The sequence below is a fragment of the Macaca nemestrina genome, chromosome 10 (genome assembly GCF_043159975.1).
Source record: "Macaca nemestrina isolate mMacNem1 chromosome 10, mMacNem.hap1, whole genome shotgun sequence".
Classification (NCBI taxonomy): Eukaryota; Metazoa; Chordata; class Mammalia; order Primates; family Cercopithecidae; genus Macaca; species Macaca nemestrina.
In genome coordinates this window covers 31,231,659-31,302,774 of record NC_092134.1, presented here as the reverse complement: position 1 = coordinate 31,302,774, position 71,116 = coordinate 31,231,659, and the positions used below count along the sequence as shown (strand labels likewise).

General features: G+C 44.3%; 2 protein-coding genes across 4 annotated transcripts; one reads left to right on the top strand and one right to left on the bottom strand.

Annotated features, from left to right (window-relative positions):
• Positions 1-15,879: 15,879 nt before the first annotated feature.
• LOC105483144 (10 kDa heat shock protein, mitochondrial) lies at positions 15,880-21,002 on the bottom strand. 3 transcript variants are annotated; one of them, XM_071071236.1, is made up of 2 exons: positions 20,517-21,002; positions 15,880-20,393 (listed from the first exon to the last, which is right to left on the bottom strand). In XM_071071236.1, exon 2 carries the CDS (start codon positions 16,814-16,816, stop codon positions 16,508-16,510), a length of 309 nt encoding a protein of 102 aa, XP_070927337.1. In that variant the 5' UTR covers positions 16,817-20,393; positions 20,517-21,002; the 3' UTR covers positions 15,880-16,507. The 3 variants fall into 3 exon arrangements, with proteins under 3 accessions (XP_070927337.1, XP_070927336.1, XP_070927338.1); XM_071071235.1 differs by having other exon boundaries at positions 15,880-20,390; XM_071071237.1 differs by having other exon boundaries at positions 15,880-20,390; positions 20,560-21,002.
• A 17-nt stretch (positions 21,003-21,019) lies between these two features.
• On the top strand, positions 21,020-67,242 carry LOC105493826 (DNA damage regulated autophagy modulator 1). Its single transcript, XM_011761758.3, has 7 exons — positions 21,020-21,358; positions 43,036-43,103; positions 46,458-46,600; positions 53,429-53,606; positions 57,932-57,990; positions 63,846-63,938; positions 64,843-67,242. Exons 1-7 carry the CDS (start codon positions 21,228-21,230, stop codon positions 64,885-64,887), a joined length of 717 nt encoding a protein of 238 aa, XP_011760060.1. The 5' UTR covers positions 21,020-21,227; the 3' UTR covers positions 64,888-67,242.
• Positions 67,243-71,116: the final 3,874 nt, after the last annotated feature.

Sequence of the window (71,116 nt, the reverse complement as noted above, 5' to 3'; positions counted from 1 at the left end):
GAATTCAGGCACTGAGTATTTTCTTTCCATATCGTTGATCACAAAGCACAATGACAAATTGTACATCCTCAATCAACGTTTGAATGAATTAATCATGGATCCTAGATGGTGGTTTCTGAATAAGACATTAATAATAATAATTATTATTATCACTTTTTTTTGAGACAAAGTCTCTCTGTGTCTCCCAGGCTGGAGTGCAGTGGCTTGATCTGGGCTCACCACAACCTCTGCTCCCGGGTTCAAGTGATTCTCCTCCCTCAGCCTCCTGAGTAGCTGGGACTACAGGTGCATGCCACCACGCCCGACTTATTTTTGTATTTTTGGTAGAGATGGGGTTTCACCATTTTGGCCAGTCTGGTCTTGAACTCCTGACCTCAAGTGATCCACCTGCCTTGGCCTCCCGAAGTGCTGGAATTACAGGCATGAGCCACGGTACCCAGCAAGATATTAATTATTAAGTAGAAGAATTATGAAAGAAACCCTTCCCTTAAAAGAATCCCCCTCCCTTTTTCCTTGAGCAGGGAAGCAAACAATTACCTTCTGAGCTTTTTGTCATTATTGTAGCCACTTTCAAATCTTGTCCAATTCATGTCAGACTATAAAAAGAAAAACAATTGTGGCCGGGGGTGGCTCATGCCTGTAATCTCAGCACTTTAGGAGGCCGAGGCGGGTAGATCATTTGAGATCAGGAGTTTGAGACCAGACTGGGCAACATGGTGAAACCCCTATTCTACTGAAAACACAAAAATTATCCAGGCGTGGTGGTGGGCACCTGTAGTCCCAGCTACATGGGAAGCTGAGTTGGGGAGAATCGCTTGAACCTGGGAGGCAGAGGTTGCAGTGAGCCAAGATCACGCCACTGCACTCCAGCCTGGACAACAGTGAGACTCTGTCTCAACAAACAAACAAGCAAAAACCTGACAAAGTCTTTTCCTCCTTCTGTAATATATTCACTATGTGGAGAGAGAAATCAATGAGATCTTTGTGAACGGGAGTATCATACTCAGTTTGTCTGCAGATAATGACAACTAAAACATGAACTGCGCCTTGTAGGAAAACCCTACGTAGAATTGTTGAAGTAAATAGAGATTTATGATTAGCTAAACTGAGAAAGTTAGACCATATGAGTTCCTATATTCTTGAGGTAATTTAGAAACCATTCATAAGGGGAAGGGAGAAAAACAAAAAAAACCCTGACCTCTTAAAACTTACAAGAATTTCTCACGTTGTCATAATGGAAATTCCCAAATTTCTCAAATGCCTTTTTTTTCCTTCATCTCTGGTAGCATGAAAACATCTGCCAAAAAATATGAAACTTAAGATGTATTTAATTCCATTGCCCAAACTTGTAATAACTTGTAATAATCAGGTTCTCCTTACAACAGTCAGGTGTCATTCCCACAAAGGGCACTGGTGCTCTCTCCCTTTGAGCAATGAAAATTTTTTTTTTTTTTTGAGATGGAGTCTCGCTCTGTTGCCCAGGCTGGAGTGTAGAGGCGCGATCTCGGCTCACTGCAAGCTCCACCTCCTGGGTTCATGCCATTCTCCTGCCTCAGCCTCCCAAGTAGCTGGGACTACAGGTACCTGCCACCACACCCGGCTAATTTTTTGTATTTTTAATAGAGACGGGGTTTCACCGTGTTAGCCAGGATGGTCTCGATCTCCTGACCTCGTGATCCACCCACCTCGGCCTCCCAGAGTGCTGGGATTACAGGCGTGAACCACTGCTCCTAGTCGAGTAATGAAAAATTTTAAACCTTTGCTTCTTCCTTCTGATGTCTGTACTCTTAGGGTTAACAGTACCTCTGGCCGGGCGCGGTGGCTCAAGCCTGTAATCCCAGCACTTTGGGAGGCCGAGACGGGCGGATCACGAGGCCAGGAGATCGAGAGACGATCCCGGCTAACACGGTGAAACCCCGTCTCTACTAAAAAATACAAAAAAACTAGCCGGGCGAGGTGGCGGGCGCCTGTAGTCCCAGCTACTCGGGAGGCTGAGGCAGGAGAACGGCGTAAACCCGGGAGGCGGAGCTTGCAGTGAGCCGAGATCATGCCACTGCACTCCAGCCTGGGTGACAGAGCAAGACTTCGTCTCAAAAAAAAACAAAACAAACAAACAAACAAAAAAAACAGTACCTCTTATGAGGTGCTACTATGCTGCTGGTACCTACAAATGTATAGCATCAGATTCTCTAGGTAATAGTGTCTACTATCGAGCATGCATCTATCTGTACATATGTTTTCAATAAACATGTATTAACCACTTATTTTGTGCTGGTGCTTGGCACCGGAAATAGAAATATATGAAATTCGATTCCTGTTCACAATGTTTAGAGTCTAGAGTCTATCCACTAGGTTGACAAGTTGACATTGTGAAATATGTAATAGAAAGAGCCTGAGGATACAGAGAAGTGATACAGAGGTCACACTTTGGGGCTGTTAGGAAAGGCTTCCTGAAGAAGGCTATTGCTGAGGAGAATATAATCCGCAAGCATTTATTAAGTGCCTATGTCAAGCTCAGCTCCAAGCCCGGGAACACAGCAGTGAATAAAGGAGAAAGATATTCCTGCCTGCATGGAGCTTACATTCTAGGAGAATAACCTGAAGAAAGAACAGAAGCTTGGCGTATGAATGATCTACAAAGAAATGAACAGCATATCTCTGGAGGTTGGTTATATACAAGTAAGTATAGCTCAGAAAAGTTTCCAGCTCGCTGTGTAATCTCTGTGTTATCCAAAACTCATTGAGAACATGTTGAAGTGTCCCCAGTTTCTATAGAGGAGTGCTTCCCTCCACACCTGCGGACAGGGCCTAGAATCCATTCACAGGTGAGGGGCCTCTGTCATGAAAAAGACACGTGCAGGTGCATATGTGCACTCAATCACAGAGACACACACACACATGCACACACACACACAGGGTGAGCCATTCATTCACATGGTGACCACCGACACTGCACTGGCTGGTCCCAGTCTTGACATTCCCATTGTGACAATGCTTAATGCCAGAAGCAGGAATAGAAGGAAGAGATTCTACCTGGTCCCTACCCTCAAGAGCTTGTTTTAAGTTTCTTCCCATCACAAAAGGGAGAGGAGAAGTTGTAATATTTATGGTGTTTTTTTAAAGAGACAGTACGCCCTAGTATGTGTGCCCCTTTTTTTCAGAGCAATGGTTATGTACACTCACTCAAATAAACTTACTTAAGTGTTTCAAAGGACTCTTGGATGGAGGATGGTAACATCTACTTGAGTGTAATGATCCCTATGATCTTGCAATTTAAAAATATAGTATCACGATTTTTTTCAAAAGATATAAAGATGTGGGCAGGGTGTGGTGGCTCACACCCATAATCCCACCAGTTTGAGAGGACAAGGTGGGAGGATTGCTTGAGCCCATAAGGTCAAGACCAGCCTGGGAAACAGTGAGATGCTGTCTCTATTAAAATAAGTAAATAAATAAATAAAGGTGTGAGTCTGAATGCATTCCCTCCCTCCTTTCATTTCCCCTTCCCCTTTCCCTTTCCTTCCCTTCTCTTCTTTTCCTTTCCTTTCTTCCCTTCCCTTCCTTTCCCTTCCCTTCCCCTCCCCTCCCCTTCCCTTCCCTTCCATTCCCTTCCCTTCCCTTCCTTCCTTCCTCCCTCCATTCCTTCCTTCCTTATTTCTTTATTGAACACATACTATATATCCAGTATAAAAAAATTAGGCATACAGATTTTTTTTTTATTTTTATTTTAAATTTTTATTTATTTATTATTATTATTATACTTTAAGTTCTAGGGTACACGTGCATAATGTGCAGGTTTCTTACATATGTATACTTGTGCCATGTTGGTGTGCTGCACCCATCAACTCGTCAGCACCCATCAACTCGTCATTTGCATCAGGTATAACTCCCAGTGCAATCCCTCCCCCCACCCTCCCCATGATAGGCCCCAGTGTGTGATGTTCCCCTTCCCAAGTCCAAGTGATCTCATTGTTCAGTTCCCACCTATGAGTGAGAACATGCGGTGTTTGGTTTTCTGTTCTTGTGATAGTTTGCTAAGAATGATGGTTTCCAGCTGCATCCATGTCCCTACAAAGGACACAAACTCATCCTTTTTTTTTTTTTTTGAGACGGAGTCTCACGCTGTTGCCCAGGCTGGAGTGCAGTGGCGCCATCTCGGCTCACTGCAAGCTCCGCCTCCCGGGTTCCCGCCATTCTCCTGCCTCAGCCTCCTGAGTAGCTGGGACTACAGGCGCCTGCCACCGCGCCCGGCTAATTTTTTGTATTTTTAGTAGAGACGGGGTTTCACTGTGGTCTCGATCTCCTGACCTTGTGATCCACCTGCCTCGGCCTCCCAAAGTGCTGGGATTACAGGCTTGAGCCACCGCGCCCGGCTCATCCTTTTTTATGGCTGCATAGTATTCCATGGTGTATATGTGCCACATTTTCTTAATCCAGTCTGTCACTGATGGACATTTGGGTTGATTCCAAGTCTTTGCTATTGTGAATAGTGCCGCAATAAACATACGTGTGCATGTGTCTTTAGAGCAGCATGATTTATAATCCTTTGGGTATATACCCAGTAATGGGATGGCTGGGTCATATGGTACATCTAGTTCTAGATCCTTGAGGAATCGCCATACTGTTTTCCATAATGGTTGAACTAGTTTACAATCCCACCAACAGTGTAAAAGTGTTCCTATTTCTCCACATCCTCTCCAGCACCTGTTGTTTCCTGACTTTTTAATGATCACCATTCTAACTGGTGTGAGATGGTATCTCATTGTGGTTTTGATTTGCATTTCTCTGATGGCCAGTGATGATGAGCATTTTTTCATGTGTCTGTTGGCTGTATGAATGTCTTCTTTTGAGACATGTCTGTTCATATCCTTTGCCCACTTTTTGATGGGGTTGTTTGTTTTTTTCTTGTAAAATTGGAAAAAACTGCTTTAAAGTTCATATGGAACCAAAAAAGAGCCTGCATCTCCAAGACAATCCTAAGTCAAAAGAACAAAGCTGGAGACATCACGCTACCTGACTTCAAACTATACTACAAGGCTACAGTAACCAAAACAGCATGGTACTGGTACCAAAACAGAGATACAGACCAATGGAACAGAACAGAGTCCTCAGAAATAATACCACACATCTACAGCCATCTGATCTTTGACAAACTTGAGAGAAACAAGAAATGGGGAAAGGATTCCCTATTTAATAAATGGTGCTGGGAAAATTGGCTAGCCATAAGTAGAAAGCTGAAACTGGATCCTTTCCTTACTCCTTATACGAAAATTAATTCAAGATGGATTAGAGACTTCAATGTTAGACCTAATACTATAAAAACCCTAGAGGAAAACCTAGGTAGTACCATTCAGGACATAGGCATGGGCAAAGACTTCATGTCTAAAACACCAAAAGCAACGGCAGCAAAAGCCAAAATTGACAAATGGGATCTAATTAAACTAAAGAGCTTCTGCACAGCAAAAGAAACTACCATCAGAGTGAACAGGCAACCTACAGAATGGGAGAAAATTTTTGCAATCTACTCATCTGACAAAGGGCTAATATGCAGAACCTACAAAGAACTCAAACAATTTTTTTTTTTTTTTTTTTTTAACGGAATCTTGCTCTGTCTCCCAGGCTGGAGTGCAATGGCAAGATCTCGGCTCACTGCAAGATCTGCCTCCCGCGTTCACACCATTCTCCCGCCTCAGCCCCCTGAGTAGCTGGGACTACAGGCGCCTGCCACCATACCCGGCTAATTTTTTTGTATTTTCAGTAGAGATGGGGTTTCACTGTGTTAGCCAGGATGGTCTCTATCTCCTGACCTTGTGATTCGCCCACCTCAGCCTCCCAGGCATACAGATATTTTTATGAATGAAAATAAAAGGGGCCGGGCGTGGTGGCTCAAGCCTGTAATCCCAGCACTTTGGGAGGCCGAGGTGGGTGGATCACGAGGTCAGGAGGTCGAGACCATCCTGGCTAACACGGTGAAACCCCATCTCTATTAAAAATACAAAAAAATTAGCCGGGCGTGGTGGCAGGCGCCTGTAGTCCCAGCTACTCGGGAGGCTGAGGCAGGACAATGTCATGAACCTGGGAGGTGGAGCTTGCAGTAAGCCGAGATCGTGCCACTGTACTCCAGCCTGGGCGACAGAGCGAGACTCCGTCTCAAAAAAAAAAAAAAAAAAAAAAGAAAAGAAAAGGGGGAATCATATGGTTCCAGATGACATTGCTAATAATTTGGTGTATCGTTTTACAGATTCATTCTTCATGCTTATTTTTCATAAATTAAACACATGCATTCTATTTTACAAAGTAAGAATAATACTATACATCGGGGTCCCCAACCCCTGAACCATGGACCAGTACCATCTGTGGCCTGTTAGGAACCAGGCTGCGCAGCAGGAGGTGAGCAAGCAAAGCTTCATCTGTATTTACAGCCACTCCCCATCGCTCATATGACCACCTGAGCCACGCCTCCTGTCAGATCAGTGGCAGCATTAGATCCTCATAGCAGCATGAACCCTATTGTGAACTCTGCATACCAGGGATCTAGGTTGTGTGCTCCTTATGAGAATCTAATGTTTGATGATCTGTCACTATCTCCCATCACCCCCAGATGGGACTGTGTAGTTGCAGGAAAACAAGCTCAGGGCTCCCACTGATTCTACATTATGGTGAGTTGTATAATCATTTTATTATATATTACAATGTAATAATAAGAGAAATAAAGTGCACAAAAACTGTAATGTGCTTGTGTCATCCGGAAACCACTCCCCAGCCCCCAACCAAGTAGGTTTTTAAAGAAAAAGAAAACGTAATTCCTAACTTGTTTCCCAAGTATTTATATTCAAATAACATAAGCTATTGATTGGCTGTACATTGTTCTTTGTATCGCAAATTCCAGGAATTCAAAGACAATGGGTAAGGCAGCTAGTCAGGAACAAAATATCTTTAAACAATTGTCCCCTGGCCTGGGCACGGCAGGGCATGGCTGAAGTCCTCTACTCATGCCGCTCTGGCCTGCTGAATTTTGCATACTTCCCATACCACAGGCTGCTCTGAGCTGTTTTTCTTTTCTCAGAGGCCTAGGAAATGAAGTCCCTGCCTGAGAAGCCCCTTCCCAGCAAGAACTACACAGTAGAAAAGTAGCATAAATCTCTTATCCCAGGTGAACATCTCATCATTTCTGCCTGGACATATGTTTTCTGCTTCTACAATACAACTTAGAAAAGCAGTATGGTTGTCAGACTGGGTGTAGTGGTTCACGCCTGTAATCCCAGCACTTTGAGAGGCTGAGATGGGCGGGTCACCAGGTCAGGAGTTTCAGACCAGCCTGACCAACATGGGGAAAGCTGGTCTCTACTAAAAATACAAAAATTAGCCAGGTGTGGTGGCCTATGACTGTAATCCCAGCTACTCAGGAGGCTAAGGTAGGAGAATCGCTTGAACCCGGGAGGCAGAGGTTGCAGTGAGCTGAGATCATGCCATTGCACTCCAGCCTGGGCGACAGAGCCAGACTCCATCTCAAAAAAAAAAAAAAAAAAAGAGAAAGAAAAGTAGTATGGTTGTCATAGTGAAACGGGATTGTTTCCTTGACCTTGACACCCTTTATGGGTGGGAACTGGAATGGCTCTTTTCACTCAGCCCACCACTGGTCACTACTCATGACAGGTAGCATGTGAGCAAGTGAGTGTGGGAGCCAGAGGGAATGAATGCTGGAACCAGCCAGTCACTCCTCTCTGGTGGGAGCAGGCTCTGTGCAGTGTTGAAGCCCCTGCCCTCTTGGCACCTGGGTTCTTGTCCAGCGTCTAGGAAGAATCAGGTCACATGAACAGATTGAAGGGTAGTGTATGCAGAGGATTTTATTGGTTGATGGATGTGGCTTTCAGTGGGATGGGAGATGGAAAGGGGATGGTGCGGGAAGAAGGGATCTTTCCTTGAAGCCACACCATCTGAAGTTAGCCGTGTCTATCCATAGTCTACAATGCTCAGTTGCTGCTTCTCTGCTTGCCGTTCAGCGGCTTGTATCTCCCATGCTTAGCTGTTGTTTTTTTTTTTGGCTTTGCCAGCTGATGTCCCTTGTGGGCACAGCATAGGGGCAGGGCAAGCCAAAAAGGCAGTGTTTAGATGGAAAAATGGGGTCAGCTGTTTTCACTTAGGGCCAGGCTTAGGGTGGGTTTAGCTGGGACCCCAGGCATTCTGTATCAATAAGGCAACTGAGTGTTATGAGCTACATATTTGTGTCCCCTTCAAAGTCATTTGTTGAAACCATAAACCCCAATGGGGTCAGTTGCAGTGGCTCATGCCTGTAATCCCAGCACTTTGGGAGGCCAAGGCAGGTGGATCACTTGACGTCAGGAGTTTGAGACTCGCCTGGCCAACATAGTGAAATCCCATCTCTACTAAAAATACAAAAATTAGCTGGGCGTGGTGCCATGCACCTGTAGTCTCAGCTACTTGGGAGGCTGGGACAGGAGAATTGCTTGAACCCAGGAGGCGGAGGTTGCATTGAGCTGAGATCCCTCCATTGCACTCCAGCCTGGGCGACAGAGCAAGACTCCATCTCAAAAAAAGAAAAAAAAAAGGCAGGCGCAGTGGCTCACGCCTGTAATCCCAGCACTTTGGGAGGGTGAGGTGGGTGGATCACAAGGTCAGGAGATTGAGACCATCCTGGCGAACACAGTGAAACCCCGTTTCTACTAAAAATAAAAAAAAATTAGCCAGGCATGGTGGTGGATGCCTGTAGTCCCAGCTACTCGGGAGGCTGAGGCAGGAGAATGGTGTGAACCCAGGAGGTGGAGGTTGCAGTGAGCCGAGATCGCGCCACTGCACTCCAGCCTGGGTAACAGAGCCAGACTTTGACTCAAAAAAAAAAAAAAAGAAAGAAAAAGAAAAAGAAAACCACAATGGGATGCTAATAGAAGGTGGAGGCTTTGGGAGGTAATTAATTCATGAGGGTGGAGCCCTCATGATGGGATTGGTGCCCTTATTAGAAGTCATGGAGTGTGCCGGCTTCCTCTCTCTTTATACTCTCTACCCTGGGAGGACACAGCAAGAGGATGCAAATCAGGAAGCTGGGGTTTACCAGACATGGGATCTGCAAGCACCTTGATCTTGGACTTCCCAGCATCCACAACTGTGAGAAATATATGATTGTAATTGGAGTCACCCTCTCTATGGTAATTTGTTAGAGCTGTCCAAACTAAGACACTAATGAAGTGTGAAATTATGAGAGATTGTATTTTTGGTTTTTGAGATAAGGTCTTGCTTTCTTGCCCAGGCTGCAGTGCAGTGGTGAGATCATGGCTAACTGCAGCTTCAACCCCCTGGGTTCAAGAAATCCCCCTACCTCAGACTCCTAAGTAGCTGGGACCACAGGTCCAGCTATTACACTTGGCTAAATTTTTAAATTTTTTGTAGATACAACTGTCTCCCTATGTTGCCCAGGATGGGCTCTAACTTCTGAGCTCCAGTGATGCTCCCACCTTGGCCTTCCAAATTGTGAGAATTAGCCAGGTGCAGTGACTCATGCCTGAAATCCTAGCACTTTGGGAAGCTGAGGCGGGCAGATCACTTGAGGTTGGAAGTTCGAGACCAGCCTGGCTAACATGGCAAAACCCTGAGGTCGGGAGTTGAAGACCAGCCTGACCAGCATGGTGAAACCCCATCTCTACTAAAAATACAAAAATTAGCCGGGTGTGGCAGCACATGCCTGTAGCTTCAGCTACTTGAGAGGCTGAGGATTGCTTAAACCTGGGTGGCAGAGGTTGTTGTTAGCTGAGATCATGCCACTGCACTCCAGCTTGGGTGACTGAGTGAGACCCTGTCTCTCTCTCTCTCTCTCTCACACACACACACACACACACACACACACACACACACACACACACAAATTATGAGAATTACACCCAGAGATGGGCCTGTTGAACTTTCTTCAGGGCTCACCAAATGTGACCAGACGAATAAGAAGGGTTCTCTGAGTTAGGCCTGCTGGACTTCCATCAGCAATTCCTTCTGAGATCCCTTCCACATATACAAACACACACAAAGATATGACGGACAGAAAGCCTTCCAAATCAGATCCCTAACCAAGAATTCCAACAGTATCCCTTCCAAACTAACCTCCTATTCTCTGTCTGAGAAATCTCCCTGAAATCTTCCTCATCAAGGAGAAGTCTCCAGAATCAGGACTCTTCCTATTAGTTAGGGAGAGCCAACTGAGACCTCCCAGGAGCCAAACAAGACAGACACCCTATGATGGAGCTACAAACAGATACCCTCCAATGGGGCTACAGACAGACACCCCACCGTGGGGCTACAGACAGACACCGCATAATAGGGCTACCATTAAGGAATGACTCTCCAGGACTATTTCTCTATTGCAATTAAATCCATGCTCTTGGAGTCAACAGTGTTGTGCCAGTAGAGAGTACCAGAGTCAGCCCCCCAGTCCAAGAGAACTAGGTGACTGCTTGGGCTGGCCTCTGGATCCATTGCTGGAGGGGGGCTACTGAACCATAGGCATGTAGTTACAGGGCAATCCCAGACGAGCCCCCAAATTTGTAATTGCCCAACAGGTTCACCTTGTCCACTGCCTAGGCAGAGCCAATTTATCAAGACAGGAGAATTGCAATAGAGAAAGAGTAATTCATGCAGAATCAGCTGTGTGGGAGATGGAGGAGTTGTATTATTACTCAGATCAGTCTCCCTGAGCATTTGGGGATCAGAGTTGTTTTTTTCTTTTTTTGAGACAGTTTCGCTCTTGTTGCCCAGGTTAGAGTGCAATGGCGCAATCTCAGCTCACTGCAACCTCTGCCTCCCAGGTCCAAGCAATTCTCCTGCCTCAGCCTCCCAAGTAGCTGGGATTACAGGTGCCTGCCACCACACCCAACTAATTTTTGTAGTTTTAGTAGAGATGGGGTTTCACCATGTTGGTCAGGCTGGTCTAGAATTCCTGACCTTGTGATCTGCCCGCCTTGGCCTCTCAAAGTGCTGGGATTACAGGCATGAGTCACTGCGCCTGGCAAGGGATCAGAATTTTTAAGAATAATTTGGTGAGTGGGGAAGGTCAGTGAGTTAAGAGTGCTGATTGGTTGGGTCAGAGATAAAATCATGGGAAGTTGAAGCTGTCCTCTTGTGCTGAGTCAGTTCCTGGGTGGGGGCCGTAAGATCAGATGAGCCAGTTTATCGATCTAGGGTGGTTCCAGCTGATCCATCAAGTGCAGGGTCTGCAAAATATCTCAAGCACTGATCTTAGTGATACAATGATAGAGGCAGGAGGCAGAGAAATTCTAGGCAGACAGGGGCGGGTCTCTGGCGAATCCCCACCCTCAAGCTGAAAAGCCTGAGCCACGGCTCAAAGTGAGAACTTATATCCCCGTTTTCCTGCTTGAATGTTGCCTTTTCCTAAATCACCTATGGCCCCGCCCTACCCTAGCCTGTGCCTATAAATACCCCAGACTCACCTTCAGAAAGGAGAAGCAGCTGGACACTGGGGACCATGGCTGGACGTTAGAGAGAAGTGACTTGACTTCAAAGGGACAGTTTGATGGCAAGACTTCAGAGAACAATCCGGTCAGAGACAGCTGACTTCAGGGGAAGATTACCTACCCACTCCATCTTTTTTTTTAGCTCCCCTTCCCGCTGAAAGCCACTTTAATTAGTCATAAAATCCCCTGCATGACCATCCTTCAGGTAGTTTGTGTGACCTCGTTTCTCCTGGACTGTGGACAAGAGCTCAGGAGCCACAAGTGTGGATTCAAAAGGCTGTCTATTAGCCCTTTGCCTCTGCTAGCAGAGGGCACTCGCCTACACGAAGGGGCAGCGGGTCCACTGAGCTGTTAACAAAGTTGCCCGGGGATGGCAGAGCTGAAAGAGCACTGTAACACACCCCCTGGGGCTTTGGAAGTTGCTGTACCCCTGCCTGGACGCTGCTGAGGGGCCTGCACAAAGTTCAATACTGCTGGTGCCCAAAAGCACTCACTCTGGCTCCTGTACCCATTCACCTGCGTGCTCCCTCCCGCAAGGGGTGGAACACAATGAGCCTGCTTGAGTGGAGTTTGGTCCCACTGGTGCTGAAGCAGCCAGCCAATTCCAGTGTTTGTGCACTCCAATTCCTACCTTGCTCGCTTTCCTGCTTCCTCCTGCAAGGAGTTGAGAGTGGCGGGCTAAGTAAACGAGGCACACCTGTTGCAAGTCCCATGAAAGGGTCAGGGAAATAGCCTGCTTCATTAGGAACAGTATAGGGAGGGTCAGAATCTTGTAGCCTCCAGCTGCATGATTCCTAAACCATAATTTCTAATGTTGTGGCTAATTTGTTCGTCCTACAAAGGCAGTCTAGTCCCCAGGGGAGAAGGGGTTTGTTTTGGGAAAGGGCTATTATCATTGTTATCATCTTTGTTTGTGTGGTTGTTTTTTGTTTGTTTGTTTTTTTGAGACAGAGTCTGCCTCTGTCGCCCAGGCTGGAGTGCAATGGTGCAGTCTCAGCTCACTGCAACCTCCACCTCCTGGGTTCAAGCAATTCTTCTGCCTCAGCCTCCCGAGTAGTTGGGACTACAGGCATCCATCACCACGCCTGGCTAATATTTGTATTTTTAGTAGAGACCCCATTTCCCCATGTTGGTCAGGCTGGTCTCAAACTCCTACCTCAGGTGATCCGCCTGCCTCAGCCTCCTGAAGTGCTAGGATTACAGGCGTGAGCCACCGCGCCCGGCTTATCTTTGCTTTAAACCATAAACTGTAAAGTAAGTTCCTCCCAAAATTAGTTCAGCCTACGCCCGAGAATGAACAAGGACAGTTTGGAGGCTGGAAGCAAAATGGAGTTGGTTAGGTCTACTCAGTTATAATTTTGCAATGGTGGTTTCAATGTTCACTTTAATCAGCTTGTTCAATTGGTGTCTACCAGATTTCTCCTGCAAAGATCTTTTTTACCCTTTCCATACTCAAGTCTTCAGAAGCAAGTCACTTAGTCCACACTCCTTTTTATTACATTTTTACATTTTATTTATTTATTTATTTCAGACAGGGTTTCACTCTGTCACTTAGGCTGGAGTGCAGTGGTTTGAGCACACCTCATTGCAACCTCTGCTTCTGGGCTCAGGTAATCCTCCCACCTAAGACTCCTGAGTAGCTGGAACTACAGAACTACAGGTGTGTATCACCATGCCTGGCCAATTTTTTTTTTTTTTTTTTTTTTTGAGACGGAGTCTTGCTCTGTTGCCCAGGCTGGACTGCAGTGGCCGGATCTCAGCTCACTGCAAGCTCCGCCTCCCGGGTTCACGCCATTCTCCTGCCTCAGCCTCCCGAGCAGCTGGGACTACAGGCGCCCGCCACCTCGCCCGGCTAGATTTTTGTATTTTTTAGTAGAGACGGGGTTTCACCGTGTTAGCCAGGATGGTCTCGATCTCCTGACCTCGTGATCCGCCTGTCTCGGCCTCCCAAAGTGCTGGGATTACAGGCTTGAGCCACCGCGCCCGGCGTTGGCCAATTTTTTAAATATTTTTTGTAGAGGTGGGTTTTCACTATATTGTACAGGTTGCTCTTGAACTCCTGGCATGAGCCAACATGCCCAGCTTTAGTCCATACTCCAAGAGAGGGGATTGGCTAGGTGTGGTGGCTCATGCCTGTAATCCCAGCACTTTGGGAGGCTGAGGCAGGCAGGCCACCTGAGGTCAGGAGTTTGAGACTAGCCCGGCCAACAGTGGTAAAAACGCCATCTCTACTAAAAATACAAGTATTAGCTGGGTGTGGTGGCAGGCGACTGTAACTCCAGCTATTTGGGAGGCTGAGGCAGGAGAATCTCTTGAACCTGGGAGGCAGAGGTTGCAGTGAGGTGAGATCATGCCACTGCACTCCAGACTCTGTCTCAAAAAAAAAAAAAAGAGAGAAAGAGAGAGGAGATATTCCAACTTTTTTAATGGAGAGATAATTGAGGTTTTCACTGCCTGTGAATAAAAACATATAGAAGTAAAGACATGAGGCTGGACATGGTGGCTCATGCCTGTAATCACAGTACTTTGGGAAGTTGAGGTCAGCAGATCACCTGAGGTCAGGAGTTCAAGACCAGCCTGGCCAACATGGCGAAACCCAGTCTCTACTAAAAATAAAAATTAGCCAGGCGTGGTGGTGTGTGCCTATAATCCCAGCTACTCAGGAGACTGAGGCCAGAGAATCACTCGAACCTGGGAGGCAGAGGTTGCAGTGAGCCGAGATCATGCCAGTGCACTCTAGCTTGGGCAATAGAGCGAGACTCTGTCTCAAATTAAAAAAAGAAAAAAAAGGCCGGGCGCGGTGGCTCACGCCTGTAATCCCAGCACTTTGGGAGGCCGAGTTGGGTGGATCACAAGATCAGGAGTTCGAGACCAGCTTGGCCAACATGGTGAAACCCCGTCTCTACTAAAAATACAAAATTATCCACGCTGCAGAATAGTTGTGTTGGCAGGCATAAAAACAACATTAATTTCCTTGTGCATCTCCACCAGAGCTCTTGCATGACTAGGTGCATTGTCAATGAGCAGTAATATTTTGAAATAAATCTTCTGAGCAGTAGGTCTAAAAAAGAGGCTTAAAATATTAAGTAAATCATGCTATAAACAGATGTGCTGTCTTCCAGGTGTTATTGCAGATTTAGCATAATTCTTTTTTTTTTTTTTTTTTTTTTGAGACAGAGTCTTGCTCTGTCACCCAGGCTGGAGTGCAGTGCTGGGATCTTAGCTCACTGCAACCTCTGCCTCCCAGGTTCAAGCGATTCTCCTGCCTCAGCCTCCCAAGTAGCTGGGATTACAGGCGCATGCCACCATGCCAGGCTAATTTTTTATTTTTAGTAGAGACAGGATTTCACCATGTTAGCCAGGATGGTCTCGATCTCCTGACTGTGTTCCGCCTGCCTCGGCCTCCCAAAGTGCTGGGATTACAGGCGTGAGCCACCATGCCTGGCCAGCATAATTCTTAAGGGCTCTAGGATTTTTAGAAGGGTAAATGAGCATTGGCTACAACTTAGTCACCGACTGGCTGCATTAGCCCCTAAGAGAGCTTGTCTTTGGAAGCTTTGAAGCCAGGCATTGACTTATCTCTGGCTGTGAAAGTCCTAGGTGGCATCTTCTTCCAATAGAAGGCTGTTTCATCTACATTGAATTTCTGTTGTTTAGTGTAGTCACCTTTATCAGTGATCTTAGCTAGATCTTCTGGGTAATTTGCTGCTTCTGTATTAGTACTTGATGCTTCACCTTGTACTTTTATGTTACAGAGATGGCTTCTTTCCTTAAATCTCATGAACCAACCTCTGCTAGATTCGAACTTTTCTTCCATAGCTTCTTCACCTCTTTCGGCCTTCACAGAACTAAGAGGTAGAGCCTTGCTCTGGATTAGGCTTTAGCTTAAGGGAATGTAGTGGCAGATTTGATCTTCCATCTACAAGACTAAAGGTTTCTACATATCAGCAATAAGGCTGTTTTACTTTGTTATCTTGTGTTCACTGGAGTAACATTTTATTTATTTATTTATATTTTATTTTATTTATTCATTTATTTATTTAAAATAGAGTCTTACTGTGTCACCCAGGCTGGAGTACAGTGGTGTGATCTTGGCTCACTGCAACCTCCTCCTCCCAGGTTCAAGAGATTCTCCTGCCTTAGCCTCTGAGTAGCTGAGATTACATGCATGTGCCAACATACCCAGCTAATTTTTCTATTTTTAGTAAAGATGAGGTTTCACCATGTTGTCCAGGCTGGTCTTGAACTCCTGACCTCAGGTGATCCACTCACCTTGGCCTCCCAAAGTGCTGGGAAGGGCCAGGCACAGTGGCTCACGCCTGTAATCCCAGCACTTTGGGAGGCCAAGGCAGGTGGATCACTTGAAGCCAGCAATTCAAGACCAGCCTGGCCAACATGGCGAAACCCCATCTCTACTAAAAATACAAAAATTAGCTGGGTGTGGTGGTGCATGCCTGTAATCCCAGCTGCTCGGGAGACTGAGGAAGGAGAATCGCTTGAACCTGGGAGGTGGAGGTTGCAGTGAGCAGAGACCGTGCCACTGCACTCCAGCCTGCACGATGGGAGTAAGACTCCATCACAAAACAACAACAACAACAACAACGACAAAATTAGCTGGGCATGGTGGGGCATGCCTGTAGTCCAAGCTACTTGGGAGGCTGAGACACAAGGATTGAGTGAACCCGGGAGGCAGAGGTTGCAGAGAGCCAAGATCACACTACTGCACTCCAGCCTGGGTGACAGAGTGAGACTCTGTCTAGGAAAAAAAAAAAAAAAAAAACCAGAACTTTTACATTTATAGTGTATTTATTTTAAATATATATGTATACATGCCCCTTTTCCCACTCATTTACATATTTTTATTTGGAAATGTTTATATCAGTACAAGGAAACAATTTGAGACACTGGATGTCGTTAGTTATCATTAGTTTATTATGAAAGAGAAATACTGAAATTATTTACATGAAGAAAGATTTCAGAACTTCAGTGGAACGGGCAGCTTCACGTTGATGCCATTTCAATAGCGACTTATTTCAGTCTATGTACTTTCCAAGAATGTCACCATCTCCAAATAGGAAATAATCCTCGTCATATAGAACTAGTTTGGTGTTTCCATATTCTGGGAGAAGAACTTTATCTCCAACTTTCACGCTAACTGGTTGAATCTCTCCACCCTTTCCTTTAGAACCCGATCCAACAGCGACTACTCTTGCTTGCAATACTTTTCCTTGAGATTTTTCTGGAAGCATAATGCCTCCTTTGGTTACCCTTTCAGCAGCACTCCTTTCAACCAGTACTCGGTCAAAGAGTGGAAGGAACTTTCTAAACGCATGGCCTGCCATGACTCCCTCCGCCTCAGATTGGTACTGTTCTCTCGTGTATACATATTCATCTTAAGCGACAAATTCTTGTTAGTTCTATAGACAGACAACTCTCTTTTTTTGAGACTGAGTTTTGCTCTTTGTTGCCCAGGCTGGAGTGCAGTGGCCCGATCTCGGCTCACTGCAAGCTCTACTTCCCGGGTTCAGGCCATTCTCCTGCCTCAGCCTCCCGAGTAGCTGGGACTACAGGCGCCCGCCACCACCCCCGGCTAATTTTTTGCATTTTTAGTAGAGACGGGTTTTCACCGCATTAGCCAGGATGGTCTTGATTCCCTGACCTCGTGATCCACCTACCTCGGCCTCCCAAAGTGCTGGGATTAAGGCGTGAGCCACCGCGCCGGCCAGACAATTCTTATATTTGTGTTAAAAGTGATTAGCCAATTGAATTGCTTAATTCAGGGAATTACATAAGGGTAAGATGATCAGGTGAATTCTCTTTGACATTATAATTTCTTTGCTTAGGGAGAGGTTTTTTTTTTTTTTTTTTTTTTTTTTTATTTGATGAATCAGTAGCTGGGCAGGAAAGGGAAAAAGGGAAGGAACAGAGTGATTTTCAGAACATAGAAACCTAGGTAGAGATTACAGTGAAACCATGGTTGCTAGCTTTTGTGATTTTTATTTTTTATTTTTAAATTTTATTCATTTATTTATTTAAAGACCGAGTCTCTGTCGCCCAGGCTGGAGTGCAATAGCACGGTCTCTGCTCACTGCAACCTCTGCCTCCCGGGTTCAAGCAGTTCTCCTGCCTCAGCCTCCAGACTAGCTGGGATTACAGGCGCCCACCACCACGCCTGGCTAATTTTCGTATTTTTTAGCAATGATGGGGTTTCACCATGTTGACCAGGTTGGTCTTAAACTCCTGACCTCATGATCTGCCCGCCTCTCCCTCTCAAAGTGCTGGAATGACAGGTGTGAGCCACAGAGCCTGGCCATTTTTTTTTTTTGACAGGGTCTCGCTCTATTGACCAGGCTGGAGTTCAGTGGCTGCTATCTCAGCTCAACTGCAATCTCTGCTTCCCAGGTTCAAGTAATTCTCATGCCTTAGCTTTCCGAGTAACTGGGATTACAGGCACACACCACCATGCCCAGCTAATTTTTGTATTTTCAGTAGAGGTGGGGCTTCACCATATTGGCCAGGCTGGTCTCGAACTCTTGACCTCAGGTCATGTGCCTGCCTCAACCTCCCAAAGTGCTGGGATTACACTGCACCTGACCATTTTAAAATTTCTATTTATTTGTTTTTGAAATAGAGTCTCAATCTGTGGTCCAGGCTGGAGTTCAGTGGTGTGATCATAGCTCACTGCAGCCTTGAACTCCAGGCTCAAGTGATCCTCCCACCTAAGCCTCTTGTGTAGCTGGAACCGTAGGTTATGCACCACCACACCCAGTTAATTTTTAAATTTTTTGTAGATATGGGGGCGGGTCTCACTATATTGTCCTGGCTTTGGCCTCCCAAAGCGTTGGGATTATAGAACTGCGAGCTACCGTGCCTGGCCAGCTTTCGTGATTTTTAAAAAGCCTTATTTAAAATGTTCTGTTTTGTTTTGTATGGTGGGTACTCACTCCACAGCCAGTGATCTCTTGAAATACTAGTCTGCCCATGTTCCTAGTTTCTCCTTAATACCAAAAATAATCCTAGATTCTCAGCAGGACTTTGGTGACTTGGCCTCTTTGTTCCTCTCTCCATTTGCTGCCTCACACTTATTTAAGTGCTTTCATAGTCCCAGGGAAGCAAGCTCTGTGCATGCATTTCCTCCAGTTGTTTTCTGGGCTTGGAATGCTAATCTCATTTTTCTTTGCCTGGTTAATAATTATTTCCTTTTGAAAAGTCTGAGGTCATCTGTCAGAAAATCTCCCTGGTCCTTCATCTGAGCCTGGGCCCCTGGCCCTCAGCTCTGGGCATGTCTCTACTTTACTTTTTAAAATCCTCTCCTTTCCATTTAATAGACCACATAACATAATTTTGTTGTTTTGTTTTTATTTTTTTTTGTATTTTTGAGACAGTCTCGCTCTGTCACTCAGGCTAAAGTGCAGTGGTGTGGTCTCAGCTCACTGAGAAAACCTCCATCTCCCAGATTCAAGCAATTCTCCTGCTGAAGCCTCCTGAGTAGCTGGGATTACAGGCGAGAGCCATGGTGCCTGGCTAATCTTTTGTATTTTTAGTAGAGAGGGGGGTTTCGCCATGTTGGCCAGGCTGGTCTTGAACTCCTGACCTCAGGTGATCCACCCACCTCGGCCTCCCAAAGTGCTAGGATTACAGGCATGAGCCATCACGTCCGGTCTAATTTTGTTATTTTGATCGATCAGTATCCTAGTCCTGAGGGTACTATTACTATTTCATCTTTGTAGCCTAGCATGGCACCCATGAAATGTGTATATGGCTGAAAGGTGACCTTTGGTCACCAATGACCCAACAATTTCGGCCACAAATGTTGGGCTCAGACTCCCTAAATTATCAAAATCATGTGCTTATAAGTGCCTCCAGAACACAAATCCCTTTCACAGGGTTTGAAACGTATCAAGTCACCATTAATCATCTTAGGCCAAGGCTCCAAGTCTGGGCTACTCCAGAACCCCGAGGGGAGAAAGAGAATTTTTTTTTTTTTTTTTTTTTTTTTTTTGAGAAAAGGTCTTGCTCTGTCACCCAGGCTGAGCGAAGTGGTGTGATAAAGGCTCACTGCAGCCTCAACCCCCAAGGCTCAAGTGATCCTCCCAACTCAGTCTCCTGAGTATCTGGAACCGGAATTTTTTTTTTTCTTTTCTCTTTCTGAAGGGGTGGCCTGCCCCTCCACACCTGTGGGTGTTTCTCGTTAGGTGGAACGAGAGACTTGAGAAAAGAAGTAAGACACAGAGACAAAGTATAGAGAAAGAAAAGCGGGGGCCCAGGGGACCGGCGCTCAGCTTACAGAGGACCCACGCCGGCACCGGCCTCTGAGTTCCCTTAGAATTTATAGATAATTATCTTTACCATCTTAAAGATAAGGGAGTAGCAGGACAATAGGATCGTTTTTAGGGAGGAAATTAGCAGTAAGACATAAGAACAAGGATCTCTGTGACATGAATAAGTTTAAAGGAAAATCCTGTGCCTTGAGATAAAACTTTTAGCAACATTGTTTCATCCTATCACATGGGGATAAACCTTGGACAATACCTAGCTTTTCTAGGAACAAAGACACACCCTGCACGCCCAAAATCCATTAAACCTTGAGTTACCACAGCACATGTCTCTTGCAAGGACAAGGTTGGGGGTAGAGTCACAGATTAACAGCATCTCAAATACAGAACAAAATGGAGTCTCTTATGTCTACTTCACAGTAACAGGCTGATCTCTTTCTTTTCCCCACATTTTCTTTTTTTTTTTTTTTTTGTAGCATGGGGGTTTCCCTATGTTACCCAGGCTGATCTCTAGTTCTTAGGCTCAAGCGATGATCCTCGCACCTCGGCCTCCCAAAGTGATGGCATTCCAGGAGTGATGGCTATTCATGGTGCCCGGCCTGGGAAATCTTATTTCCAGGAAATATTCTCCAGTTGCGCTCTGCTGGAAAGCAGCACAATGGGCCTCCCGGCTCCGTGGGAGCGCAGTCCCACCCGCACGCACCGCACCCCACCCGCCTACTCTCCACCCAACTCGTTCCCACTGTCTGGGTTTTCGGGTGTTCACCATTGAGGTGGGAGCCACATCTGCGCCCCGTGGCCTGGCGAACCTCACTGAACACTTCTGCCCGACCCCCGCAGCAGTAGCGCGACTGGATGGCGTGGGTGTCACCACGCGGTGGACACTCTCTCTGCCGCGACGCGCCGGCGGCGGGACCTCGGAGGGGACGCCCTAGGGGTGCGAGGCCCGGCACTCCGGAAATCCCCCGGGAGGGAGGGGTTGGGAGAAATAAATCCTTTTCTCCAGAGTTGCGCAAGAGCCAGCGCGGTAGGGCCAGGGTGGGAAGGCCAGAGTGGGCGTCCCAGCCAGTGACCCCAGGCCGCCCGCCCGCGCCCAACCCAGCCCCAGCCGAGTGTCCGAACCAAAAGCGAAAGGAACCCGACCCCCGCGTCCTCTCTGGCGGCTCCGGCGTCGCGTCCGCTGGGAGGTCGCCGCGCGCCTCCGACCCTGCCGGGCAGCTTTGTGACTTCACTCGTTTCGCAACAAGCCCGGGCCGCCCGCGCCCCACCCACTCTGGCCCGGCAGCCTCGCCGCCCGCCACCTCGCTCCGCTTCTCGCGCTTCCCCTCCCTCCGGGGCTGGGCCTGCCCCGGCCGTCGCGGAGCCTCCCCTCCCACCGTCCGTGACCGTCCGCGCCCGGCCGCCGCCTCCAGGCAGCCCGGAGCAACCCGGCGCCTGGCCTGGCTGGGCGCAGCACTCTGTTGGCGGCGGCGGCGCGATGCTGTGCTTCCTGAGGGGAATGGCTTTCGTCCCCTTCCTCTTGGTGACCTGGTCGTCAGCCGCCTTCATCATCTCCTACGTGGTCGCCGTGCTCTCCGGGCACGTCAACCCCTTCCTCCCCTACATCAGGTGAGAGGCAGGGTGGGCGCCGGGGCCCCAGGAGCAGGCACAGGGACCAGAAGGAGCGCTGCTGATGGGGAGGGAAGGCGTCCGGACCCAGCTGGGGGCGTCGTGTGGTCAGGCTAAGGTGTGAGCAGGAGGAGAGGTGCTCCCAACAGCCTGGGATGTTTAGGGAGGCAGTGGGTGGGGCGCTGAGCACTTTTGCCTGTACCCGGAGCGTGAAACAGGGTGGCAGCAAGGAGAGGTTCAGGATAGACGGTAGAGCTTTCAGTCTGGGTATGGGACAGAATCTCAGCAGGACGTTCTCAGGCGATATTTGGAACAAGATGGGTCCTGATAGATGATATGTATTGTACAAGAGGTAGATTCAGGTATATGCTAAACAGCCACTATTTTCACTTCTGCATCCCAACATCCCTTGAAGTGGGTGTTTGGGCTCATTTTTCCTGCAAGGGAGCCGTGGTGTAAAATTGGTGAAATATCATCAACGTGACACTGATGTCACACTAGTTAATGGTAGGAGCAGAATTCACACCCAGCAATGCAGAAAGCAACACTGTGCCGCCCCCAGGTCCTTGGAAGTCTGGCTTAAATTCTCTGGAGCTGCACCAGACACCTCTGGACACTGTGACCCCAAAGCCCTCAACTTGTCGACAACTTGTGACATCTTTTGTATTATTTTACCCATTCAGTTTTCCTGTGCTTTGGCCTCTACCTTTCCTGAGGGGCACTTCAGTGCCAGGGACAATGATCTGATCCTCCTATGTGGGTTCCAGCTCAGTGCCTTTCTCATAGTGCCGGGATTCTTTAAACGTTAGAACCATCCATTCTTATCTAAGTAGTGTGACTCCTCTGGACATGCATTGGTTGGTGAACAGATGATAAGGTTGGTGACACCCAAGGTTTGTTACTGCTATGATAGAAAATGTAGGGCGTCTTCTTCCCTGCAGCCATTCTGTCTGGTGAACAATGTTCTGTGTTTTGTTTTTTTTTTTTTGGTTTTTGTTTGTTTGTTTGTTTCGTTTTTTGGGGGCGGGTGTGGGGAGTGTGGAGAAAGGGGAAACAAAGATCAAGCAGGAGGGGACTAGCATTTTTTTGAAAAAAATTTATTTTATTTTATTTATTTCATTTTATTTTATTTTTTTGAGACAGAGTCTCGCTCTGTCGCCCGGGCTGGAGTGCAGTGGCCGGATCTCAGCTCACTGCAAGTTCCACCTCCCGGGTTTACGCCATTCTCCTGCCTCAGCCTCCCGAGTAGCTGGGACTACAGGCGCCCGCCACCTCGCCTCGGCTAGTTTTTTTTTGTATTTTTTAGTAGAGACGGGGTTTCACCATGTTAGCCAGGATGGTCTCGATCTCCTGACCTCGTGATCTGCCCGTCTCGGCCTCCCAAAGTGCTGGGATTACAGGCTTGAGCCACCGTGCCCGGCCAAAAAAAATTTTATTTTTTTGAGACAGAGTCTCGTTCTGTCACCTAGGCTGGAGTGCAGTGCCGCAATCTCGGCTCACTGCAACCTCTGCCTCCCTGGTTCAAGCGATTCTCCTGCCTCAGCCTCCTGACTAGCTGAGATTACAGGCATGCACCACCACACCTGGCTTAATTTTTTTGTATTTTTAGTAGAGACAGGGTTTCACTATGTTGGTCAGGCTGGTCTCAAATTCCTGACCTCAAGTGATCCTTCTGCCTTGGCCTCCCAAAGTGCTGGGATTTATAAGTGTGAGCCACCGTACCCGGGGAACTAGCATTTAAAAGATGCAGGGAAGAGAGCAATAGGTAGAATAGTACACAGAAGCAAATTTGAAGTACCTATGAAAGAAGAGATGTTATTTATATTGAGAAGATGTTCCCATCTGGCCTTTTGTTTTTTTTCCATTTATTATTATTATTTTTTATTTTCAGTAGATTCAAGGTCTCACTATATTGCCTAGGCTGGTCTTAAACTCTTGAGCTCAAACAGTCCCTCTGCTTTGGCCTCCCAAAGTGTTGGGATTATAGGAGTAAGCCACCACGCCTGGCCCTCCCATGTGGTATTATGCTTGGAAGAAACCTAGGCTTGGTTTCTCATGGCACATCTCAGGCCCAAGTGCCATCATCCTGCTTCTGAAGCAGGATAGATCCTTCTAGACTTGTGTAAAAGTAAAGAGCTGTGGCCGGGCGCGGTGGCTCAAGCCTGTAATCCCAGCACTTTGGGAGGCCGAGACGGGCGGATCACGAGGTCAGGAGATCAAGACCATCCTGGCTAACGCGGTGAAACCCCGTCTCTACTAAAAAAAATACAAAAAACTAGCCAGGCGAGGTGGCCAGCGCCTGTAGTCCCAGCTACTCAGGAGGCTGAGGCAGGAGAATGGCGTAAAGCGGAGCTTGCAGTGAGCTGAGATCCGGCCACTGCACGCCAGCCTGGGCAACAGAGCGAGACTCCGTCTCAAAAAACAAAAAAACAAAAAGAAAAAGTAAAGAGCTGCTTGGCTGGGCGCGGTGGCTCACACCTGTAATCCCAGCACTTTGGGAGGCCGAGGTGGGCGGATCACGAGGTCAAGAGATCGAGACCATCCTGGCCAACATGGTGAAACCCCATCTCTACTAAAAATGCAAAAATTAGCTGGACGTGGTGTCCCAGCTACTCAGGAGGCTGGGGCAGAATTGATTGAACCCGGGAGGCAGAGGTTGCAGTAAGCCAAGATAGAGCCACTGCACTCCAGCCTGGTGACAGAGCGAGACTCCGTCTCAGGGGAAAAAAAAAAAAAAAAAAGTAAAGAACTACTCTACCTGCAGTGCTGCTTCTTTTGTTTGTTTGTTTGTTTTTTCAGACAAAGTCTCACTCTGTTGCCCAATCTGTAGTGAGGTGGTGGGATCACAGCTCACTGCATCCTCCACCTCCTGGGCTCCATTGATCCTCCCACCTCAGCCTCCTGAATAGTTGGGGACTGTAGACAGGCATGCACAACCATGCCCAGCTAATTTTTAATTCTTTTTGTATTTGTAGAGATGGCATCTTGCTGTGTCCTGCAATGCTTCCTTTTTGTTTTTAAGACAGAGTCTTGCTTTGTCGCCCAGGCTGGAGTGTAATGGTGCAATCTTGGCTCACTGCAACCTCCACCTCCTGGTTCAAGAAATTCTCCTGACTCAGCCTCCCAAGTAGCTGGGATTACAGGCACCTGCCACCACACCCAGGTAATTTTTTTGTATTTTTAGCAGAGACGGGGTTTCACCATGTTGGCCAGGCTGGTCTCGAACTCCTGACCTCAGATGATCCACCTGCCTCAGCCTCCTAAAGTGTTGGGATTACAGGGGTGAGCCACCGCGCCCAGCCTGCAGTGCTTCTTATTGAGAAAACAATAGCCATGTTTGTCCCAGATCTGAAGACTGAGGACAGATCATGTGTGATATTCATTGGTCAGGCTGTAAAGGCAGGTTTTGAATGTTCATGAAGGTGTCTGATGTAGTTGTGATTAATATCACTCCAAGGTGAACGTGAAATGGGAGACATTCAGAAATGGAAAAATAAGCTGACAAGGTGAACCACTTGTGAGATGCTCAAATCACAGACCCTACAAGGAAAGGGTTTACAATTTACCAAGGAAGCCTTCAGGAAAAGCAGAGTTACAGGAGAAAAAGGCATGGAATTGCCCCTTGGTTGCCAGGAGTTCTCAGCCAACACACAACAAACATGTATTGATTGCCCATGTGTGCCTGGGGCTTTTAGGTTGTTTGCTCTCTGCTTACCTGAGCAGCCGGAGCACTAGATTGCCTCTGCCCACTCCTAGAAAACAAGTCCTTGGTGCAGCAACAAGATGTGGGTAAGAACCACACATAGAGAAGAAGGCCGGGCGCGGTCTCTACTAAAAATACAAAAAGTTAGCTGAGCGTGGTGGCACATGCCTGTGAGCCCAGCTACTCAGGAGGCTGAGGCATGAGAATCGTTTGAAACTGGGAGCTAGAGGTTGCAGTGAACTGAGATTATGCCACTGCACTCCAGCCTGGTTGACTGAGTGAGACTCTTTCTCAAAAAAAAAAAAAGAAAAAGAAAAAGAAAAAAAGAACCAGACATAGAGAAGTGATGGAAGTAACTCTACATTTATCCACTGGCCCTGAAATATTCAACCTTATCTCTCTCTCTCTCTCTCTTTTTTTTTTTTTGAGATGGGGTCTTGCTATGTTGCTCAGGCTGGTCTTGAACTCTAGGGCTCAAGCAATCACCTGACCTCAGCCTCCTGAGTACCTGGGATTAAAAGTGTTCACCCCCATCCCAGGCTGACAGTATCTCTCTTAGCTCATCACCTCCTGCTCTCCTCTACCCCTACCCTTTGTACTTCCCTTCAACCACACTGGCCTTGTGTCTTAACACATCAAGCACCCCTCCTTCTCAAGGCCTTTGCGGTGGCTATTCCCTCTGCCAAGTGTTCTTCCTGCAGCTATTTTTCACTTACCTCTTTTGTTCAAATGTTACCTTCCTGCAGACTTTTTCACTTACCTCCTTTATTCAAATGTTATCATCTTGATGAGACCTGCCCTTATCACCTTTTTTTTTTTTTTTTTTTGAGACGGAGTCTCGCTCTATCGCCCAGGCTGGAGTGCAGTGGCCGGATCTCAGCTCACTGCAAGCTCCGCCTCCCGGGTTCACGCCATTCTCCTGCCTCAGCCTCCCGAGTAGTTGGGACTACAGGCGCCTGCCACCGCGCCCGGCTAGTTTTTTGTATTTTTTAGTAGAGACGGGGTTTCACCGTGTTAGCCAGGATGGTCTCGATCTCCTGACCTCGTGATCCGCCCGTCTCGGCCTCCCAAAGTGCTGGGATTACAGGCTTGAGCCACCGCGCCCGGCCCCTTATCTCCTTTTTTAAAAATCGCACCTGACCACTACTGGTCCCCATATCCAATCTTATTATTCACCATAGCACCTATCACCTTCTAACAAATCATGTGATTTAACTTATTAATTATGTTTATTTTCTGTCTCCCTTCACTGGATTGTAAGATCGATGAAAGCTCTCAGTATTTGCTGAATGAGTATTTCTTGGGTACTCACTCTTTACCCCAGGACAGGGCAGATCCCACAAGGAAAAGCTTGACATGGCCATTCAGTTTGGTGGCTGGTGATCGGAAGTCCTCAGGATGAGTTTCCTTTTACATTCTAACATTGTTCAGCCTTTCTGATGGTCTGATGTTTTTAGCACAGTTGAACACTTTAAATAAGAACCACAACCATAAGGAGGACCTCTCCCCAGTATGACATTTACAATCAGCTTTCTTATCAGATGCTTTCTCCTTGTAACATTGTTATTCTTCAGCATATTGGATAAATTGGCAAATGGTTCTTAGACATATGAAAAGATATTCAACTTTATGAATAGGAATAAATATTCAAATTAAAACTCACTGATGCCAGTTGTGATCTACTAGGTTAGCAGAAACCCAAATGTTTGATACTAGTACTGGTGAGAATATGGGGAAACAGTCTCTTTCCTACATTGCTTACAGGAACGTGAACTGATTTCAGTCTCCATGGTGGGACTTGGGCAATATCTATGGATATGACAGATACACACACACATTTGATGCAACAGCCATTTTTTTTTTGGAAATTTATCCTATAGGTATACATGCCCATGTGAAGAATGGCATTTCTACAATGTTACTCAGGGCATTGCTTTGAATAACAAAAGATTGGAAACTACAAATGACCATCAGTAGAGAATTGCCTAAATAAATGTGGTTTATTTATTAAAGGATACCTCAAGTGAAAGCTCTCTGTACCTAGCAGATTCTTTTTACGTCAATACACTTGTATGGAAAAATCTCCAAGATACATTGTTACATGGGAAAAAGCAAGATGCAGAACAATGTATGTGCTCATTAGTGGAGAAAAAAGAGGAGAAAAATAATATGTATTTGCATTAGCTTGCATAAAGAAACAAATAAAAGTGGTTTATCTGTGTGTGATGGAGGGAGGAGTAGGTCAAGGTCAGTGAGACATTGGCAGATGAGGAGAAAGGATGATTATAAGCCATACCTTTTTGTTTTATTTTTTAGCCAAATGAATGGGTTTCCTATCAGAAAATTAAATTAAAAACATGAGGCTGGGCGCAGTGGCTCACTCACGCCTATAATCCCAGCACTTTGGGAGGCCAAAGTGGGCAGATCATGAGGTCAAGAGATCGCGACCATTCTGGCCAACGTCGTGAAAACCCATCTCTACTAAAAATACAAAAATTAGCTGGGCGTGGTGGCGTGCGCCTGTAGTCCCAGCTACTTGGGAGGCTGAGGCAGGAGAATCGCTTGAACCCGGGAGGTGGAGGTTGCAGTGGGCCGAGATTGCACCACTGCACTCCAGCCTGGGCGACAGAGCGAGACTCCGTCTCAAAAAAAAAAAAAAAAAAAAAAAAATTAAAAATATGGGCCTGGCCGGGCGCGGTGGCTCACGCCTGTAATCCCAGCACTTTGGGAGGCCGAGGCGGGGGATCACAAGGTCAGTAGATGGAGACCACGGTGAAACCCCGTCTCTACTAAAAATACAAAAAATTAGCTGGGTGCAGTGGCGGGCGCCTGTAGTCCCAGCTACTCAGGAGGCTGAGGCAGGAGAATGGCGTAAATCCAGGAGGCGGAACTTGCAGAGAGCCGAGATGGCGCCACTGCACTCCAGCCTGGGCGACAGAGCGAGACTCCGTCTCAAAAAAAAAAAAAAAAAAAAAAATTGGGCCCAACCACCATGAGATATAACAAGTTAGAATAGCATAAAGTAATATTTCTTTTTCTTTTTTTTTTTTTTTTGAGACGGAGTCTCGCTCTATCGCCCAGGCTGGAGTGCCATGGCCGAATCTCAGCTTACTGCAAACTCCGCCTCCCGGGTTTACGCCATTCTCCTGTCTCAGCCTCCCGAGTAGCTGGGACTACAGGCGCCCGCCACCTCGCCCGGCTAGTTTTTTGTGTTTTTTTAGGAGAGACGGGGTTTCACCGTGTTAGCCAGGATGGTCTCGATCTGCTGACCTCGTGATCCACCCGTCTCCCAAAGTGCTGGGATTACAGGCTTGAGCCACCGCCCCCGGCCTAAAGTGATATTTCTTATTCTGAAACCATTAACAAAAGCATATCAAAAGGAAGGACAAATAAAAGCTAACCTCAAAAAATTAGTTTAGATTTGCACTTGGGTGTGGTGCCTCATGCCTGTAATCCCACACTTTGGGAGGCTGAAGTGGGCTGATCACTTGAGTCCAGGAGTTTGAGACCAGCCATGGGCAATATGGTGCAACTCTGTCTCTACAATAGTCCCGCCTACTCAGGAGGCTGAGGTGGGAGGATCACTTGAGCCTGGAGTCTGAGGCTGCAGTGATCTGTGATCACACTGTTGCACTCCAGCTTGGGTGACAGAGCGACACCCCTGTCTCAAAAAAAAAAAAAAAAAAAAAAAAAAAGAGTTGCACAAAGCCACACCCACATTCTCAAGCCGAATCACGCTTACCTTGTTATAGTTTCTTATCAAATTATTAACTTTTTCCAGCTTGTAGACCACTGTCTTCCATCTTCTTTTTGGCATGTGTCTCTTGCCATGATATCTTGCTCATGATATTCTGTGATCCTTTACTCTTCAGTGTTGCCAATTCTAGATCCTGGCTTTTCTCTTTATTAGCACGTCTCACTTTCTGTGTGAATACAGTTTTGTGGCATAGATTGCGGCCTTTGGCCACCCACATTGTTCTACCTCATGACCCCACACTCTCTGCTCAGTAGTTGATGACAGAAAACTGGGTCACCTAGAATCAAGCCACTTTAAAAAGGGGAACAAAATTGCAGAGTAAATGAAGTAAAAGAAGTTTGGTCAGGTCTTTAACTTCAAAAATGATACTAACAATTAGGAAAATAACGAGTTTAACTTACATTTATATAACAATCACAAATTTTGGGTTATGACAAGTATGTGTTAATTCTTCAGATGCTGATCTTTATAGATAAAATATCTTTATAGAGAAAATGCTTTTTTTTTTTTTGAGGTGGAGTTTCACTTTTGTTGCCCAGGCTGGAGTGCAATGGCACACTCTCGGCTCACTGCAACCTCCTGCCTCCCGGTTCAAGCTATTCTCCCACCTCAGCCTCCTGAGTAGCTGTGATTAGAGGCATGTGCCACCTTGCCCCGGCTAATTTTTTTTTTTTTTTTTTTTTTTTTGAGACGAAGTCTCACTCTTATCCCCCAGGCTCAAGTGCAATGGCGCGATCTCGGCTCACTGCAACCTCTGCCTCCCAGGTTCAAAAGATTCTCCTGCCTCAGCCCCCTGAGTAGCTGGAATTACAGGCACCTGCTACCATGCCCAGCCAATTTTTGTATTTTTAGTTGAGACAGGGTTTCACCATGTTGGCCGGGCCCGGACTCCTGACTTCAGGTGTTCCACTGGCCTCGGCCTCCCAAAGTGTTGGGATTACTGGCATGAGCCACCGCGCCCGGCCTCGCCGGCTAATTTTGTACTTTTAGTAGAGATGGGGTTTCTCTCTGTTGGTCAGGCTGGTCTTGAACTCCCGCCTTGGCCTCCCAAAGTGCTGGGATTACAGGCGTGGGTCACCGCGCCCAGCCTTGCATTCTTTTTCCAATACAGAAAAATAGTTTTATGATTATATTATAGTAAGTCTTTCATTTCACATTTAACTTTTTAAGGAAAGTTTCCTTCTCTTTTTGTTTTTTATAAACCCTGGTGTCAAGCGCTGACTTTCAGTAGCTCATAGCAAGGGAGGGAGCTGCTTTGCTACTACGAACCTCTGCCCCAGAAGCAGGTTGTCTATGAGTGGTTTAATACCAGGTTTCCCATTAACTACATTTAGCTTTTGAAGGGGCATATGAAGAGGTTCATTTTTGCAAAAATGTCTGAAGACTCCAATTTTCCCAATGGACTTTTTTTTTTTTTTTTTTTTTTTTTAGACAGAACTTTGCTCTGTCGCCCAGGCTGGAGTGCAGTGGCATGACCTCAGCTCACTGCAACCTCTGCCTCCCAGTTCAAGCAATTCTCCTGTGTCAGCCTCCTGAGTAGCCGGGACTACAGGCTCCTGCCACCATGTCCAGCTAATTTTTTGTATTTTTAGTAGAGACAGCGTTTCACCATGTTGGCCAGTCTGGTCTCGAACTCCTGGCCTCAAGTGATCTGCCCGCCTCTGCCTCCAAAATTCCTAGGATTATAGGCGTGAGCCACCGCGCCTGGCCTTCCAGTGGCCATTCTTAATCTGTATGTAAAGATATTGATCTTGTTTATTGCCTGTCTCACACAAAATATACGCTCCATGAGGATAGAGATTTGGGGTTTGTCTATAGCATTTGTGACAGAGCCTGACACATTGCAGGCACTTGGTAAATATTGGTTGAATGTTGAACAAGATAATTTGTGTCATATGGTCCTGTTTCATTAACCTTGTTAGTTTCCTCCTCTTTAATTGTTAACTGATTCTGCCAGCACCTCATTGTTCATTGACTTTGGTTGCAGTTCTGTTTTCCAGCACAATTAGAAATGAAATCCTTGTGTTTCAGAAGATTTGCGGTCCCAGTTTGTGGTTGATTTGACTTGCATTGTTGACTATTTACAATATTTAATAATAATACTAAGAGGGAACATAGCATGATTAAGAGCAACAACTTTGCAACAGACAGCCTGGATTAGGGTATGGCTCTATTATGTGTCCCAACCGTAGAACTTTGGACAGGTTACTTGACGTCTCTCTGCTTCTCTATTGGTTAATAATTGCACGTACTTCATTATTAACACGAACTCACAGAAAACTCATTAACACTCTGGTGGAAGAACATAATATGTAGAAGCACTTGCTATTAGTATTATGAAGGGGGCCGTCCACATTGGTCTGGATAGGAAAGGATGTTTGGTTGAGAGCTAATTTTAGAAGTGATCGCTTTATATGTGAATGTAATATCAGAAGCTCTTTTATTTAGTAGCCTCAACTTAATCAACTTGCTGGGTTAACTGATGAATTCGTTCTTTGAAAAATGCACTGACTGAAGCCAATGATCCCTCACAACTCCTTCCTGTGAGGGCCACTCTGTAGGTACTTGCTTCTCTTACCCATGTCTTTGTATTCTTATCAAATGCCAATTGTGTTTATTCCCAAATTATATTTATGTTCATGCCAGTTGTATTTTGTATTGTAACTGTGTGACTTAACGCAACACATATTAACTGTTGATCTGTGTAGGCAAAAAGAGAATTGTAATTTCTAAAAAAATTTGTTTGTGCCGGACACAGTGGCTCACGCCTGTAATCCCAGCACTTTGGGAGGCTGAGGCGGGCGGATCACTTGAGGTCAGGAGTTCAATACCAGCCTGGCCAACATGGTGAAACCCCATCTCTATTAAAAATACAAAATTAGCCAGGCATGGTGGCACACGCCTGTAATCCCAGCTACTCGGGAGGCTGAGGCAGGAGAGTCGCTTGAATCTGGGAGGCAGAGGTTGCAGTGAGCTGAGATTGTGCCATTGCACTCCAGCCTGGGCGACAAGAGTGAAACTCCATCTTAAAACAACAACAACAAAAAAAAAATTGGTTGAATGCTTTGGCAAGATTAAAAAGAGACAAATTGTCCAAAAAAAATTTGCAGTCCTTTTAGTAATTGATCTGACAACTGTAAATATTTAGGAAACTGGTATAAGGAAAACTGGAAAGAGTCTGAATTCAAATTGCTTCAAAAGTGTTTTTAAGACTTCCTGCCACTTTAAAGAAACCAAAGTTGGAAATGAGATGATTCAAAGTAGATGTGATGTATATGCCAAGAAGACATAGTGGACCCATACTCTTGTAACGGCACTGGTCTACATCCACAGGTAGGCAAATTAATATACATTGATACACTTCAAGTTAAAATAAAATGTTTGTGGTATGTATTCATTCATACAATTTTTAAGACTTTTTTAAGTACTCACTACTGGCATCTTTTTTTTTTTTCCTTTTTTTCTTTTTTCTTTTTTGAAACAGAGTCTAACTCTTGTCATCCAGGCTGGAGTGTAGTGGCACAATCCAAGCTCACTGCAACCTCTGCCTCACGGGTTTAAGCAATTCTTATGCCTCAGCCTCCCAAGTAGCTGAGATTACAGGCGCCCACCACCACGCATGGCTAATTTTTGTATTTTTAGTAGAGATGGGGTTTCATCATGTTGGCCAGGCTGGTCTCGAACTCCTGACCTCAAGTGATCTGCCTGCCTTGGCCTCCCAAAGTCCTGGGATTACAGGCATGAGCCACTGTGCCTGGCCCTAATTTTTGATGACTTTTGCTTAAACCAACTTTTTTGATTACTTTTTTTTTATTTTTTATTTATTTTTAATTTTTTTATTTTTTTTGAGGCGGAGTCTCGCTCTGTCACCCAGGCTGGAGTGCAGTGGCCGGATCTCAGCTCACTGCAAGCTCCGCCTCCCGGGTTCGGGCCATTCTCCTGCCTCAGCCTCCTGAGTAGCTGGGACTACAGGCGCCCGCCACCTCGCCTGGCTAGTTTTTTGTATTTTTTAGTAGAGACAGGGTTTCACCGTGTTAGCCAGGATGGTCTCGATCTTCTGACCTAGTGATCCACCCGTCTCGGCCTCCCAAAGTACTGGGATTACAGGCTTGAGCCACTGCGCCCGGCCTACTTTTTTGATTACTGAGACGACACAGAATTTCAGGCAATGGTGATATTGGCTTTCCAGTTCAGCTGTAACAATGGGTATCACGATAAAAAATACTCAATTAATGAGGGCTGTGTGCATAAAATCACATATTCTGACATGATGGTAATATCAGTTTTTACAGTGCAGTGATTATAACCTCATAGTATTTCTAATCTATAGTGTCACAAAGATGAAAAGGCAGGCATGCCATTTAAAACCTTTAGCTAGAAAAGTATTATTATTATTGTTGTTTTGAGACAGAGTTTTTGCTCTGTTGCCCAGGCTGGAGTGCAATAGTGTGATCTCAACTCACTGCAGCCTCCTCCTCCTGGGTTCAAGTGATTCTCCTGGCTCAGTCTCCCAAGTAGATGGGATTACAGGCGTCCGCCACCATGCCCAGCTAATTTTTGTGTTTTTTAGTAAAGATGAGGTTTCGCCATGTTGGTCAGGCTGGTCTCGAACTCTTGACCTCAGGTGATCCACCCACCTCAGCCTCCCAAAATGTTAGGATTACAGGCGTGAGCCACTGTACCTGGCCGAAAAGGATTATTTTTGAGATGATCATTTATAATTGAATATTGACTTCACAAGCACATGAAATTAGTTAATTCTAAGAAAAACAAAATAAGAAAAGTGAAGATCCCAAACTTTTGCAGCCCCAAAATTAATTGAGGGTGATGGATGCAGTGTTCTGCAGCCTGAGTCTACTGTAAATATATAATTTCTCCTCTGATTTAAATTTTCCCTGTCATTTGGGTACAACAAATTCTTTTCTTCTCACTGAATTAAGTAAAATTATGAATTATTTTTATTCTATGTTTCATTTTAAAAAGGCATTAGAGTATTGCTCAAAAGTCTTGACTGATGCAGGGCTGACAACTTTCAAACATCTCAATTTTCTTTTTTTTTTTTTTTGTTCAGGGGGCAGGGTCTCGCTCTGTTGCCCAGACTGGATTGCAATGGCATGATTTCCGCTCACTGCAGCTTCTGCCTTCCGGGCTCAAGTGATCCTCCCACCTCAGCCTCCCAAGTAGCTAGGACTACAGGAACATGCCACCATGCTTGGCTAATTTTGTTTTTTTGTAGAGATGGGGTCTCACTGTATTGCCTGGGCTGGTCTTGAACTCCTGTGCTCAAGAGATCCTCCCACCTCAGCCTCTCATAGTGCTGGGATTACAAGTGTGAGCCACTGTGCCCGCCCTCAATCTCAATTAAAAAAAGTTTCATAGTCATCTTTACCTCACGGTAATTGCCTTTCATTCCGTCAAGAACATGCATTGAAGAGTTATTATGAGCCAAGGACACCATAGCTGGCTCCAGAAGAAATAGCTGATACACCCCTGACTGAAATGTACAACATGTAAACTCACATGAAAATGACAATAACTTGAAAGAAATGTAATATAGCACAGCAGAGAAGAGTTCCGGAATTAGAGAGTTCTAGGGTTCTTTCCTCTTGGAAGTCCCCTCTTGTGAGAGAGCTGTTTTCCTTTCTCTTTCTTTTTCCTATTAAACCTCCCCTCAGAAAAGAAAAGAAAAGAGGAGAGAAGAGAAGAGAAAAGAAAAGGAAGGAAGGAAAAAAGGGAATTGGAGAGTTCTAGATGCACAGCTTGGCTTCCTTGTTTACTCTGTGACCAAGTTAGTTTTCTAAGACTGTTTCCTCATCTTTAAGATGGCAATAGTGAGCCGGGCGTGGTGGCTTACGCCTGTAATCCCCACACTTTGGGAAGCCAAGGGAGGTGGAGCACTTGAGGTCAGGAGTTTGAGACCAGCCTGGCCAACATGGTGAAACCTCTTCTCTACTAAAAATACAAAAATTAGCCATACGTGGTGGTGGGCGCCTGTAATATCAGCTACTTGAGAGGCTGAGGCACAAGAATTGCTTAAACCCATGAGGCAGAGGTTGCAGTGAGCTGAGATTGTGCCACTACACTCCAGCCTGGGTGACAAGAGTTAGACTCTGTCTAAAAAAAGGAAAAAAAAAAAAAAAAAAAAAAAGATGCCAGTGGTGAGTACTTTTCCTTCTAATGTGAAGATCAAGTAAGATGTGCCTGGTGGAATGTGGTTGCTGAGGAAGTGTTCATTTCTAATTTTTTCTTTTTCTTTTTCTTTTTTTTTTTTTGATTTTTATTTATTTTTGGAGATGAAGTCTCACTCTCTCGGCCAGGCGGGAGTGCAGTGGCACGATCTCAGCTCACTGTAACCTCTGCCTCCCGGGGTCAAGCGATTCTCCTGCCTCAGCCGCCCGAGTAGCTGGGATTACAGGTATGTGCCACCACGCCTGGCTAATTTTTGTTTTTTAAGTAGAGACAGGGTTTCACTATGTTGCCCAGGCTGGTCTCGAACTCCTGACCTCAGGTGATCTGCCCGCCTTGGCCTCCCAAAGTGCTGGGATTACAGGTGAGAACCACTGAGCCTGGCCCTATTTTTTTTGGTATTTGTAGCCACTGGAGTCATGTGGGGATGGTTTCTAGAGATTCCCCTCAAATAACTTTCTAAATCAAACCACGTTCATCTCCCTCTTTATCATCATACTGGGCTAAGCCACTGTCATCTCTGGACAAACTGCTAAAATAGCTTCCTTACGGTCTCCCTGGTCCACGATTGCCTCTCTACAGTCTTTTCAAAACATCCTTTAAAAACGTGTTGTATGTGTGAACAAGAGGGAACTCTGACGGAGAGAGGGCAGAATTGCTTGTGGGTAGTGAGAAAAGAGCAAGGTGTTTGTATTTGTTGGTAGGAAATTCTTTTTAAGTTTCAGAATAGTTGATATAGCTGAAGGGTGCCCCCCCAATTCTAAAACAGTCATCACCAAGTGAAGCTGCCAGAAAGTTAGCTCTCATAACTAAAAGTAGCTAATAAAATGTAGTATGACTATTCCATACTTATCCCTTTTAAATAATATATTTGAATATTATAAAGATAAAGGAAATAATGGTCTCTTTATACTGGGGCATTATGAGTTGTTTAGATTCTAAGTCCCGATCAATCATCCAAGCAATTAGTCTCTGGGTTTGGAACAATCTAATACATTTCAGGTTGGAGACACACATGATGTTGCATTCTGTTAGCATCTAAGTTCCTCCAGTACACCATAGTTCTAGGCTTTGGAGTATTTATATCCTGTGCAGCCAGTAACTTAGAGAACAATGTTTGACCAAGCTTCGGAAAGTCTTCTGTTATCCAGCATGTTTTCTTTGTATCGTTTTCATTCCTTTCAGTATCAAGTGATTATTCACTAGCTTAACATCATAAATTAGTTTGAAGTAGGATGTTACACAAACGACTTGGAATTTTCCACAGTCTACTTAACTTGCAGAAATGTAAATACAGGAAATGTGGACATAAACGGATTTCCTAGGCACAACCTACCCCTGCAATAACTGTATACACATAACAGCCTCAACAGCTTCTGAACCACAGGCAAATGAGCAATTTGCTGGCCTTGTCCTCCCTACAGCTTCCAGAAAGTGCCTTACTAGCAAGGAGGCAAATGAAGTGGTGGGTGGAGCTGGGCAGGGCCCACCACATTGCAGAAACCGTGTGGTGCAGAATGATGTGGTAGGAGCTGGGTAGAGAGACTACTGCTGCCAGCCTGAGAACCAGCTGGTTTCACCTCTCACTCATTCTCCAGTTTGCTGAATCAGGCACCCAGGCACAGTTAGGCCAACCAAATACTGCTACCTCTGCCCTTGCATGATGGAATCATTTAGTTTGAGCTTAAAAAAAATAAAAATAAAAAGAGGCTACCCATAGGGTCTCTTGGTTACCTCTTAGTGTTATACTCATCTGGATTCCAATATCACCAGAAGAAGATGTGACTTAATATTTACTTATGTATGCTGTCCAAAAAAGCGAAAAACAAAACAACAAAAATAAAAAATATTTACTTAATATGTAAGATCAGACGTGGAAAGACTTATAAGAACTTTTTTTTTTTTTTTTTTTTTTGAGACGGAGTCTCGCTCTGTCACCCAGGCTGGAGTGCAGTGGCCGGATCTCAGCTCACTGCAAGCTTCGCCTCCCGGGTTCACGCCATTCTCCTGCCTCAGCCTCCCGAGTAGCTGGGACTACAGGCGCCCGCCACCTCGCCCAGCTAGTTTTTTGTATTTTTTAGTAGAGATGGGGTTTCACCGTGTTAGCCAGGATGGTCTCGATCTCCCGACCTCGTGATCCGCCCGTCTCGGCCTCCCAAAGTGCTGGGATTACAGGCTTGAGCCACCGCGCCCGGCCTTGAACATTTTTTATTGAGAGGTAAGAGCTCTTTCATTTTTATTTTATTTTATTTTTTCTTTTCTTTTTGAGACAGACTCTTGCTGTGTCTCCCAGGCTGGAGTGCAGTGGCATGATCTCGGCTCACGGCAACCTCCACCTCCTTGTTTCAAGAGATTCTCATGCCTCAGCCTTCTGAGTAGCTGGGATTACAGGCGCCCACCACCATGGCTGGCTAATTTTTTTTTGTTTTTTGATTTTTGGTAGAGATGGGGTTTCACCCTTTTGGCCAGGCCGGTCTCAAGCCCCTGACCACAAGTGATCCACCTGCCTCAGTCTCTCAGAGTGCTGGGATTACAGATATGAGCTAATGTGCGCCCAGCCTTCTTTCATCTTTAAACTGGTAATGGGCAAACGCTATTGTTCTTAAAAGTTTTGAAATGTTCACATTTTGATTTGCCTCTTGGAAAGTTTTCATGAACTATTCTTGAGCAAAATTTCAGCTAATGTAAAATTGGTGCTGCTTTGTCACTTAGTGGAAATTTTTTTTGATTTTTAAAATTTTAAAATTATTTTTATTTATGTTTTATTTCCTCACCTCTTTGAATTCTACACTTAGTGGAAATAAATCACTGACTGATACTTGTTACCTGATAGATCTGGGAATTTGTGACTCAGATTGTATCTAACAAATATTTTGCCGATGAATGGGTGAATTCTATAGCTATCTGTGGAGTTAAAAGAAGAAACTTTGAAAAGATAGGTGTTTCATCAAACAACTAGTTATGAATTTTTGTTGTGTCAACACTGTTGTACTGTTGTAGTGCAAAGGTGTAGGAATGTGGGCTATTGATACTCAGGCATTGATGGTGGGTGTTATAGACTCTGTCATCCTGAAAAATAATCAGATTTACCGTGGCGGTATTTGGCAGAAAGGTTTTACAGTTACAGTATTTGAGGAGTTTCTAAGATCTTCCCTAGTTTACATCTTTCTGGTCTGCAACAAAGGCATAATGATGCCTTCTCATCACCGTGCTGGTTCATTCCCACGGCGTGCTGGAGCTAGCTGGTGTCTGCTCCTGAGCATGGACTGGGCGTTTCTTTTCCAACTCCGTGTCCAGTGACCTGCATTTTGGTAGCCCAGATTTTATTTTTATTTATTTATGTATTTTGTTTTGTTTTTGTTTTGGTTCTTTTGGTAGCCTGAATTTTAACATGTTGGGAGTATTTTCACCACAGAAATTGGCAAATGCCACAAACCAGTCACCCTCCAGAGCTGGCTGTTAAACACTGACCAGCATCTACGTTAGTGTTTGCTCCCCACCCCCAATCATTCTCCTAATGGCTTAGTTCCTTGTCTGCTGTTAAAGCAGAGTAGAGGCTGGGAAGTCAGGGAGTTAAACATCTGGATTGGGATAGGGAATCCTCCGTGTAGCCCTGTGATCTTGAACAAGTTATATAGCCTCTCTAATACCCAGTTTCCTACTTTGTAAAATGGGGTTGATATAGACCTCCCTCAGGATTGTGAAGATGAAATGAAATGATGTATGGTAAGTACCTAATGGTGCCTAGTGGGTACATAGCCAATGCTCAGTAAGTGGTATCGATTAGGTTAATTTTTTTTTTTTTTTTTTTGCCAGTACTGATATTCATTCAATGGCGATTTGCAAAGTGCTTTTGGTTCCACCTGTATGGTTTTATTTATTTATTTATTTATTTATATCTTAGTCCCAAATATTCTGAGCTTCCCTTCACCTGTATGGTTTTTTTAAAAAAAAATTTATTTATCTATCTATTTATTTTTGAGACAAGGTCTCACTCTGTCTCCCAGGCTGGAGGGCAGTGGCATGATCTCGGCTCACTGCAACCTCTGCCTACTGGGCTCAAGTGATCCTCCCACCTTAGCCTCCTGAGTAGCTGGGACTACAGGTAGGTGCCACCATGCCTGGCTAATTTTTGTATTTATTTATTTTTTTTATTTCTTAATTTTTGAGACGGAGTCTCATTCTGTTGCCTAGGCTGGAGTGCAATGGTGCAATCCCGGCTCACTGCAACCTCCGCCTCCCAGGTTCAAGTGATTCTCCTGCCTCAGCCTCCCGAGTAGGTGGGATTACAGGCATATACCACTATGCCTGGCTAATTTTTATATTTTAGTAGAGATGGTGTTTCACCATGTTGGCCAGGCTGGTCTTGAACTCCTATCCTCAAGTGATCCACCCGCCTCAGCCTCCCAAAGTGCTGGGATTATAGGCATGAGCCACTGTGCCTGGCCAATTTTTTTATTTTTTGTAGAGACAGGTTTTCACCATGTTGCCCAGGCTGGTTTCGAACTCCTGAGCTCAAGTGATCCATCCTCCTTGGCCTCCCAAAATGCTGGGATTACAGGTGTGAGCTACCATGCCTGGCCTCCACCTATATGGTTTTAAATGTACAGATAAGCAAGAATAAAACATGACCCTGGAATTCAAGTTTTCAGATCACATGTTTGATGTCATGTGGACTCCATACCTGGGCTTTGACATAGTCTTAATTTGCCATCAATAGACAGAGTCCCCAAGTCTGGTCTTCTCTTCTGTCAGAGCATCTGGAGCACCTTCATTCCCACCTTCCTGTCTTTGTAAATGTCCTCCTCATTCTTTCATTGCTTTCCCTTTCTCCACAGCAGGCAAACGACCTTCTCAGTGCTTCTCCTCTGTGTTTGCTCCTATGCCTGGCATGTGGCTGTCTGAGGTTCAGAATTATTCTCAGACCTGTGTAACAATAACTCTAGGATGAGTCACCTGGTACCTGCTTTTTTATACCCTCAGGCCAAGGCAGGGAGGCCTGATTTCCCTGGCAGAGTTAATTGTATGGCAAAAGTGCTGCCCAAGGTTATGAGCTGTCTCTGCTTTTTTCCCCATTACTGGTTCCCATTCCTGTCTCTCTGCCCTTTCAGCATTGTGCTCAGAAGGGTATCCTCCACCTCAACATTCCTTTAGTGTGAAAAATGGTTATGGTAGGAAAACTGGTGATGCTAAATTCTAAACCCTTCAGGTTCTTTTTTTTTTTGAGATGGGTCTTGTTCTGTCACCCAGGCTTGAGTGCAATGCCATGATCTTGGCTCACTGCAAACTCTACCTCCCGGGTTCAAGCAATTCTCCTGCCTCAGTCTCCTGAGTAGCTTGGATTACAGGGACCCTGTACCATGCCCACCTAATGTTTGTATTTTTAGTAGAGACAGGGTTTCACCATGTTGGCCAGGCTGGTCTCGAACTCCTGAGTCGAAGTGATCTTCCTGCCTCAGCCTCCCAAAGTCCTGAAATTATAGACGTGATCCACTGTACCAGGCCTAAATCCTAAACTCTTCAGGTTCTTGCAAGTACCAGTGACACTGAATTGAATTAATTTGGAATAAAGGCATTTGCTGTAAGAGAGGCTTTTTTTTTTTTTTTTTTTTTTTTTTTTTGAGAAGGAATCTCACTGTCACCCAGGGCTGGAGTGCAGTGGCGCGATCTTGGCTCACTGAAACCTCCGCCCTCTGAGTTTAAGTGATTCTCCTGCCTCAGCCTCCCGAGTAGCTGGGATTACAGGCATCAGCCACTGTGCCCAGCTAATTTTTTGTATGTTTAGTAGAGACAGGGTTTCACCATGTTGGCCAGGCTGGTCTTGAACTCCTGACCTCGTGATCCACCCGCCTCAGCCTCCCATAGTGCTGGGATTACAGGTGTGAGCCACCCTGCCCAGCCATAAGGGAGGCTATTAACTTCTTTTTCTTTTTTTTGAGACAGAATCTTGCTCTGTTGCCCAGGCTGGAGTGCAATGGCACAGTCTTGGCTCACTGCAACCTCTGCCTCCTGGGTTCAAGTGATTCTCCTGCCTCAGCCTCCTAAGTAGCTGGGATTACAGGCACCTGCCACCATGCTCAACTAATTTTTGTATTTTTTAGTAGAGACGGGGTTTCACCATGTTGGTCAGGCTGGTCTCAAACTCCTGACCACAGGTGACCCACCCGCCTCGACCTCCCAAAGTGCTGGGATTACACGCGTGAGCCACTATGCCCAGCCCTATTAACTTCTTTATACTCCAGTTTAAATGTGAAGTGTTAGCAAAGCTTAAAAAGTTCCTGCTTTCTACACGCACAGGCTCCTTGTGGAATTCTTCAAACACTTACAAGTGCATCACTTTCAATGTGATCAGTTTTTCAATACTTAGATTTCAGAGCTGTTTACAAATGTAGAAACACTCGAAATAAGTACAAGTTGTTTCATGTTGGGAGCTCTTTTGCCATCAGTTTTAAAGTGAGCAGCCTGAAAATGAAAAAAATTAAAGCTTGGCACTAATAGAAAATAGAACATGTTGGCCGGACATGGTGGCTGGCACCTGCAATCCCAGCACTTTGGGAGGTTGAGGCGAGAGGATTGCTTGAGCTCAGGATTTCAAAACCAGCCTGGGGAACATAGCGAAACCCTGTCTGTAAAAAAATAAAAAAAAGAACATGTCAAACAGTATTTTCCAGCTCAGGATTTCAAAACCAGCCTGGGGAACATAGCGAAACCCTGTCTGTAAAAAATAAAAAAAAGAACATGTCAAACAGTATTTTCCAACTCATTTAATTAATTGAAAGACTGTACCTGAAAAATGTTTTACAGAAACCCTTTTATGTTAAAATAATTTACCACAATTAATATACCCTAGATACCCTATTATTTCCATAAAGTATTCCTAGGGATCAATAATATTGTTCAGTTTTTTGTTATTGTTGTTGTGGGGGTTTTTTTGTTTTTGTTTTTGTTTTTGTTTTTGCTTTTGTTTTTGTTTTTGTTTTGAGACAGAGTTTCGCTCTTGTTGCCCAGGCTGGAGTGCAATGGTATGATCTCGGCTCACTGCAACCTCTGCCTCCTGGGTTCAAGTGATTCTCCTGCCTCAGCCTCCTGAGTAGCTGGGATTACAGGCATATGCCAGCATGGCCGGCTAATTTTGTATTTTTAGTAGAGACTGGCTTCTCCGTGTTGGTCAGGCTGGTCTCAAACTTCTGACCTCAGGTGATCTGCCCGCCCTGGACTCCCAAAGTCCTGGGATTACAGGCATGAGCCACTGTGCCCGGCCTCAGCTTTTTATCATAATATTTTCAGCAGATAACAAAATCTCAGTTATTAGAAAATAAAGTGATGTGTTTAAGTGTATTTAACATGCCAATATTAGAATTTTCAAACATGATTTTATTTTTATTTTATTTTATTTTTTTGAGACCAAGTCTCGCTCTGTTGCCCAGGCTGGAATGCAGTGGCGCGATCTCGGCTCGCTGTAACCTCTGCCTCCCTGGTTCAAGAGATTTTCCTTCCTCAGCCTCCCGAGTAGTTGGGACAACAGGCACCTGCCACCACACTGGGCTAAGTTTTGTACTTTTAGCAGAGACGGGGGTTTTACCATGTTGGCCAGGCTGGTCTTGAACTCCTGACCTCAGGTGATCCTCCCACCTCCACCTCCCAAAGTGCTGGGATTACAGGTGTGAGCCACTGCGCCTGGCCTCAAACATTATTTTAGATCATTTTTTTTTTCAAAGTAGTCACAATTCTTCACTGAGAATGAACATATGCCAAGGTTAGTGGGTTTGATCATTTGAAAAATGGCAACACCATTCATTTTAAACATTTCCTGACTTTTTACTATGGAACCTCTCATGGTATAAAAATGCCTTTTAGATTTTTCAGAGCCAAAATTAAAATACTTTAGAAAAAAATCAGGCCAAATCTTTGGAATTCAAAGTGACTGAACACCTAAAAGAAACACAATATAAAACTTGCCAATTACATGTCTTCCCAGAGGTCTGGACTGAATTTCTTTCGAATAATTTGGACATTTCTTCCCTTTGCCAGTGACACAGGAACAACACCTCCAGAGAGTGGTATCTTTGGATTTATGATAAACTTCTCTGCATTTCTTGGTAAGTACACAATAATTAGTAGAAATAATTGAAAAACGCACAATTCCAAGTGAAGTCAGATGTGTCCTTTTTAGTTTGTGTATAATTTTTATTTTATTTAGTTTTTCTGAGACAAGGCTGGAGTGCAGTGGTGTGATCACGGCTGGCTGCAGCCTCAACCTCCCAGGCTCAAGCAATCCTCCCACCTCAGCCTCCGGAGTAGCTGGTACGACAGGCACACACCACCACGCCCAGCTAATTTTTTGTATTTTTTTTGTAGAGATGGGGTTTCACCATGTTGTCAGGCTGGCCTCAAACTCCTGGGCTTCAGTGATCCACCTGCCTTGGCCTCTCAAAGTGCTGAACTTACAGGTGTGAGCCACTACACAGGGCCTTGTGTATAATTTTTTAAAAAGCACAACCTTTGCAGCTAGATTTTTGTCCTACGTTGAGAAACTGAAGTGAAAAGATATAAAAAATTATGGCTTTATTAGAGAACGATACTTTAATGAGTAATTTGTAACAGGATTTGCTGTAGGTGGTTTTAAATACCAAACTTCTGGAATGGATTTTAAGTGCAATTTGGTTTTTAAAAGTGTCGATTTATAGTCAAGACATTTATGTAAGCCAAAGACACCCAATGTGTAAGCTAAGTTTCTCAAAGTGTATTCTGAAGGCAAGCTGATGGAAAATCACCTGGAGCTCTGGTAAAGTGCAGGTTCCTGGGCCACGCTACTCAACCAGAACCTTTGGGAGTGTGGGTTCCTGAAGATGTGTTGTAAACAAGCACTCTAGGGGACTTGGATTCTCACTAAAGTTTGTGGACCATTGACAAAGGCATTATCTTACCTGTTAGAGAAAGGGAACAGGTGGAGTAAGAATTAGTATGATTTTTCTTTTCAATTCCTCAGATGTACCCGAGATGCAGTTGATAGGGTACAACCTTGTCATGAACCAATTAATGTAATGCACATTAATTACAACTATTGTACAATAAAGCTCAGTCTTCTATAAGGTGATCCAAGTATACAGATATTAGATGTGGGGCTTTTTCTCTTAGTCCTTCTATAATCTCCCCCCATGGAAAAATCAAGTGTTTGCCAAGGGCCTATCTTTTAACCAGTGCTTTCTGTTCTTCTTTACTGGTACAGTGTGGGAAGGCACAGTGATGCTGACCCTACTTAGTGACTTGGCATTTTTGGAATCTGTTCATCCTACTTGGTAGCGGGAAAGTTTCACTGCATCACCGTTTGTAGTCCTCCTAAAGTTTTGGAGGTGAGCAAGGGGAAGTAGCAATATGGAGTCAATCAATCCCAGTGCCCTCTTACACCATCCTTGCCAAGAAACCAGACTTGGAAAACAGAGAGATTATTTTATCACAGCAAGTGATAAATACAGCTTTTGCTTCTGAATAAAGCAGAAGCTGACATAAGTATATTCATTTAAAATAGTCTATGTGAGCTCATGCCTGTAATTTTAGCACTTTGGGAGGCTGAAGCAGGACGACCTGTTGAGCCCAATAGTTCAAGACCAGCCTGGGCAATGTAGTGAGATCTTGTCTCTACAAAAAGTTAAAACAAAAAAAAAAAAGAAAGAAAGAAAGAAAGAAAGAAAGAAAAAAGAAATTAGCTGGGTGTGGTGATGTGTGCCTGTAGTTCCAGTTACTTGGGAGGATAAAGTGGGAGAATTGCCTGAGCCCAGGAGGTCAAGGCAGCAGTGAGCCATGACTGTGCCACTGCACTCCCACCCAGCACCCAGGTAACAGAGCAAGTCCCTGTCTCCAAACAAACAGACAAAAAATTATAACAAGTTATTAGTTTTTAGCCTGCTTTTTAAAAATTCAGGAGTAGATACATTATGGCCATCATACTATGTAAATATATACACAATTACTTTATCCTTTCCACACATGCATGATATCCTTCGCAAGGATGTATTATCATTTATTTAATCAGTTCCCTATTGTCCAACATTTAGGCTATTTCTGGTATTTTGTAATTCTAATGTTGAAGTGAACATCTTTTAAATGTATCTTTGCATATTTGTGTGAATTTTTCTATAAGATACATTTGCTGAGTTAAAGGGAATACAAATCTAAAATTACGATAGCTTATTCAACATTTACTAAGTACATACTATATGATAGGGTTTGTGCTTGTTTATGGCTTAGTGTTGAGGTTACAACAGCAAACAAAATGGACAAGGCCCCTGCTCTCATGGAGGCTACATTTTATTGCCAAATTACAACAAATGGTATTTGGTTAATTTACTAGCTATTTGGAAAAACATACCTTTACCATCCTCCTCACATCATACACAAAAACCAATTGCAATTTAATAAACAAGCAAAACTATGCAATAATTAAATTACAGGAGAATATTTTTTAAACCTTGGAATAGAAACTTACACAAAACCTAGAAGAATTGACAGATAGGAGTAGATTAAAAATTAAAACTTCTAAATGATGAAAGATACAAGAAACAATGTTAAAAGACAAATAGCAGAGCAGAAGAAAATTTGCAATATTTATAGCAGATAATAGACTAATGGACATAATGTGTAAAAAGTAACTACAAATTAGAAATCGACAAGCACAAGAGAAGAATAAAAAGAAAATTGTAAACATGCATTTCTCAGAAGAAGAAATGCAAATGACCAGTAGATATACTGAAAGTTGCTAAATCTCACTAATGATCAGAGAAATGCAAACTAACCCAATTAAGTTGCATTTTCATTTATTAGATTGATAGTAATTAAAAAGGCAAAGGCATAAAAATTTGCTCGCAAATTCTGCTGGTGGGAGTCTGAATCGTTAACGGGCTGGAGCAATTCTATTGTGTGTAGTTTTTTAACCCAGTAATATTACTTCTAGGAACTGGTCTTTCAGAAACACCTGAAAGTGTGTCCAAAGATTTATATACAAGAATAGTCATTGCGTGTTGTTTGTAGCAGGAAAAACAGGGAAACAATGTAAAAATTCATTCTTAGGAGAATGAGGAATAAATATAGTATCTCATACCATAGACCATGATGAGACCCCTGAAAACAATGAAGTAGATCTGTTTGTACTTGCATGAAAAGATCTCCACGGTACATTGTTAAGTGGAAAAAGCAAGTCACAGAGTAACACATGTACTATAATAGCATTTACATGAAAAGGACAACAGCCAAGATGTGTGTGTGTGTGTGTGTGTCTGTGTGTGTGTGTGTGTGTCTGTTCATGATGTGGAGAGAGTAAGATGGAGTCAGGAGGGACAGGGGTGGGAAAGTGGGGAGACTTGCAATTGGTACATTTTGTGAAACAAAGCCTCTTCTGTTTTTCATCCTAAAGAAATCAAATTATGAACATTCATCAAAGTTCTCTTCTTTTTCAGGTGCAGCCACGATGTATACAAGATATAAAATAGTAGAGAAGCAAAATCAAACCTGCTATTTCAGCACTCCTGTTTTTAACTTGGTGTCTTTAGTCCTTGGATTGGTGGGATGTTTCGGAATGGGCATTGTCGCCAATTTTCAGGTATAACCTGGAGCTTTTTCAGTTAGGAGGAGTGGTGGAGCGCATGTGTCTGAGGAGAGTAGCAGAAATGCAAGAGGCACACTTATGCCATTATAGCTATTAAATGCTTGATGAGTTTACAATAAGTGGGTTAGTTTGCTTTTTAAAAACAAACCTTTAACATTTGGAAGTCAGGGCCAAGCGTGGTGACTCACACCTGTAATCCCAGCACTTTGGGAAGCCGAGTTTGATAATGAGGTCAGGGATTCAAGACGAGCCGACCAACATGGTGAAACCCCATTTCTACTAAAAATACAAAATTAGCCAGGTGTGGTGGTGCATGCCTGTAATCCCAGCTACTCAGGTGGCTGAGGCAGGAGAATCATTTGAACCTGGGAGGTGGAGGTTGCAGTGAGCCGAGATCGTGCCACTGCACTCGACAGAGCAAGACTCCATATCAAAAAAAAAAAAAAAAAAAAAAAAGCATTTGAAAGTGAGTTCTGGTACTTGGGAGAAATGGGGTGCACATTTGCATATTTATGAGAGTGCGTGATTCAGAGGAGGCCTTGGGCTTTGCATTGCTCCATGTTCTCATTGATGTGGTTTGATGTGTTGGGAGAGCTACTTCAGCTACTGTGATGATTTTATTAACAGTGTGAAAATATTTGTATGTGTTTGCCAATTCTACTGTTTAAACCTCTGGTATTCAAAGAGGAGGCTCTCGGTGACATTTCCTTATATTTTTATGACAGTATGCATTTTGTTTTTCATAACAACAAACATTTATTGAAATTTTCCTGTGACACATGTTTATGAAAATATTCCATATTTTAACTCAGACAATTATAATAAAAGCCTTGTAAGATAGGCACTATTTTTTTTTTTTTTTTTTTTTTTTTTTGAGACGGAGTCTCGCTCTGTCGCCCAGGCTGGAGTGCAGTGGCCGGATCTCAGCTCACTGCAAGCTCCGCCTCCCGGGTTCACGCCATTCTCCTGCCTCAGCCTCCCGAGTAGCTGGGACTACAGGCGCCCGCCACCTCGCCCGGCTAGTTTTTTGTATTTTTTAGTAGAGACGGGGTTTCACCGTGTTAGCCAGGATAGTCTCGATCTCCTGACCTCGTGATCCACCCGTCTCAGCCTCCCAAAGTGCTGGGATTACAGGCTTGAGCCACCGCGCCCGGCAGATAGGCACTATTATTTTCCCCATTTATCAATGGTAAAATGGAGGCCTAGAGAGGTTAATACTTTCCCAAGATTAGATGAATAATGCGTGGCAGAGTTGGGCTTTGAATTGAAGTCACCTTCCTAGAGCCCGTGAGAGCTGTCCTTAATGCCAACATGAAGAAATACCTGTGACAAAAAAAAGCAAGAACACGATACATAGTTCTACCATCAGGAAGCACACACACACAAAAACTATAAAAAGGAAGACCTAGCATTATAACATTTGTCTAGTACAGTGTGGTTATGGTTTAATGGGGGCTAGTATAGATCTATCACTTTATCCTCTGAGTAACCACATCATAAGAGATACAGATGTCAGTTTTTAAACCGTGTAAGGGCTGACTTTAAGAAGAAAACTTAAGTGGTTAAATAATTTCAACTTTTGGTTCTCCTTAAGTCTTCAATGATGTGATTAAATCTTCACAAAAACCAGAAATAGAATCTTAACTTCCCAAGGAGCGAAGTGTTTGACTTGTCATTGTTCCGATAACTGTATCTTTACAACTTCCTTGTTTGGTATCCCGTAATTCATTTTCGTCATGCCAGGAGCAAACCAACTTGAGCCAACTCAGGAAGATTTTGAGATGTGAGGGCAAGAGAGAGTGTGACTTTTTTTTTTTTTTTTTTGGTAGAGACAGAGTCTCGCTCTGTCGCCCAGGCTAGAGTGTAGTGGTGTGATCTTGGTCCACTGCAACGTCCGCCCTGGGTTCAAGTGATTCTCATGCCTCAGCCTACCGAGTAGCTGGGATTACAGGCACCCACCACCATGTCCAGCTAATTTTTGTAATTTTAGTAGAGATGGGGTTTCACCATGTTGGCCAGGCTGGTCTTGAACTCCTGGCCTCAAGTGATCTGCCTGCCTTAGCCTCCCAAAGTGTTGGGGTTACAGGCGTGAGCCACCGCACCCAGCCATGATGATTTTTCTTGAGTTGCAGTAAATCACATTTTTGAGAATTTCACAGATAATCTTTTTCCCAAATGGGTGGGTGAGATGGCTACTTTTTGGTGTGTCCTCACTAACTTCTGTCAATACTTTATTTTCCCTCAGAAAGTTTTCTTTTTGAAATTCTGTCATTTGTGGCAACGTGGATGAACCTGGAGAACCTTATGCTAAGTGAAATAAGCCAGTCACAGAGGGACAAATACCGAATGCTGTCACTTATATGTGGAATCTAAGAAAATCAGACTTACAGAAGGAGAGAGTAGAATGGTGTTACAGGAGTGAAGAGGAAGACGAGGAGTGGGGAGGTATTGGTCAAAGGGTACCAAGTTTCAGTTAGACTGAATTAATAATTCTGGAGATCTATTACTGCACAGCATGGTGACTATAGTTAATAATAATGTATATTTCAAAATTGCTAAAACAGTAGATTTTTAAATGTTCTCATCACACAAAAAAGAATAAGTATGTGAGGTGATTGATATATTAATTAAATGATTTATATTAATTGAATGATTTAATCATTCCACAGTGTAAGCATACATCAAAACATCTACAGCCAGTTGTGGTGGCTCATGCCTGTAATCCCAGCACTTAGGGAAGCCGAGGCAGGAGGATTGCTTTAGCCCAGGAGTTTGAGACTAGTCTGGGCAACATAGGGCAACAAAGGGATACCATGCCTCTGGAATCACACACACACACACCCCTACAAGCCTCATAAATATGAACAATTATTATTTTTTGAGATGGAGTCTCGCTCTGTCGCCCAGGCTGGAGTGCAGCGGCGCGATCTTGGCTCACTGCAGCCTCCGCCTCCCAAGTTCAAGCAAATATCCCTGCTTCAGCCTCCCACGTAGCTGGTATTACAGGCACCTGGCACCACACTCAGTTAATTTTTGTATTTTTTAGTAGAGATGGTGTTTCGCCATGTTGGCCGGGCATGTCTTGAGCTCCTGACCTCAGGTGATCCGCCCGCCTCGGCCTCCCAAAGTGCTGAGAGGTGTGAGCCATTGAGCCCGGCCTATAAACAATTATTATTTGTCAATTAAAAATAAAAATTTTTAAAGTTTCCTTTTTAGAAAAGAAACTTTCCAAGGTTTAACCCTGTCAGTATTCACATATTCTTTTTTTTGTTGTTGTTATTACCTTTTAAATTACCAAGAGAGTTTCTGAAAAGCAATCCAAAAAGAGTGCCGGGTTTTAACTTTATGGAAAATTCATGTCTGATCTAAAAATCATTTCTCTGATTTTTTGATTGATTGATTGATTGATTGAGAAAGGGTCTTGCTCTGTCACCTAAGCTGTAGTGCAATAGCACAATCATAACCTTGAACGCTTAGAATAAACCTTGAACTCCTCCTGTCTCAGTCTCTTGAGTAACTGAGACTATGGGTGCGTCACCATGCCCAGCTAATTTTTATTTTTACTTTGGTAGAGATGGGGTCTTGCTATGTTTCTGAGGCTGTTCTTAAACTCCTGGCCTCATGTGATCTTCCCATCTCTGCCTCCCAAAGTGTTGGGATTACAAGCACAAGCCACCTTACTCTGTTGTATTTTATTTTTCATATATAACTTCCCTGAATCTATATGCCCATGCTAGGAATCTTATTTATTTGTATTTGTATTTTTATATTTATTTTTTTAGACAGGGTCTTGATCTGTTGCTCAGGCTGGAGTACAGTGGTGTGATCACAGCTCTCTGCAATCTCTGTCTTGTGAGCTCAAGCAATCCTCCCACCTCAGCCTTCTGAGTAGCTAAAACTACAGGTTCATGCCATCACACCCAGCTAATTTTCATAGTTTTTGTAGATTGTGACTGCCTCTTTTTTTCTTTTTTTTCCACTTTTTTTCTTGTGTTTCACCACATTGCCCAGGTTGATCTTGAACTCCTGAGCTCAGTGATACACCTGCCTTGGCCTCCCGAAGTGATGAGATTACAGACATAAGTCACTGTGCCCAGTCTTTTATTTATTTTTATATTATTTTTTGAGACAAGGTCTCACTTTGTTGCCCAGGCTAGAGTGCAGTGATGCTATCATAGCCCATTTCACCCTTGGTCTCCCAAGCTCAAGTGATTCTCCCACCTCAGCCTCCCAAGTAGCTGGGACTACAGGCACGCACCATCATGCCCGTCTGATTTTATTTATTTATTTATTTATTTAGAGACGGAGTCTCACACTGTCGCCCAGACTGGAGTTCAGTGATGCAATCTTCGCTCGCTGCAGTCTCCATCTCCTGGGGTCCAGTAATTCTCCTGCCTCAGTCTCCCTGGTAGCTGGGATTACAGGCATGCGCCAGCACGCCTGGCTAATTTTTGTATTTTTAGTAGAGACAGAGTTTCACCATGTTGACCAGGCTGGTCTCAAAGTCCTGAACTTGTAATCCACCTGCCTCAGCCTCCCAAAGTGCTGGGATTACAGGTGTGAGCCATCATGCCTAGCCATGATTTTTTTATTTTAGTGGAGATGAATACTTGCTATGTTGCCCAGGCTGGTCTCACACTCCTGAGCTCAAGCAATCCTCCTTCCTTGGCTTCCCAAAGTGTTGGGATTATAGGCGTGAGCCATAGTACCTGGCCCATGCAAGGTATCTTAGGTATACAGAAACTATATGATGTGTAGAAGAGTCAGTGCAGTCATATTTGAATATAACACAAATCAGGTTATGAATTTCTCCCCTTATTTCTAGGTTTGATACTAGGAAATATATTTCCTTAGAAATAAGTTAAAATGTCTGTTTTTTTTTCCTGCACCTCCCTTTCTTATGTGGAGAATGCAAATTTAATATCAGTTCATTTGTGCTCCAGCTTGAGGTTGAACTGTCTGGATGGCAAACATTGTGGTGCTGGGGAAGCCCAGGTGGCCTAGGTCAGAGGGAAGCTGGGGGAAGAGTATGTTCACTGTGACCTGAGGCCAAGGGGTGGCTTGTGGCCAAAATCAGGCTCTCCTGGACAACACTTTAAGTTGCACTTTGCAAAGCTTGCATTTTCAAGTTTAAGACGAGACCCGGTGGTTCCCTCTAAATGTTCCTCGCCTGGAAGGTTGGTGCCCAGTGCACATTTGAAAGGAGCCAAGGCCGGATGTGGTGGCTCATGCCTACAATCCCAGCACTTTGGAAGGCTGAGGTGGGTGGATCACCTGAGGTCAGAAGTTTGAGACCAGCCTGGCCAACATGGAGAAACCTCGTCTCTACCGAAAACAGAACAATTAGCTCAGCGTGGTAGTGCACGCCTGTAATCCCAACTACTTGGGAGGCTGGGGCACGAGAATCGCTTGAACCCGGGAGGTGGAGGCTGCAATGAGCTGAGATCTTGCCACTGCACTCTAGCCTGGGTGACAGAGAAAGACTCTGTCTCAAAAAAAAAAAAAAAAAAGAGAAAGGAGCTGAAGGTGAGGTGCATTCTGAGTGTGTACAGGGTCTGCACGACTTTCTGCCTAGACTGGCATAGGGGCTGCCTTCTGGTTGAAATGGCTGGTTACAGGATGGTGGGGACACGGAACTTGTTTAGAAGCTGCCTTTGAAAAAAAAATTAGCTGGAACTGGGCGTGGTGGCATGTGCCTGTAGTCCCAGCTACTTTCGAGGCTGAGGTGGGAGTATCCCTTGAGCTCAGGAATTCACGGATGCAGTGAGCTATGATCAGGCCACTGCACTCCCGCCTAGGCAACAGAGTGAGACCCTGTCTCAACAGAAAAAGAAAAAAAAGAAGAAGAAAAAGAAGCTGCCTCTGCGTAACAAAAGCAGTGGTTTTACTTAGATGGTGTGTTCATTTGAGGTGCCTTGGGAGGGATGAGTAGAGATTATCAGGGAGCAGGGAGCCTAAAAACCCCAAACCACCCTTGGCACCATCATGGAACGAGTCATATATTTTTCATTTTTTCAATCATATCATACCAAAGTTTACTGATTATATCAAACAAACATCTCTGTAACGAAAAAGGCAGAGCTGAGTGCAGTGGCTCACGCCTGTAATCCCAGCACTTTGGGAGGCCGAGGTGGGCGGATCATGAGGTCAGGAGTTTGAGACCAGCCTGGCCAATGTGGCAAAACCCCATCTCTACTAAAAATACAAAAATTAGCTGGGCGTGGTGGCATGTGCCTGTAATCCCAGCTACTTGGGAGGCTGAGGCAGGAGAATCGCTTGAACCTGGGCGGCAGAGGTTGCAGTGAGCCGAGTTTGTGTCACTGCACTCCAGCCTGGGCATCTAGAGTGAAACTCTGTCTCAAAAACAAAACAAAACAAAACAAAAAACAACAACAACCAAAGAAAATTGTGTCTGATATGTATCCTATAATCTTCACTGCAAACATGCAAGACGGAGATGATTATGCCCGTTTTTAGATACGGAAATCGAGGCTTTGCAGTAACGTCACAGAGCCTCATGGTGGAGTCAGGACTTTTAATGCAGTTGTACCAGACTCCGAAGCCCACCATATTCAACCCTCCCACCTCTAAGGCAGACCTTTCCTTGTCCCATGAGCCCAGGTTCGCTGTGGAACAACCAACTTTTTGGCATTAATTTCAGGACCTGGAAGGCTTTTCTTTTGGTAGTCAGACAGCCACATTTTCCAAGGAGTGGTGCATCTGTGATGACCAACGGCTCAAAGCAGCCCAGAGTGAGAGTGCTCGCGGCTCAATGTTGACAAACCCACCCAGAGTAACGCACATTTGTGACTTTTTCTCCAGGAGTTAGCTGTGCCAGTGGTTCATGATGGGGGCGCCCTTTTGGCCTTTGTCTGTGGTGTCGTGTACACGCTCCTACAGTCCATCATCTCTTACAAATCGTGTCCCCAGTGGAACAGTCTCTCGACATGCCACATACGGATGGCCATCTCTGCCGTTTCTTGCGCAGCTGTCGTCCCCAGTATCCTTTTTCACATTTGTGCCTTGTTAAAGGAATAAAACATTCAATGACACTTGTTAAAGAAGGGTAATGAAGACTTTGTAGGGACCACTGCAATGGGGTCTGACAGCGGGGTAAAGAGATGGGGCTCGACTCTGAATACATCCTTGGCAAGTGCGAATTTATAGCCAAGGAGTAGGATGAGGTCAGTGGATGGAAAAGTACTAAAAGGAAACCTCCAGGATGAGGGGGATTCTGGCTAAACCAACCTAACAGGATTCTTGTTGAGTACTGGCCATGTGATCAGACATCACCTGAGAAGGGTGGTGGAGGAGGAACCCAATCAGATATTGAGTGTGATCAGATATCAGGGTGGGGGTTCCTTGCTAAACTGACTTAGCCAGGGATTCTTTGCTGAAACTGGATCTTACAAGGAAGTGCACAGATGGACCTAGGAGAAGTTTCAGGAGCTTGACTAAAGTTCGGCAAAGCAAAGGATCTTTGTCACAGTTTCTTAGCAAAGTTTGACACTTCCCTTCCCCACAACCAAAAAAAAAAAAAAAAAAAAAAAAAAAAAAAAGCAAAGGATAACAACCAAGTTTCCACATTTTTCAGAAAAACAATTGGGATAAAAGTATAGATCAAGCTAGGTGCGGTGGCTCACGCCTGTAATCTCAGCACTTTGGAAGGCTGAGGTGGGTGGATCACCTGAGGTTGACAGTTCAAGAGCAGCCTGACCAACATGGAGAAACCATGTTTCTACTAAAAAAACAAAATTAGCCAGGTATGGTGGTGCATGCCTGTAATCCCAGCTACTTGGGAGGCAGAGGCAGGAGAATCGCTTGAACCTGGGAGGTGGAGGTTGAGGTGAGCCGAGATCACGCCATTGCACTCCAGCCTGGGCAACAGGAGTGAAACTCCGTCTCAAAAAAAAAAAAAAAAAAAAAAGTGCAGCTCATTAAGAAAATGTCTCAACATTGTCTAGTTAGATCAAAAGTCTCTTTGGGGGGAAGAATGGTGTGAAAGAAGGGTGGAAAATGTAGGAACACTTCAGTTTCTGTTTACTTTCCTTCTCACAGGGCCAGTTTCATGAACCATATGAAAATATTTATTTTTCTTTGTAGTGCTTGGCTAAAGACACCAAATATTGATATTGTACTCAAAGTAATAGCCCCACGAAGTCCCTCAAGGCTAAACTCTCCCCCTCCCTGCACGTAGGTGGCAAGACAGTTTGGTTTACTCATTCATGTGAAGAGATTTTTAAAAGCCTCTAGATCACTTATTACTGAGTAAATTAAAATGTTTAGCCTTTTCTTTTTGTAGTCACTAATTTCATTTTCAAAATGAAATCCATTTTATTTTCTAACTCAGCAATCTGAAAGGAAATGAAGATATAAATTTAGCATGCTTGTAGATTCTGATTTAGAGGAAATGAAAGCTTTTTCTTTCTTTCCCTTTTTCTTTTCTTTAATGAAGTACTTAACAAAGAAAAAAAGCCATGGTCTTAAAGAGTTGCAGAATTCCCCATCTTTCAAAATACCATCTGTAGTCGTATCAGAACAAGCTTCAGGGTCATTAAACAATGATGACTAATGTCAGATTGTAGGGAAATCGGAAATATGTTATGGGCGACAATTTTGTTAGTCTGGGTTGAGTTACGGTATAAAGTGGTCAAGATGGAGTGAAAACACGTCACTTGCTTCTAAATATTAAGCTTTGTGTTTCTTTTCTAAAATAGAAACTACAAAATGTGAAGTCTAAGCATGATTTTGGGTTTTTCCATCTTAGGGAAGGACATTTTTAATTACAAAATTTCTAAACACAGAGTAGCCAAATCCTAGTACCAAGAGATTTACCAACAAAATATATACCCTGTTCCTAAGATAGTTGCTTCTCAAATTCCTTGTCTTACTTGTAGATTAAAGGAACACTGTCTCTTTGAATATATCTCCTTCAACTTTTTAATCTTGTGTTAGTTGTAAAATTCATAATAGTGGTTGTAGTGTTACAAGCAAAGTTTCTTGATGCAGGAAAACTTCCATTGCTTCCAACTTTGGAAACAGATCTCTAGATATCAAAGTCAGAGAGTTTTAGCGAAATAAGCATTTCAGGCCTCAGAGTTTCGCTTACTAATAATTCTCATTTCTAGGAAGTTCTTTTTTTTTTTTTTTTTTTTTGAGACAGAGTCTCGCTCTCTCATCTAGGCTGGAGTGCAGTGGTGCGATCTCAGCTCACTGCAACCTCCACCTCCCGGGTTCAAGCTATTCTCCTGCCTTAGCCTCCCTAGTAGCTGGGATTACAGGTGCCTCCCACCACACCCAGCTACTTTTCATATTTTTGGTAGAGACGGAGTTTCACCATGTTGGCCAGGCTGGTCTCAAACTGCTGAGCTCAGATAATCTACCGGCCCCAGCCTTCCAAAGTACTGGGATTACAGGCATGAGCCACCGCGCCTGGCCTCTAGGAAGTTCTTATTATGGGTCATGCCAACAGGAAGCAGCCCCACACAGAAAGGGGTTATGACCCTATTTCAGATTAACTTGAATGAATTCATCCATATGAAAAGATCTTCTGTCTTAAACATTAGCATGGTATTTATATTTCCTTACAAAGAATTTACAGCATCTTTAAATAGACTGGGTGCGGTGGCTAGGTCAGGAGTTCGAGACCAACCTGGCCAACATGGTGAAACCTCATCTCTACTAAAGATAGAAAAATTAGCCAGGCATGGTGGCGTGTGCCTGTAGTCCCAGCTACTTGGGAGGCTGAGGAAGGAGAATTGCTTGAACTGGGAGTGGGAGGTTACAGTGAGCCAAGATTGCGCCACTGCACTCCAGTCCAGGTGACAGAGTGAGACTTCGTCTCCAAAAAAAAAAAAAAAAAAAAGAAACTGGAATTGAAAGCATCTTTAAAATGTCCTGGTTTCTTCTTACTGCAATATTTCTGTGTAATAGCCTCATTTGACTACCGAAGAAACCGAGGCACCTAGTGAGGCGACATTAGAATCCTGCTTCTAAACCTTTCCTGATGAATTATCTGTCTTGCGCCTGACTTCTAAAGCTTCTGAAAGCCTTTACAGAAGTCACCAACAGCATAAAGTCCAGGTTCCTCTGCATGAGACCCATGATCTGAGACCTCCTATTTCTTCATCCTTGTTTTTACGGCTTTTCCCTCAGGCTTGGCTGTTTCTTGTCCTCTGTTCTTACCCAATCTCTACTTGGCTGGATTATCCTCCTCCACTTTGTCTTGCTAGAGCTGTTGGTTCAACATGGTACCCACATGTGGCTTTTGCATACTTGAAATGTGGCTAATCCTGATTGAGATGTATTGCTCATGAGGATAGGAGCCTTAGCCCCTGGCATTATTAGGCTGGACTGTAGGCGTGTGTCAGTCATCCCTGAGGTCTGATATGGGGCGAATCTCTTTGATTTGCCAGATCTTTGGGCCAGGAAGGAAGGGCTCACCTTATACCCAATTACCCAACAGAAGTCTGTTTTTTAAAGCTAATAGTTTGAATTTCTGTAGCTTATTTTTGTATATGAGCCTTGGCACTTTGGAATTTAAAATTTTCCTTAAAGCTGTTACCTTGGAAATAGTATTTTAGGCCAGGCACAGTGTCTCACGCCTGTAATCCCAGCACTTTGGGAGGCCGAGGCGGGCGGATCACATGAGGTCAGGAGTTCAAGACCAGCCCAACCAACATGGCGAAACACCGTCTCTAATAAAAATACAAAAAAATTAGCCAGGCATGGTGGTGGGCGCCTGTAATCCTAACTATTCAGGAGGCTGAGGCAGGAGAACGCTTGAACCCAGGAGGCGGAGTTTGCAGTGAGCCGAGATCGCGCCATTGCACTCCAGCCTGGGTGACAGAGTGAGATTCTATCTCAAAAAAAAAAAAAAAAAAAAGGAAAATAGTATTTTAGGGAAAAAGTATTTTTATTCAGTGGGAAGTACTCAAAAAGAACCATCTTGGACTGCTGCGTCAGTCATTTTGACCAAATTTAAACAGCTAGTTTAAGTGGGAAGATCCAGAAACATGCAGGGTTGTGCAAAATGTAGCCTCAAATTTTAATAAATTTTACTATACACACTGGAAGACTATTGTGAAGGTATTTCCATGTTGTGATTTAACTTTCATCATTGAATTTAAAGTTTGAGTTTATAAGAAGCTAATATAACTGGTTTGATGGTAGAAATGTTGGTATTAACATTTTAATTGATGATAGAAATGTTGGTATTAACATTCTAACACTGTGTAATGATTATATTATTGGGAGAATAATCTAGTCTTAACATTAAAGGAACTGTTGTGTGCTGTAGTTTCCTTAACTGTTTTCCCTTTTCAGTGATTGTCTGTGCTTCACTAATTTCCATAACCAAGCTGGAGTGGAATCCAAGAGAAAAGGTAACATTTAAGTTGTCCTGAATGTGGCTGTTGGACGTGGTTGTGTGAGGTTGTGGCCAGGCTAGGTCTAGGGAAGATCACTGCCATTTTTAAGAACAAGTTGCAAAATGTGAAGTAAACATGGTGTGTAATCAATTTACTGTCCAATCACTTGGCAGTGTGTAGTAATTAACTATCAGGGTAATTCCAAATGCTTTCTGGAATTATATTCAAAATTTTGAGTTCCTAATTTCTTTCTTTGTTCTTCTTTTTTTGGGGGGGGACAGAGTCTTGCTGTGTTGCCCAGGCTGGAGTGCAGTGGTGCAATCTTGGCTCACTGCAACCTCTGCCTCCCAGGCTCAAGCAATTCTCCTGCCTCAGTCTCCCAAGTAGGTGGGACTACAGGCGCCCGCCACCAGGTCCAGCTAATTTTTGGTTTTGTTTTTTTCTGAGACAGCTCTGACACCTAGGCTGGAGTGAAGTGGCATGATCTCATCTCACTGCAACCTTTGCCTCCTGGGTTCAAGCGATTCTTGTGCCTCAGCCTCCTGAGTAGCTGGAACCACAGGTGTGCGCCACTATGCCTGACTAATTTTTGTATTTTTAGTAGAGACAGGGTTTTTCCCATGTTGGCCAGGCTGGTTTAGAGCTCCTAGTCTCAAGTGATCCTCCTACCTTGACCTCCCAAAGTGCTGGGATTATAGGCGTGACCCACCGCACCCGGCCCTCTAATTTATTTCTTTTCTTTCTTTTTCTTTTTCTTTTTTTTTGAGACAGTCTCGCTCTGCCACCGAGGCTGGAGTGCAGTGGCACAATCTCGGCTCACTGCAAGCTTTGCCTCCCGGGTTCACACCATTCTCCAGCCTAAGCCTCCCGAGTAGCTGGGACTACAGGCACCTGCCACCACGCCCAGCTAATTTTTTGTATTTTTAGTAGGGACAGGGTTTCACTGTGTTAGCCAGGATGGTCTCGATCTCCTGACCTCATGATCCGCCTGCCTCGGCCTCCCAAAGTGCTGGGATTACAGGCATGAGCTACTGCACCTGGCCTCTAATTTCTTTCTTAAACACTTCAACTATCTATCCTTAGTAAAAGAGTGTGAATGAAGGTGTTTGGTGGCCAAAGGGAGCGTGAAATGTTAAGTAGAGAGGACGATACCAGCTCCAGTGTGGTGTATAGTTCATTTCAGGATAGAGTGAGAAATTGCTGCAGCCAGGGATAATTGTGCAAGGGTGTAGTGGCTGTAAGAGGCAGGCAGAGAGGCTTGTACTTGACATAGGTGACCAGAGTAAGATTTTGAAGACTTTTTTTTCATGAGACGGAGTTTCACCCTTGTTGCCCAGGCTGGAGTGCAATGTCGTAATCTTGGCTCACTGCAACCTCTGCCTCTCCGGTTCAAGCAGTTCTCCTGTCTCCACCTCCCAAGTAGCTGGGATTACAGGCACGCGCCACCATGCCCAGCTAGTTTTTGTATTTTTAGTAGGGACAGGGTTTCATGAAATGTGTTAGCCAGGATGGTCTCGATCTCTGCCCTTGTGATCCCCCCGCCTCGGTCTCCCAAAGTGCTGGGATTACAGGCATGAGCCACTGCGCCCGGCCTGAAGACTTTTGAACAGTAAAGCAAATAGAAAGAGTATTATCAGATGAGCGTTAGACAGAAGCAATGCCTGGGATGGCTTGGAGAGCTTGGCATTAGGAAGGTAAGGAGAAGGCGGTTCTACTAGTTCACATTTCAAATAGGGGCAATCTGATGGGTGTTGGCAAATGACTAACACAAGAATGAAGTGGCATGATGAATCAAAGGTGACTTCTAAGTTTTTATCTTAGGTGAACCAAAGAATTTATTCCCTTGACCAGAAATAAGGCCCCTAACAGGGATAAATAATTTAGTAGGTGGAAGTGGATGAGTTTGGTTAGAATTGATGACTCTGAGGTTATCATGATATATCGATGTTCGAAACATGGGCCTAGGCCAGGCGCTGTGGTTCATGCCTGTAATTCCAGCACTTTGGGAGGCTGAGGCAGGAGGATTGCTTGAGTCCAGGAGATCAAGACCAGTCAGGGTAACACAGTAAGACCCTGTCTCTACAAAAATTAGCCAGACATTGTGGCACGCGCGTGTAGTCCCAGCTACTTGGGAAGCTGAGGTGGAAGGATTGCTTGCACCCAGGTGGTCCTAGACTTCTGGTGGGACTGGGAGTCAGAGTGTAGGGTAGAGTTGTTAACAGTGTGGGGTAGACCAGGACTTTTTGGACCAAGGATCAGAACACATGGAACCAAAAGTATGACATTGAGATCAACTCATTCTATTAGATACCTGTAGTAGGGGTTCATCTAGATGCCTTATAGGAGAATCAAGGATGCCCCAGGAAAGAAGAGTTAGTGAGAGACCAACAGAAGATTCTTTCCCTCAAGGATCAGGCAGAAGAGTACCTCCAGCAAAGGAGAAGTAAAAGGATCATGGACCAGCGAGAAGAACTAGACTTGTGTTGTATGGTAGACCTCATTGATGAGTCCCTACCACACGCAAGACTGTGAAAGATTGTAGAGCGCAGGGTGGCCATGGGATAGAAGATCCTGAAGGATTTTATAGTTCAGAGGGGCAAACAGCCAGTTGTCAGTGGCTAAACGTAATACTTTGAAGAATTAAAAAATGCTGAACTGGACTTCAGACAACACAATGTGGAAATGCAGAAGCAATAGCAATTAATCCTAATGATGGAATGAGAGGACATACGATCCCAGAGACTAAGGGAAGGACATTTTTCAAAGGCAAGGGAAGTGGCTAACCATGGCATACGCAGCTGAACAACCTTTAGGAATGAAGTCCCTCAATTTGGGCAATAAGGGAGTCAGTGATGCTTGTCAAAAAGTAGTTTCAGTAAAATGCCAAGGTTAGAAGTCAATGGCAAGAAGTTAAATAGTGAGAGGGATGGTTCATTCATTCAGCTGTCAACCAAATGTTTATTGAGTCCTGTTCTGGACTGGAGGTAAGAGGTAAAGGAGAAACACCAGGGTGGCTAGAGGGGACAGCAGGATTTCCAAAGAAGGAGAACTCTGGCAGGTGATGGAAGCCTGCCAAGACAAGAGAGAGACAGAAGATGGTGAGGAAGAGAATGATCCAGACAAGAGATCAAATAGTGCTTCTTGGCTGGGCACGGTGGCTTATGCCTGTAATCCCAGCACTTTGGGAGGCCGAGGCAGGTGGATCACTTGAGGTCAGAGTTCAAGACTAGCCTGCCCAATATGGTGAAACCCTGTCTCTACTAAAAAAAAAAAGAAAAAAAAATTAGACAGGTGTGGTGGCACACATCTGTAGTCCCAGCTACTTGGGAGGCTGAGGCAGGAGAATCGCTTGTGCCCAGGAGTTGGAGAGTTGGAGGTTGCAGTGAGCTGAGGTCATGCTAATGCTCTCCAGCCTGAGCAACAAGAGTGAGACTCCATCTCAAAAAAAAAAAAAAAAGAAAGAAAGAAAAAGATTAAAAAAGGGCTTCTTTAAAATGTAACCTTAAAATGGTCAAATTAGCCAATAGGTTAGACCTAGACAAAAGGCAGCTTTTTTTTTTTTTTTTGGTCTTATATGTGGGGAATTAGCCCCATCATGCGAAGGGGGTTCAGTTCCTCTTTCCATTGGTGAGAACCTCTTTCCGAAAGTGAGACCGCGTAGCGGAGCAGCTCAGGTGTACTTTACTTTTCAGCCACTCGGGGGAGACCTTCTACCACAAACCCGCTGCCGGACAGGGCTTACGAAGTTTATTTCCAGGCAGCTAAAAATCTGTTATATTCCACTTTCTATCTTAAAAATGTGAAAAGTACATGGTTTTCTGTTCACTCCATAAATGACTGTGCCACTCTTGCATTTCCTTCTGTTCCTAATATCAAAGAATGTAAAAAAAAATCCCTTTACATTAATTCACTGAATAATCATTTAGGTACTGCCCCAGACTTCTGTGTAGTGCTTTACAGCTTTCACAGCGCATTTATGTGCAGTGACTTACTTGGTGGTGGTGGTGGGGGGGGGGGGTGATAATTATAATATCACTGTCTCATTTCACATAGCAAGGATATTAGGGCTTTGCCTGCATTCAGGATTCTTGGTTCCATGTACTTTCATTAATATCACACTTAAGAAATTCCCCCCAAAGTTCTGCCTTTATTTTTAGAAGCCATTTTCCTTGTTCAGGAATGATACGGGATGGGGCAGGTCCCCTGGTACTGGTACCAAAAGGAGGAAGCCTCCGTTCTCTACCTCCTACTGTAGGCTGGTCAGGTTCTCCTCACTGTGACCTAGCATGAGAACAGTAGGTGGATGTGACCATGACAAGGAGAGTGAAGAGTGATGCTTGGAGGGCTTGGTGTGCCTCCTCTAGATCTGTCTGGATGAAAACAGGATCAAAGAAAACAACTGTCAACCATGGAACTGCCCTGTGATCCAGCACGTTACTCACCCTTGCAGCCTACAGCAGTTTGGGGCAGAGCAGCAGTGGGATCAGCCCTCAAGGGCACATGCCAAGGGCAGAGCAGCCCGTGTAGACAGCTTCGGAGGGCATGGGGGTTTAGGGAGTTAGGGGTAGCTCCTCGTTTCAGCAAAGCAGAAAGTGATGTAGGAAATCAGAGAGGGCACACTGACAGTCCCCAGGCCTCATTTGGCATGTGAGCTAACATCAGAATGCAGACGTGCATTTTTGACTTAAAGTTTTATTTATTCTTATTTTGTTATTTTTTTTTTTTTTTTGAGATAGAGTCTTGCTCTGTCACCCAGGTGGGAGTAGAGTGACACAATCATGGTTCACTGCAACCTCTATCCCCCAGGCTCAAGTGATCCCCCCAGTTCAGCCTCCAGTAGCTGGGACAGCAGGCACAGGCCACCACACGCAGCTAATTATTTTTTGTCTCGTTATGTTGCCCAGGCTGGTTTCAAACTCCTGGGCTCAAGTGATCCTCCTGACTCAGCCTTCTGAAGTGCTGAGATTACAGGTGTGAGCCACTGCAACAGAGTTTCAAAATTAGTTTCCAGCACTGAAAAATCAGGAGATAGCACACACAGATAGACACACGGTGTTTTTTTTTTTTTTTTTTTTTTTTTTTAAACCTCTTTGAAAGCAGCAGTAGTGTATTATTTTCTCATGGAATTGAGCTGATGAGGCGTGGGCTCCCTAACTTCCCTCTCTTTTCACAACCACCAGTTTTATTTATTATTGCTAATTTTCTGGCCTCCATAGGCAACTGAGTTTGGACCATCTGATTGAAGCCATTCTCCTTGGCTTCCATTCTCTCATTCTTGACTCCAAGAAGATATGCAGTTAACCTGTGGATGTCCATTATTAGCAGTTTCTTTGTAGCTGTATTTACCTTATGATATTAAGCAGAACTATTTTCTGAATGATCATTTCTATATAAACAGGGAAACACAAAACCTAGGGGACTAGTTGGCCAGGTTCACCTAGATGTGTACACACATTCTCTGGAGCAACCGCGAGAGTGCTAGTTAAGCATGCCCTTACATTTAGGGATTCTCAGCGGAGGGAGACCAAGTCATGCCTTGTATGGAAAGTTCTTTCTTCTGTTGTGTCCAAATTTGCTTCCCAGTCTCAGCCATTTTGTAGTCCTCAGTCTGCCTTTTGAAATGGTAAACTAATCTTAAAACGAGAGTTTGTGGGAGCCAGAAAGAACTTTGGAATATCTGCCTTCGCATTCTCAGTGGGCAGGTGCCCTGACACTTAGTAACATGGTTGTGCTTACCTTATATCCTCAAAGTTCTGACTTATGCTCACTGGACAGCTTTTTCCTTTGGTTGAACCTCCTCATTGTATTTCAGTATGTACATAAAAGGGAGTCTTTTAGGCTAAATTCTGTTTCTTTTTTATTGGCATTAGGATTATGTATATCACGTAGTGAGTGCGATCTGTGAATGGACAGTGGCCTTTGGTTTTATTTTCTACTTCCTAACTTTCATCCAAGATTTCCAGGTAAGTGTTTATCAATTCAAATGTTTTAAATTGCTGACAATTAGGATTTGTACAAATTTGCAGAAGACATTTTGCATTTTTAAAAAGAGCGCTTTCTTTTTAATGTGTTTGACAAAAATATGTAAGGATTGTGCAACTTCATGTATTAGCTTCTTCCCAATGGGAGGCATCTTTAATAGCTCTCCCACCAATGAGATTTTCATATGTCCTCTGCTGTTTGATGTTAATAGTCATAAATCCTGCTTGTTTTCTTTTAGGAGGTCTCACTTACTAGTTCCAAATAATAGAAAGTAAATATATCTTTTTAAAAAATAAAAGTATGCCGGATGCAGTGGTTCATGTCTGTAATCCCAGCACTTTGGGAGGCTTAGGCAGGCGGATCACCTGAGGTCGGGAGTTCGAGAGCAGCCCGACCAACATGGAGAAACCCCATCTCTACTAAAAATACAAAATTAGCTGGGGGTGGTGGCACATGCCTGTATTCCCAGCTACTCAGGAGGCTGAGGCAGGAGAATCACCTGAACCCGGGAGGCGGAGGTTGCGGTGAGCTGAGATCATACCATTGCACTCCAGCCTGGGCAACAAGAGCGAGACTCTGTCTCAAAATAAATAAATAAATGAATAAATAAAAAATAAAAGTGTTCTTCAAAAAATGTTCCCAAAGCAGATAGAAGATGGGACTACATCAGATTTGTCCACAGGAAAAATCTTACATTTTGAGACAAGTGAATTATTAGCTCAAAGGATATAGATAGCCAAGAAAATTGTTTAGGACCTGACTCAAGGATAGCACAAACCATAGTGAGATCATTCCTTAGGTGGTGCAAAGCTGTTGGAAATGTCATCGTCAATGCTGGGATTATTTAACTTCTTTTAAACCTTTTTCTTTCATTTTTTAAAATAGAGTGTCACCCTAAGGATATCCACAGAAATCAATGGTGATCTTTGAAGAAAGAAGAATTTGATCTCACTCAGTGAATGTTGCAGGACATTTCTAGAAGTGCTACAGAGGACAGACAGGGTTTTGAGGCCGCCCTGATTATTGGGATGCATCTGCAGCACATCCAGGACTTGAATTTCGTTAAGAGTTCCTAATAGTTGTACTATTTCTAAAGATGTGTTTCCTAGAGAATGTACAGCCTTACGACACTGTAGTGATGTTTTTATAATTTTCTAAGTAGATTTTTTTATATTAACAAATTCATATACAGAAAAAATAAGGTGTTACAAAAAAATGGAGAGCTCTTATTTTTGTACAGATTCTGTCGTTTTTTTTAATTTGTGTGCGATTTATGGAAATACATTAAATGAGTAATTTAGGTTCAGTACATTTGTTACAAAGTGAAATCGGGATATTCATTTGTAAATTTTATTCTTAATGAATGAACTGTATGATTTTTTTATCATAAGAGCATTTATAAAATTCAATTTATAAAGATCATATACCCAAATCATAAAAATTTAGTTAATACATTAACACTAAGATACTGATTTTTGGCCGAACTAAGCAAAGTGCTTCAACTGAGAGGCCTTTATACCACCATGTACAGTAACTCTAAGTGAATATGGAAGACCTTGGTTTTGAAATTCTGCCACCCACCTTGTTTCTCCCTGCTCATGAGGCCACACCTTTTGCTCTCGCTGCTAACTGGCCATTTGTAGTGAGTGTAATTACAGGTGGAATGGTTTCAGTAAGTCAGGTGAAAGCCACGCTTTATTGTTTTGGGCACAACTTGATATGTAGTCTGACTCAGAACTGAAACTCACATCTCAAATTCATTTCATGCCAGTAAATGTGGCAAAGAGAACAAAGGCCCAAGAGCGAGACAAGGAGAAAGGAGAAAGGGGCAGCCAAGAAGAACTTCTGGGTGAGGGTGCTATTTATATGCTCCTCCTTTTCATGCCTGTGACTGGATGTCCCTCAACACTATAGGAAATATGAGTCAAGCCCATTGTATTAAGCAAGAACTACAGACTCCATCTTTTCACCCAAATCATGAATGGCCAATAAAAAGCAAGTTATTCCAGAGGAGGAAGCAGCCCTTGAAATGTTACGGCTTAGGCCTGAAAGGTGAAGAGCAGGAATTCTGTCTTTCAAAGACCCTAGAGCATAAACCCATGTGTGGCCAAGTGGGATCAGCCCTCAAGGGCACATGCCAAGGGCAGAGCAGCCCATGTAGACAGCTTCAGAGGGCATGGGGGTGTAGGAGTTGGGGGTAGCTCCTCATTAACTATTTATTGGGTGAGTATAGGGGTGAGGCTCAGTGGCAGTCAGGTACCTCTGCAATGGCAAGCTGTCTCCCCTCTACGTGTTTAGCATATGTTGTTAGAACACGTCCCGCACCCCTACCACTGCCATGTAGGCCCTTTAATAAGGCTGAGTAGAGAAATCTGGCAATAAAAGGCAAACGTAAGGATGCTTTCTTTAAGATGCACCATAAATGGTTTTCTTTAAGTGAATGGAAGAGTTTGACAGAGAAACACCTTTGTAAGCAAACATTAAGAATGCTGGCTGGGTGTGGTGGCTCACACCTGTAATCCCAGCACTCAGGGAGGCCCAGGCAAGAGGATTGCTTGAGCCTGGGACTTTGAGTCCAGACTGGGAAACGTGGCAAAATCCCTACAACAAAAATACAAAAATTAGCCAGGTGTGGTGGCATGTGCCTGGAGTCCCAGTTACTTGGGAGGCTGAGGTGGGAGGATCACCTGAGCCCAGGAGGTTGAGGCTGCAGTGAGCCATGTCAGTGCACTCCAGTCTGGGCAACAGAGCAAGACCCTGTCTCAAATAAATAAATAAATAAATAGAATGCTAATCATTTCTGGGTTCACTGTGACTTGTTGTAATGCTGGGGATCCCCTTTGTAACACTGGAACTGAAAGACAGTGACGAACGCTATGTCAAGCATTCATTATTCTGAAGAGGAATAGAAATGCCACATACCTTTCCCATGGGACCTGTGGTGGAATGAATCCATGGTTCTGCCTCACTTCGAGCAGACTTTTGTTCTCAGTACTCCTCACGATGGATATTCATGCTTCATTTTCACATCTCTCTGCACAATTAGATTGGGAGCTCCTTGAGGGCAGAGTGTGCCTTGATCTTTATCTTTGTAATGCCACAATGAACACAGTGCCTCCTGGTACACTGTAGGTGCTTACAAAATACTCACTGAATGCATGCATGCATGAACGAATGAATGAATGAATGAAGGAAGGAATGACTAAGGATGTTTGTAGTGCTATAATATAGAATGGGATTTACTCTGCTTTACTAGTTAGTTTCTTAATAAACAAATAGTCTGCATCGCCTGGTAATGTTGACTGTTTTTCTTTGTGTACTGTAAACATTTCAGTTGTTTGGACATCCCCATTCTATGACAACTATCTTCAACCTGGACAGTTACCACAGACGTTGCTACATGAGCTAGACCAAATGTACACCTGTCTTGGCAAACTGAGAAGGCCAGAAAATCACTCCAGACAACCATATTCAGCAGATTCCATGTGACCTCTAAACCTGGTCTTATTCACATTTTGGTATTATTTCTAATTTCCATGAACTTGCATTTCCTTGGACCTCATGGCTGAAAGAGTTAAATGAAATGAAATATTTCTTTATTTTAATTTTTTTTTTTTTTTTTTTTTTTTGAGTCTCGTCCTGTTGCCCAGGTTGGAGTGCAGTGGCGCAATCTAGGCTCACTGCAGCCTCCGCCTCCCGGGTTCAAGCCATTCTCTTGCCTCAGCCTCTCGAGTAGCTGGGACTACAGGCGTCTGCCACCACGCCCGGCTAATTTTTTGTATTTTAGTAGAGACGGGGTTTCACCGTGTTAGCCAGGATGGTCTTGATCTCCTGATCTCATGATCCGCCCGCCTCGGCCTCCCAAAGTGCTGGGACTACAGATCCATTTGGACTTCATAAAGGTATGATTACGATTTAAACCTTATGCTTTCTTAAGTCATGTAGTTTTCCATGTGGGCACGATTGGTTCATCTTCGTAGATTCTCAAACGTTAGCATCAGAAGTTTATGTCAGTCAAGATTGAGAGATGAAGAGATCAGAAATCCAACAAGAAGGAGAAAAGGGAATCAGAAATCCAACAAGAAGAGGAAAAGGGAATCTATATTGCCTCAAGTAACTGAGACATTCAGGAGTGGAACTGGCTTTATGGGTGGCTGGATCTAAATGTGCCATTAGGACTCCATCTTCTCTTTCCTCCTCTCAGCTGGCTTCATTCTCAAGCAGGCTTTCCCCTGGTGGAAGTGAGAGGGCATCTACAACCCGCAGACACACATCATCCAGAAAAAGAGGGAAAGAAAGGACTTCTCAACAGTTCCAACCACATGCCCATGACTTGTCTCTGATTGGCTGGCTTAGATCACATGCCATTGGGAGGTCTGAGGCTCTGATTGGTGAGATATGAATCACGTGTTCACCCCTGGAGCAGGGAGGGGTCAACACCACCAAAACTAGCGGGCTGATGGTGAGTGAAAGTTGTTTCTCAGAAGAAAGGGGTGGAAATGGGTCTCTAACAGACAAAAAGCAGATTCCACTGTGGAATTAAAACCCCTTTTCCCTTCATACCCTCCCCGCCCAAAAGCCAACCTAACTCGCTTCACAGTAAACCAAAGTATACTTGCTAATAACCTTTTCAAATTTGAAAGTAAATAAGCCATTTAGATAATACAAAAACCTTATGTTAACTCCAAAGTTATGTTTATATTTTTTAAAAGTTGTTTTATTATTTAGTCTCTCTTACTTAGAATCAGTTTTCCTGATTTCTAATCAAGTGGGTCTTTTTTTTTTTTTTTAACACTAACACAGAGGATTCCACAGAAATTGCATTTTATAAACCAAATTAAGTGCATCAGTGTTGTGCTGTGTTTGGGTTTCCTAACATCCCTTACATGTGGCATTGTCCCATGTTCCCATTTTTACTCAGTTGGAGACATACTAGTCTGGTGTTTGGGCCTGGAATGAGGAAAGGGCAGTGGGAGGAAGATAAGTGGTATCCCATTCTCTCCCACTGCCTGATTCTGGCAAGCCAGTAAGCCCAGCCGTCTCCCCACACACATACTCTTGGTCTGGCTCTGAATGCCCCACATTCTCCAGTCCAGAATGTCATGCATCTGCATCATGTCTGTTGCACAAGAGAGCAACCACAGCCTCAAGCCCTGGAGTGGAATTTTCTGACTCTCCTTGGTCACTCCCAGCAGATTCATCTTCTTTTCTTTTCTTTTTTTTTTTTTTTAGATGGAGTCTCGCTCTTGTCGCCCAGGCTGGAGTGCAATGGCGTGATCTCGGCTCGCAGCAACCTTCGCTTCCTGGGTTCAAGCGATTCTCCTGCCTCAGCCTCCCAAGTAGCTGGAATTACAGGCGCATGCCACCACACCCAGCTAAGTTTTGTATTTGTAGTAGAGACGGGGTTTCACCATGTTGGCCAGGCTGGTCTCGAACTCCCGACCCCAGGTGATCCACCCACCTCGGCTCCCCAAAGTGCTAGGATTACAGGCGTGAGCCACTGTGCCTGGCCCCAGATTCATCTTCTAAAATGAAGGGTAGCAGGTTTCCAGACCCATATTGGAGTTGGCAGTGACCGCCAAAGTCCATGCTTGGAAAATACTGAAGAAGATGTCAATAGTCTGTCTTGTGGTTTAAGACAAGGTGGTGTAGGGTGCCCAGAAAGCCTGAGGTTTAGGTAGTTCCTCAGCAACAAGCACTGCTCTGTGCCCCACCATCCTCAAGGCCAGTTCCACCTCTGGATGTCTCAGTTACATGAGTTGATAAAAGTCTCTAACTTCAATAAACTGGAGTTAGATTACAGATGATTAGACCTGTAAGAGTCCTGACTGATAACAGATACACAAGAGTTCCCCTAATATGAAAATACAGTAAACTACTATCATCTGGAGTCATTTTTATTTCATTTTTTTTTCTTTTGCAGTTTTCTTTTTTCAGTACAGACTTGCCTTCAGAGGAAAGATCATTTTTACATAAGTGGATTCAGCTGCCCCCACTCACAATCCTCACCCTGTGAACCATTTGTTTTTATTTAAAAAAATTTGAGTAATATTTTCACAATTCAAAACTCAAAACAATATGAAAAGGTATACTGTGAAAAGCCTTTTTGCTTTTCCCTACCTGCATTTACTCAATAATTCACTCTCTCCTTGCAGATGTCCACTTCTTTTTTTTTTTTTTTTTTTTGAGACAGAGTCTTCCTGTGCATGATGATCATGCAGTGCAGTAGCATGATCTCCACTTACTGCGACCTATGCCTCCTGGGTTCAAGCAGTTCTTCCTGCCGCAGCCTCCTGAGTAGCTGGGATTACAGGTGCCCACCACCATGCCCAGCTAACTTTTGTATTTTAGTCAAGATAGGGTTTCACCATGTTGGTGAGGTTGGTCTCAAACTCCTGACCTCAAGTGATCCGCCTGCCTTGGCCTCCCAAAGTGCTGAGATTACAGGTGTCAGCCACTGTGCTCAGCCTAGATATCCACTTTTTTTTTTTTTTTTTTTTTTTTTTTTTTTGAGACGGAGTCTCACGCTGTTGCCCAGGCTGGAGTGCAGTGGCGCCATCTCGGCTCACTGCAAGCTCCGCCTCCCAGGTTCCCGCCATTCTCCTGCCTCAGCCTCCTGAGTAGCTGGGACTACAGGCGCCCGCCACCGCGCCCGGCTAATTTTTTGTATTTTTAGTAGAGACGGGGTTTCACTGTGGTCTCGATCTCCTGACCTTGTGATCCGCCCACCTCGGCCTCCCAAAGTGCTGGGATTACAGGCTTGAGCCACCGCGCCCGGCCGATATCCACTTTTTATCAGATTTTTATGAAAATACAAGCCAAAACAAATATTTTAACATGTTTCCCTTTTCATTTTTATCCCAAATATAGTATACTGTACAACCGGTTTTGAGTCTTTTTTGACATAGCAATGTATCTTGGAGATGTTTCCTTTATCAATGCATAGAGATCTCCCTCATTTTTAAGGTTAATTTGCTTTGTTTTATACCTGTACAGTATTCCATTGTATGGCTGTGCCATCATTTATTTAACAAGTTCCCTATTTGATGAGCAATTACATGGTTTCCAAATTTTTGCAATTACAAGTAGATGCCTTTGTACATACATCATGTCACACATGTGCAAGGAAATCTCTAGGAGAAATTCCAGTGAGTGGGAT

Bases quoted from the DNA above. Each gene is read 5' to 3' on its own strand.
- LOC105483144 (XM_071071236.1), bottom strand. From the start codon at position 16,816: ATGGCAGGCCATGCGTTTAGAAAGTTCCTTCCACTCTTTGACCGAGTA.
- LOC105493826 (XM_011761758.3), top strand. From the start codon at position 21,228: ATGCTGTGCTTCCTGAGGGGAATGGCTTTCGTCCCCTTCCTCTTGGTG. The intron at 21,359-43,035 runs GTGAGAGGCAGG...TCCCTTTGCCAG, and splicing joins CCCTTCCTCCCCTACATCAG to TGACACAGGAACAACACCTC. The intron at 46,601-53,428 runs GTATAACCTGGA...CTTTTTCTCCAG, and splicing joins GCATTGTCGCCAATTTTCAG to GAGTTAGCTGTGCCAGTGGT.